The sequence below is a fragment of the Eleutherodactylus coqui genome, chromosome 4 (assembly GCF_035609145.1).
Source record: "Eleutherodactylus coqui strain aEleCoq1 chromosome 4, aEleCoq1.hap1, whole genome shotgun sequence".
Lineage (NCBI taxonomy): Eukaryota > Metazoa > Chordata > Amphibia > Anura > Eleutherodactylidae > Eleutherodactylus > Eleutherodactylus coqui.
Window position 1 is genome coordinate 132,141,180 of NC_089840.1, and position 60,948 is coordinate 132,202,127.

General features: G+C 45.6%; 1 protein-coding gene and 1 long non-coding RNA gene across 2 annotated transcripts; one reads left to right on the top strand and one right to left on the bottom strand.

Annotated features, from left to right (window-relative positions):
• Positions 1 to 8,757: 8,757 nt before the first annotated feature.
• On the bottom strand, positions 8,758 to 15,928 carry LOC136625695 (uncharacterized). Its single transcript, XR_010792565.1, has 2 exons — positions 15,197 to 15,928; positions 8,758 to 11,879 (listed from the first exon to the last, which is right to left on the bottom strand). It is a non-coding gene; the product is annotated as an uncharacterized lncRNA (long non-coding RNA).
• Positions 15,929 to 34,792: 18,864 nt separating this feature from the next.
• On the top strand, positions 34,793 to 60,302 carry IRF6 (interferon regulatory factor 6). Its single transcript, XM_066600117.1, has 8 exons — positions 34,793 to 34,950; positions 40,691 to 40,869; positions 48,251 to 48,455; positions 51,856 to 51,966; positions 55,536 to 55,682; positions 55,803 to 56,195; positions 56,663 to 56,781; positions 59,440 to 60,302. The coding sequence occupies exons 2-8, from the start codon at positions 40,696 to 40,698 to the stop codon at positions 59,683 to 59,685; spliced, it is 1,395 nt and encodes a 464-aa protein (XP_066456214.1). The 5' UTR covers positions 34,793 to 34,950; positions 40,691 to 40,695; the 3' UTR covers positions 59,686 to 60,302.
• Positions 60,303 to 60,948: the final 646 nt, after the last annotated feature.

Sequence of the window (60,948 nt, forward strand, 5' to 3'; positions counted from 1 at the left end):
GGACTCTCAGACCTGCAGAGGTCTCAGCTCTCTCTCTAGGCCCTGTAGGCCCAGGCTTTATAAGGCCTGGTACCAGCCCCACCTGGTACGTGGGAGTGACCATCCCACCCTTCACTTTGGTCACTCCAGGAAAAGCCGGCCCGGATTATGCGGCTTGGAGCCACCTACTTGCTACAACGTGTTAGTAGCTTAATGCTACTAACACTATACTGCCGGCTTCCTCCACCGAGCCCAGGCTGCTCGGTGGCACGTATCTGCCCAAGCGCTCCCCAAAGCAGCATAGGAGAGCATCCTAGGCGAAATATACCTGCCCTCCAGCACCTTGCCGGCCACCGTCTCACATACCCTCCCCCTCTGTTCGAGCCTGTGGGGTCGGACACCTTTCGCCGTCATGCAATGCGTCCTTGATAAGGCATCGGCATTGCCCTGTAGCTTTCCGGCCCTGTGCTCTACCGAAAAACTAAAATTTTGAAGGGTCAGGAACCACCTAGTGACTCTGGCATTTCTTTCTTTTGCCTGTGACAACCAGGTTAAGGGGGAGTGGTCTGTGATCAGCCTGAAGTGCTGACCTAGCAGGTAGTATTTTAGGGATTCCAGGGCCCACTTGATGGCTAGGCACTCCCGCTCAACGATACTGTAATTTTTTTCCGGTGGCGTGAGCTTCCTGCTCAGATATATCACGGGATGTTCCTCTCCCTCTACTTCTTGGGACAGAACTGCTCCCAGTCCCACATCGGACGCGTCTGTTTGGACAATAAATTCTCTTTTAAAATTGGGTGTGACTAACACTGGACGTCTACAGAGGGCCCGTTTTAACTCTTGGAACGCCTTTTCTGCGTCAGGGTTCCACTTGACCATGACTGACTTACTGTTCTTGGTCAAGTCTGTTAGGGGCGCTGCTATGCTAGCAAAGTTTTGCACGAACCGCCTATAGTACCCTACAATGCCTAAAAAGGCTCTCACCTGCTTTTTAGTTGTGGGTTGTGGCCAGTTCTGAACGGCTTCAACTTTATTGACCTGGGGTTTTATAATACCCCTACCTATTATATACCCCAGGTATCGTGCTTCTTCAAGACCCAGGGCGCACTTCTTTGGGTTTGCTGTGAGCCCTGCTTTTCTAAGGGAGTTCAGTACTGCCTGTACCTTGGGTAGATGGCTGTCCCAGTCTTCGCTAAAGATGATGATATCATCTAAATATGCTGACGCATATTGACGATGGGGTTTGAGTATGATATCCATCAATCTTTGGAAGGTTGCTGGGGCTCCATGCAAACCGAAGGGTAGGCAGATGTACTGAAACAACCCTTCTGGTGTGGCAAACACAGTCTTTTCTTTCGCGCTCTCTGTAAGGGGAACCTGCCAGTAGCCTTTAGTAAGGTCGAGAGTGGAAAAGTACCTGGCATGACCCAGTCTCTCAATTAACTCGTCCACTCTCGGCATTGGGTATGCGTCAAATTTTGACACGTCATTTAGCTTTCGGAAGTCGTTGCAGAAGCGCAGAGAGCCATCAGGTTTTGGTATCAGCACGATAGGGCTGGACCATTCGCTTTTCGACTCCTCAATTACTCCGAGGTCTAGCATTTTCTTGACCTCCTCTGAGATGGCTCATCTGCGGGCTTCTGGAACCCTGTACGGTTTCAACTGAACCTTTACCCCTGGTTCAGTTATAATGTCGTGTTTTATGACACCAGTACGCCCTGGTATATCAGAGAACACATCTGAGTTACGTTGTATAAATTCCCTCGACTCTTGTTGTTGAGATTTGGACAGGGACCCTGATACACACACCTCTGGGACCCCACCATGGGGGGTGCTCACTGCAGTCAGGGCTTCTTTGTCCTTCCATGGCTTAATTAGGTTTACATGGTACAATTGTTCTGGTTTCCGCCTACCTGGCTGGTATACCTTATAATTTACCTCTCCAACTTTCTTAATTATTTCATAGGGCCCTTGCCATTTTGCTAGGAATTTACTTTCTAGGGTGGGCACCAACACTAGTACCCCCCCCAGGGTTGAAGGTTCTCACCTTGGCGGACCGGTTATATACCCGGCTTTGAGCTTCTTGAGCCTGCTGTAAATGTTCTCTAACAATGGGCATGACCACCGCAATTCGATCTTGTATGAGGGAGATGTGTTCAATAACACTCCTGTAGGGGGTGGACTCGTGCTCCCAGGTCTCCTTAGCTACATCAAGGAGCCCTCGGGGATGTCTACCATAAACTAATTCAAAGGGAGAGAACCCAGTGGAGGATTGTGGGACTTCACGGATTGAGAATATTAAATATGGCAGCAGACAGTCCCAGTCCTTCCCATCCTTATTGACTACCTTTTTTAGCATGCTTTTTAGGGTCTTATTAAATCTCTCAACCAGACCATCCGTCTGTGGGTGGTACACAGACGTCCGTAAGTGCTTAATATTCAGCAGCTTACACAATTCCTTCATGACCTTTGACATAAAGGGGGTTCCTTGGTCTGTCAGGATCTCTTTTGGTATGCCCGTGCGGGAGAACATGTGAAGTAGTTCCTTTGCAATACCCTTGGATGACGTATTGCGTAAAGGAACGGCTTCGGGGTAACGGGTGGCATAGTCTACAACCACTAATATATGTTGGTGACCCCGGGCAGACTTTACCAAGGGCCCAACTAGGTCCATAGCGATCCGCTCAAACGGCACCTCTATGATGGGCAAGGGCACTAAGGGGCTCCGGTAATGGGGCATAGGAGCTGTTATTTGACACTCCGGGCACGACTCACAGTAACGTTTTACATCACCATGTACCCCCGGCCAGAAAAAACGCTGAAGGATGCGTTCCCTAGTCTTTTCGCTCCCGAGATGACCTCCCAGCACATGCGTGTGCGCCAGGTCTAAGACCATCCTACGATAAGACTGAGGTACCACCAGCTGTTCCACAACCTCCCCACGGACCTTGTCAACCTGATACAACAACTCTTGATTGACTGCCAGGTGTGGAAACACAGTATCAGCCCCTGGGAATTGAGGCTCCCCATTTAGTACTTTAACATTTTCCCTGGCCTTTACTAAGGTGGGGTCTCGGAGCTGCTCAGTTCCGAAATTGGCACGTGAGACCTCTAAGTCAGGCATAGCAACCACTTCGTCCTGTACCTCCGTCTCACCCGCTAGTACTGTTAAGGGAAAGTTATCCCCATTCTCTTGGGTCACCCCTACTGCTGGAACCGTACCCTCAGGGTCAAACGGTTCTGGACACACATCATACACATTTGCATTATCATGAACCTTATTTGCAGACGACCCTCGGTGTCGCCACAAGTCCCAAAATAGGGGAAAGTCTCTCCCAAGGATCATGGTGAGCATTAAGGATTTTACGACGCTCACCTCATGGGTGGCAAGTCCACACGGAGTCTCAAGTCTTACAAGGGCAATAGGATACTCCTTGGTGTCCCCATGCACACACACAACCCCCATGTGACGGCCGGTGAAGGTTGTGGGATCGACCAGGCTGGAGTGCACCAGCGTAACCAAGCTCCCCGAGTCCAGTAGAGCTGTCACCACAAAGTCATTCACCTTTAGGTGACATAATGGTCGATCAGTCTCTGACACAGTCTCTGCAGAACATACTGGCTGTGCGAACATCGACCTCCGCCGGGCAGAGTCACCGTCCATGGGTTCCACAGTGAGGGGACAGTTGGCAGCAAGATGCCCGGGCTCATGACAGCGCCAACATCGTATGGAGGCCCGGTCTCCTTGGGGTTCTACCCGGGACCCGAATGTCCATTTGGGGCTCCTCCTCTGCCCCAAACGATCCCCCTCTGAGCCACCTCCCTTGGGGACACTTTTGACACCCCTTACATATGGAACAGTCTTACCAGGTGCTCCGGCCGACTTGCTGTTCCCGGGGTTGGAACGTCGAGGAAGCACGACTTGTAGTAAGTCCTCCGTGGCTTTATACCTCTCGACGAGGCTCACGAGTTGGTCCACGTCCTGGGGACCTCCTTGTCCCACCCAGCGCTGGATTGCGGGGGGCAACGAGCGTATAAACTTATCCAGAACCACTTTCTGTACGATCTCTGCCGGGGACGACTCCTCCGGCTGCAGCCACTTTCTCACCAGGTGGAACAGGTCGTACATCTGGGAGCGAGCTGGTAGGTCGTCCGTGAAAGTCCAGGCGTGTACGCGTCGGGCCCGCACATGGGTGTCCACGCCCAAGCGTGCCAGGATCTCACCTTTGAGCTTATTATAGTCCTGGGCATCCTGCTCACCGAGGTCAAAATAGGCCTTTTGGGGTTCTCCTGTCAGGAAAGGCGCTACTACCTCCGCCCACTGAGGCGCTGGTAATTTCTCCCTCTCGGCCACTCTCTCAAAGACCGCGAGATAGGCCTTGATGTCATCGGTGGCCGTCATCTTTTGTAAGGCCGCCTGTACCGCGGTACGGGTGGTGGGGAGCGAACCAGACGACCTCTGCACACTTTGCGCCAGGAGAGCATTAGTCTCGGCCTGAGCTCTCATGGCCTCCTCATGGATCTTTTGCTGGGTCGCCGCCACTTGTTGCTGCTGGGCCAACGCTTGCTGTTGCTGCACGTTCATTTGTACCAGCTGCTTTATCAGTTCCTCCATCTTGGCAGTATCTGATGACTGTGCTGTTGCAGCTTTCACCCAGGACATGGGGGTTACAGCACTCGCCAGTCAATCTCTCTTGGGCGGTTGCCCTTAGCAACGGTTCTCCCGCTGCTGCAGCAAAATGTCCATTAATTGGTGTATGTCTCTTTAAGACCGCTGCCCACATCCTCCACCATATGTGGGGATTAGCGTTTAGGATCGGTAGCAACCTGGGCATAAGCAGTCAGAGACAGTGACACTTGCGATAAAGTCTTTAGTCCAGGCTTTGCCTGGGTTTATTTCCAAGCAAACAAAGCAAAATACTGGCCTTAACATCAGGCAAACATAAAGGAAATCCTGCTCGTCTGAGCACTTACTACACATGGAGCGTCCCTGTCTACACACTGGTAATCAAAATGGCTCCTGCACACAGCCAGCCAGGACTCTCAGACCTGCAGAGGTCTCAGCCCTCTCTCTAGGCCCTGTAGGCCCAGGCTTTATAAGGCCTGGTACCAGCCCCACCTGGTACGTGGGAGTGACCATCCCACCCTTCACTTTGGTCACTCCAGGAAAAGCTGGCCCGGATTATGCGGCTTGGAGCCACCTACTTGCTACAACGTGTTAGTAGCTTAATGCTACTAACACTATACTGCCGGCTTCCTCCACCGAGCCCAGGCTGCTCGGTGGCACGTATCTGCCCAAGCGCTCCCCAAAGCAGCATAGGAGAGCATCCTAGGCGAAATATACCTGCCCTCCAGCACCTTGCCGGTCACCATCTCACAACACCTATTTGAAATAATAGCAGACTGATGGAGCTAAACAAGCTTGCAGGACTTTGACTCATGGGAGAAAGCAGGCATCACATGACTATCACAGCTAACCCTGGGTACAGAGCTGAAAACCTTTGCTCAGCTACACAACTGAGTACAACCTACCACATACACAGTTTTACAGGTAATTACAATTAAAGATATGCCTATCACACTGAGATGGTTTCCTCGGAAATCCAAATAACTAACTTTGCATTGGCTGATATTGTAGGAACATCTTCCACATCTACAGGGAAAATATCATTGATATACAGTTACCTGCAGGGTCATCCAATTCTCGACATCCAGTTAGGATAAAAAAAAACAAATGGGAAGGAGACATAGGTCCTATTGAAGACTTACAATGGCAAGAAATCCTAAAAATAAATGTGGGGATAGAGTTGGTTAGGCTGCCTGTCCACGGAAGCTTTTGCATTATGTTCCCCACGGCAATAATACGGCCGCGGGTAACGCAGTGCACGATTTTCATAGCGTTGCTATGGAAAGCGCAGCCCTCCTGTCCACGAGCAGAGAATCATAGCGATTCTCCGCGGTCAGCCTATCTGTCAGATAGGCTCACCGCGGAGATCTGTCTGCTGGCTCCTGCTCCCATGGACAGGCAGCCTAAAATTATTAAAGAGCTTTTAATTTAAAAAAGGGGGATTCCGAGTTGTAGAATTTCTATACAACCAGCTCTCCATGCTCGAACATAACAACTAAGTATATACTCACCTCTCCCCTCACTGGGTCCTGCTCCGGTGTTCAGTCCTCCGTGCCTGTGTTTACAGGATCCATTTCATTCATACCCCATAGCCATAATCTTGCAGTTAGGGGGAAAGGCAGATGCCTATTCAGACAATCGGTGAGTGTCCCAAGTCGGGATTCCAACTGATCTAGCAGTTAGATCAGTGGATAGATTGTATGGCGGTTGTTGAGATGAACCACGAGCAACCATGTACCACACCCCCTTAAAACTAATGTGTTAAGGCCCATTTAGACACAACGATTATCGCTCAAAAGATGGCTTTTGAGCGATAATCGTTGTGTGTAACTGCACTGACATTGTGCAGTTTTCGTCATTCCGTCGCTCATCGTCGTCTTTCAGCGTGCTGAAAGACGAGCATGAGCCTTATCAGGGATTCACAGCGGGATACAGCTGATACTATTGCTTCAGCTGTATCCCGCTCCCTGATGACAGGTGGGGTATGAAAAACAGAGCGGTCCAGCTCTATCTTCCATACCCGGCACGGAGCGCTCGGCTGTATAGCAGCCGGGCGCTCCATGCAGAAAACATCTCGATGCAGAAGACAAGTGGAGCCAGCCTGCTTGTCTTCTGCATCCTCTGCACGGAGCGCCCGGCTGTTATACAGCCGAGCGCTCAGTGCAGAAAACAGCGGGATGCAGAAGGCAAGTGGGGATACCTCGCTTGTCTTCTGCATCCTCCGCTCTTAGCGCTCGGCTGTATAACAGCCGGGCGCTCGGAGCGGGGAACAGCTGGATGCAAAAGGCAAGCAGGGACACACGCTTGTCTTCTGCATTCTCTGCTCCGAGCGCTCGACTGTATAACAGCCGGGTGCTCAGAGCGGAGTACAGCTGGATGAAGAAGACAAGCAGGAACAACCTGCTTATCTTCTGCATCCTCCGCAGGCAGAGCAAGGCGATCGCTCATCTTGAGCAATCATCTTGCGCTGTAAATAACACAACGATTATCGCTCAAAAGTTGCTTGAGCGACATCTTTTGAGTGATAATCGTTGTGTCTAAATGGGCCTTTAGAACTGAGTGTTATTACCTAATTGCACTGCACTTGTTTTAGGACTGTATGTGCAGAAAAACTTTATATGTATTGCACTGTTTTATGTGTTTGCTATAACATTTTATTTGCAGGCACTATGGAAATATGGCAGTACGATCAGAGACTATAATTGGGGTTGCTTTGTGCTCTTTATGGCAAATTTGCATGCAGATGAGAGATGGTACAGCTCATCTAGAGCACCACCAAGGCAGGTTTCCTGCAAGTCATTGACTGACCCTTTAACAGGTCTTGTAACAAGACTCGGAATATATGTCAATGCCAGAGTCTTTTCCAGAAGAAAAAGTAACCATGTACAGACAGCTGTTTCAGGGTATTTGCCCCTCATCAGTGTACAGTAGTTTTCTGACTGGCTGAGTGAAAGGACTATGATGTGTGTCAGGAGGGGTACAGTTTTATAATTGTGGAGACCACCTACTCGGCGGACTTAAAAGGCCTGTACCCTTCTTTACCCATGTCATGGCGAGTTCTGACACCCTTGGTTAAAAATTCTACAGCGCCAGTTGTGATTGTAATGGCTGCATGAGATTGACTGGTCTGTGAAAGTCAGAGTGGCCAGCAGGTGAATCTAACTAAATCATTAGACTCTGGGATCTTGTGTGTGGCATCTTGACTGAGTCTTGTTGGGATGGTTAGGCATGGAGAAAGCTCTACCTGAAGTGTTCTTAGATATTTGTGGGTGGTTATGGACTTCTACCTAGGCAGACTGTACTATGGGCTCAGGCCACCCTGGGAAAACGGCTGTTGTGACCAGAGAATGCTTAGGTGTGAACCTTGTGGCCTGTTTGAGTTCTTTTCAAGTAAGTTGTCCTTGAAAGCAGCAGAGGTAAATGGAACGGTCACAGTTTGCAGCTACTGGCTTACCCCTCCTAGAGGACATGTCTTGCATACCTCTCCTACTTGCGACAGACACCCAGCTCTGGCATCTGCTCGAGCTCTGACAGCGTCCCGGAGGGTGAACACTAGGCCATTTTTTTTAAATGGCCATTGTGCACCAAACATACTGCTCCCCTGCCAATCATATATGGACACTCACTATATTAGTTATCCTACTTCAATGGAGAGTGCCTGAGTATTGTGGTCTTTTGATCTCGCTCTAAGTGGTTTCTAGTTTGTTCTCATTCTCTGGTTCCTGACTTTGGTTATTCCTGATTACATTCCTGTCTCTGCTCCGGCCCCCAGCTTGTTATACTGACTGCACTTATCTATATATATATATATATAAAGCTGAAAGCCCTCACTGACTCACTCACTGACTGACTGACTCGCCAAAAGTTCTCCAACTTCTCGATGTCGTAGAAACATGAAATTTGGCGCGAGCATAGATTATCTCCAAAATAGGAAAAGAAATTGGGTCCCAACTCGATTATTCAATTATAGCGCAAAAGAATTGGCGTCGAAATTTAACGTACATAATCTAAATCACTCACTTCCCAATGTCATAGAAACAGGAAATTTGTGATAAAGCAGTGATAAAGAAGTACGCCTAAATCAGGTAAAATTGAATATAAGAGTCACTAGTGACAGCGACCTTAACCAGAACTCAGACACGATATCCGAATGTAGTCAAAGTCAGTAAGAATGCCTGGTGAGCCAGGCACCCAACTTTTATTGAGTATTAAAAGAAGGTGTGGTTAACATATAGAGAGGGGAGGCATATTCAAATGAGATATAGGTAAAACATATGGGAGTATACATTATTGGCAGGTAAATGACTTTCTCAGGCTCTAAATATCACATTTGACATAGAGACATTGGAATTCACAGATGTTGCAAAATTACACAATAATAGGATAACCCCTCCGCACTCTCATGCTCCACGCATCCTGATTCCACGATAGAAGATAATTTCATAATGCAAAAACATCCTTGTACTAATCACCATGTGTACGTGACATGCTAAATCAGCACACAGTTCATGACCAGGCCAGTGTGTTCTCATCTGAAGGCCTTAAAGGGATTTTCAGAGTGAACCAATGTCATGAACCAAACTATATCTTTTACAATTTCCCTCCTAAAATATCTTTATAGTGGAATGGTAGGATGCACCCTAGGCTAGAAGATGTAAAACAAAGCAGACCTGCTATCTTTGCTACACTCACTAGCCCTTCCTAGAGAGACCCGCCCCGAGGATGTGTGGAGATCTTCCTCCCACTCCTCTACCCCACCCCCACTGGGTCAGGCCTCTTCTTTCCCTGCTAGTCTCCTCAAGGCACACAGTAGAAGGGGTTATCACATCCCATTGCACAACATCCAAAAGCGTTGATTAGGTAAGAGTAAATGAGAATAAATGAGTCCAATGGAAGTCCATATAAGGAAATGTTCATGGTATGATTAAAAGTCCATATAATGCATGAGTCCTTTGAAAGGTCATTGTTCTTTGAAGGTTAGGATCCTTTAGATCACGCTGTCATATCCGCAGTACATGCAATTATCAAATTTTTGCAGAGTAGGTTTTCCACACAAGGTACAAGGTGTCTTATCAGTTGTCAACACTGTCATGAGATGAGTTTCAGTTTTTAGCACACCGGGGGATTTCTTAGCGGATTTTCCTGAAAAACATTTACAATTAGTTCCCAGAATTTTTTTGATGATTACCATTACAAGCTTGATGACAATTACGAGTACTATAACACACAACACTCCTTGTAAGAATAGGCCCACTACTCCAGAAATCATGCCACCCAACCCCTTAAACCAGTTCACAGGGTTTAAGTAAGATAACCATTCGGGCCATTTGGTCTCATCGTCAGAGATAGCCTTACGGTACGACTCTTTTATCCTTCTCGCTTGTTCCAAATCATGAGTGATCCGTAATGTTCCTGCTGGATCTATGTAGTGACAACAAGATGGACCCACCACCTGGCATAACCCTCCTTGTGAGGCGGTGAGATAGTCTAGGACCACTGTGTGTTGGTTAGTGACCAGAATCAGTTGTTTAGTGTATTCATTTTGAACACCGAGTATGTCAAATAGTGTATCAGTGATGTTATCAAAAGCGTCTCCCAAAGCCTCTATCATGTGAGTATTTCTTAATGAGTTAAACATCATACCTATGGGTCCTCCCAGAGCTGCTCCAGCCTTCCAGGCCCAGTGTGTGTGTGCAAAATGTACTTTGTGTTCTGGAACGTAACATATGTGATGGAACATGCTGATAGGGAAAGTCATCACTAGTCCAAACCCAGGTGGCCTGCTCCAATTTTGCTAGGGTACATGTACCTCCAGCTCCAAGTGGGATCCACCTGTAAGCTTTACTACCACATACTGCATAAACACCTGGAAGCTTAATCAGTATTCCATGTATGACCGCATCTGCAATATAAACTAATAACACAGTATTAGGAAATAAACACCAAGAATAAGCTTCAACATTAATAAATTCCTAATAGAACGCTTTAGCGACCAAAGGGGCATGACAGCATACCCAACCTTCTAACAGATTTTGTCACTCTAGATATGATCTCATGATACATAATGATTTTGTTAGCGCATTCTTTATCTAATGCATGCTCACTAGACACAATTGAAATCTTGCCAATAATACAGGAAGGGAAGTAAAATATTTTCTTTTGTTCCTTTACAGAAGTAATTAAAGTTGGTAAAGGCCTTCCATCTCCTGGTTGCAGGTTATGAGTATTTTGTAATGATAATAGATCTGGAATAGAACTGAAAACATGTTTATGAATCTGCCGCAATATTTTCTACATAAAATGTCAAAACAGCATCTATTGGTCACTGAAACAGGTATAAGAGAAATATTTTAGAGAAAAATTTAAGTGCAACCTTAACAGTTTTTCCAACGTTCTGGCAGGTGCAAATGGCACAATCCTTGCACAAACCTAGCAATAGTGTGCTGACATCCTGATGTTACCCAGCGCTGTTTACCAGACTCACCATTGCCTCTTCGAACTGATGTGTAGGTCCTTGTGAGATGGCACAGGTAACAGGGTGTCTGAACCCAACCCTTTTATAACTAAAACAGGATTACATAATGGGAGCAAGAATGTGATTATAATACATAAAATCACCTTCCAACTAAAAGTTTGAACATACCTTTTTGACATTTTATAATTCTGTTATTAAATGATTGGTAACTTCTAAATGTTTCTCTCAAATGCTGCATGTTTTTCATAACAATGATACATTGCATAAACAATCAGATAATCTAATATCAAATTTATTACACCCTAGAATTTCATTTGCTAGCAACACAAAACCAATCCTGTCAAATCTGGGCTCGAGAAAAAAAAACAAAAACAAAAGCAAAAATGAAAAATAAATATATAAAAATAAAACAACAAAACAGTCATATATGGAATACAAATGTCTCTTTATCTTGAGGTCTTCCTTCCGCTGTTTTTCATTACATCCCAAATATACAGGGTCTCTAATGCAGGGAAGCAGAGCAATTATTGTGTCCTTACTACTTTCCCTGGTTAGTCTGGTGTCAGTCAATCTCCTCCATTCATCATACCCATGGATGTAAGGTATTCACAGGTGACTATAGAGCCCCTTGTTCCTTGTAGATTCCACTCTTCCACATGCCCTTTGCACACCATTGGTCATCTCAGGTCTCCAGGGAGGAGCTATAATGCTTAGCCCTCCTTTGACTAGTCGCCAACTGGCAGTTAGGCACTGTTTTAAACACTTGTCAGTTCTTCAGGCTCAGTTGAATAGTCACAGCTATGGAGAGGTACAGCTGGCACTTAGAGAAGATAAAAATTAAAATCACACTTGCAAAGTTCCAATCTCCTGCCAGATATAACTCAGTTCATGAATTCATTCAGTCCAAAATAACCTTGATCGCAAATAGTTCAGTCCATGATAAATTAAAACAAAAAAACAAAATCGCAGTCCTGGGTCTTGTGGTACTCTTCTTCATCCGTCCATAAAAATGGATGAAACCAGTTTCTATATGTCAGCTTTATCAATCTCTGCCCAGAGTGACCCTATTAGCTTTCTACTGCAGCAAACAAATATTTTTAATAAATATCTATTTCTATGACAGCCTGAACAACTTCTATATACTTTATACATACAACTCATGAATCAGTCTTTTGAACAAACAGTAATAATTCCTTAAAATTATTCAAACATCACAAATTAAGATAATCAAGTTTAAAACACAATCTTAAGATTTATCATTATCATCCATACATTTATAATTAGCAACTTTCATACTTTGTCAGTCTAGCCTTTTCAGAGTTCTTCCCTCACACCCTCCTTTTCGGGGGAGGGACCCACTGCACACTCCCTCTCTCCACATCATCCAGCTCCACCCCTTTGAGTCCAGCCAGTTGTTTTAGATCGTTAAACCTCAAATGCAAAAATATGGATGATCAGAGCACACCTCAATACCTCATTATACTTGCATTGATAGGACTTCACACATTCGTACTCATTAGATTTACAGGACAGTTCTTAGAAGCCAACAGCTGGATATAAGTATCATCAGCAGAACCTCCACTAAATGATTTTTTTTTTTAAAGGTTTTGTATGTTATAGCAAGCAAAATCTATTAACTCCCACTTCTTATTAGATTCAATTAAACTAGAACGTATGTCCTGTTTACATATTATCGATCAGCCGGCTAGGGAGGGAGTACTATAGCCAAACATCGCTCCTATGTCTGGCTTCTACATGGTGGGCAATTGCCCTTCATGCAACCCATCGCTCCACAGCCGTAACGCCCTTCTTTGGCTGTGGACGGGATGTGAATGTATCGCAGCCCTTGTGATTCAGCTCAGTAGGATTTTCACGTATCTTAAATTGCATATATACATTATATATGTATCTTTTATATTACTAGTTTTTCCGTTAAATAGAATGCCCCCCTTCACCCCTTCCACAATGTCTGCATTTGCATACTATGGAGGAGCAGAGGTTAATTTTCTGAGTATTCCAAAAGGTTAAACCACTGCATACTCACTCACTTAAGTACACATCATATAGTCATGAATTTCTACTTAACATTCCTGTCCAGGTGCAAATTCCCTTCATCTCCATACCTGCTCTCATGTATTTTTGCCTGATATACCACCCATACCAGATCCCATCATAAACTTTCCCTGATCAGTTTTTCCCTGATCCCATCACATCGTGGATATTCTCTGATCGGTCATGGGTCCCATAGCAACTGTCAAAAGTAGCGAACTTTGTCTTCAGTATTTGCTATGTAAAATCTGTTTACCAAAATGACACCTGGCCGCGGGTTGCGATCCTTTGGCACTCTGCCATTACCCCTGGCTAGTGTTCCACACATTACAGTAGCCAGTTTAATCCAGGCAACCAAATACAGACCAGCAGATTTTGGAGAGGAACTTGCACTTGTAACCCTTAAACATATACTCACGTAAGTGATCATGCAGTATTTTTAGCAATACTGTACACCCACTGAAAACACAAGAACATAGTCATGATATAATGCTTGCACGTATGCCAAGCAATTAAAGGAGCTTCAGTTTTCTATTCAATTAAGGTTACAGTGTAGACACATCAGTCTGTAACAAACCGTCCTCATGAAAACTTTAAAATTACATGACCAGTGAAAAAAACATTACGTTACTGATTTATATAAACATGAACCACAAAGCATTCACCCAAAGCTCACATTGCAAAACTGTACTCACACTTATACAGGCGAAAGTAACATCCAAACATCAATCAGTACACAAGTAAAATTCCTTTTAGAGTAGTAGGAGAATACAAACATACAGTTATGAACATAAAAGGTTATACAGTGAATAACCACCATATATTATCAAATTAAAACATTACCAAACATAATAAAGACAGTTAAAGAGGAGATTGCATGATGAAATATTTGCTACGTACTTGGCACAGAGCCAACAGACTATCAGCTATGTACCTACAATCGCAGTACAGACACACAAATAACAAACCATTCACAGCAGAAAACTAAATCCAGTCATATTCCATCATATTTCATACTCCTATACCTAAAGGTAACAGATCCATCAGACAGACTTACATTCTCTTATTGCATAACTTACTTCATTGCACATTATTAAAACATCTAGTTTTACTTTAACTTTCTGTAGTGTAACATAGTAATATTTCACTAGTGTTAACAACAAAACTCTTAGCGGCATGTCACATAGCATTCTCTCCCCCCTCATAAACATCACTACATACATCCATTTAACCGCTCCACCTTACCACTACTCTGTGAGTGGCATGGAGTATGGAATGCCTGCTCTATTCCCAAGGCCTTTTTCACCTCTTGACATACTCCAGAAGTCAAGTGTATACCTCTGTCACTCTCAATCACCTCTGGTATTCCATACTGACACACACACTAGGACATATTCATAGGTCCCACTTTTAGGAAAGTGGATGAAATTATTCTGCAATCGCTGAAAATTGGCGCCAAGCATTAAGGTCAGGACTGCCAGCTTTTGGTAATTTGGCCTTCCGCCTATCACACCCATAGCAATCCAACAGGGAGAGCCAGTCCCGTCTTCAGATATCTAGCTATGTGCAAAACCTTGTGTCTCGCAACTGTCAGTAAGCGGCTATCCCAGAGCCCAGTTACATATACCTACACTCTATCGGTAGCCAAAAACTGTAGAGTCGTATTGAAACCATGGGTAAAGGAAGCGTACAGAGCGTAAAAACACAACCTCAAGTGAAAATCTATGCGTCAATACCAGAATCTCTCTCTGAAGCGTTAATATTATTTTTACATTCAAGCTCATCTTCTGTAATTGTGCAGAAAAGAATAAAGCAGTCTTCTGGGGAATAAGAGCTGTCTCACAGGGATGTTGCATATCAATAATCATACTGTAATACTGCACAATATTAATATAAAACAATACACGATGTAGCAGAGCTGAATAACGACACAGGAAGGCGAGGAAGCAGTAGGGATAGGAAGAGTTAAAGCATGAATACAAGGCAGGAAATGATATGTAGCAGAGCTATTGCTGCGCTGCTTATAGAAAGACAAAAAAGACAAACAAACAGAAAGATAATTTTACCTGATAGGGAGCAAGTTCATAAATGCTGAAGCTGTACACCTGGCACTGACACCGCAGCCGACCCCTCTCCCCTAGGAGAAGTCAAGAGAAATCTCTTGCCCCGGGGTACTGCTTCATCCAAGAGAAGTAGGCCGGTGCTCCACGTTCAGTAAGAAGTGTATAGTTTTTAGCAATCTCGCTGGGGCCTCCAACTGATAAAGCAGTGATAAAGAAGTACGCCTAAATCAGGTAAAATTGAATATAAGAGTCACTAGTGACAGCGACCTTAACCAGAACTCAGACACGATATCCGAATGTAGTCAAAGTCAGTAAGAATGCCTGGTGAGCCAGGCACCCAACTTTTATTGAGTATTAAAAGAAGGTGTGGTTAACATATAGAGAGGGGAGGCATATTCAAATGAGATATAGGTAAAACATATGGGAGTATACATTATTGGCAGGTAAATGACTTTCTCAGGCTCTAAATATCACATTTGACATAGAGACATTGGAATTCACAGATGTTGCAAAATTACACAATAATAGGATAACCCCTCCGCACTCTCATGCTCCACGCATCCTGATTCCACGATAGAAGATAATTTCATAATGCAAAAACATCCTTGTACTAATCACCATGTGTACGTGACATGCTAAATCAGCACACAGTTCATGACCAGGCCAGTGTGTTCTCATCTGAAGGCCTTAAAGGGATTTTCAGAGTGAACCAATGTCATGAACCAAACTATATCTTTTACATTTGGCACGAGCATTGATTATGTCATAAATAGGAAAAGCTAATGGGTCCCAACTCGATTATTCAATTCTATGCGCAAAAGAATTGGCGTCAAAATTTTACGTACATAATCTAAATCTCTCACTTCCCAATGTCATAGAAACGTGAAATTTGGCAGGAGCATTGATTATGTCATAAATAGGAAAAGTGAATGGGTCCCTACTCGATTATTCAATTCTATGCGCAAAAGAATTAGCGTCCAAATTTTACGTGCGGAATGTGATTTCTTCACTTTCCGGTGTCATAGAAACAGGAAATTTGGCACGAGCATTGATTATGTCATAAATAGGAAAAGCGAATAGGTCCCAACTCGATTATTCAATTCTAGCGCAAAAGAATTGGTGTCGAAATTTTACGTGCGGAATGTAATTTTCTCACTTTGCGGTGTCATAGAAACGGGAAATTTGGCACGAGCATTGATTATGTCATAAATAGGAAAAGCTAATGGGTCCCAACTCGATTATTCAATTCTAGCGCAAAAGAATTGGTGTCGAAATTTTACGTGCGGAATGTAATTTTCTCACTTTCCGGTGTCATAGAAACGGGAAATTTGGCACGAGCATTGATTATGTCATAAATAGGAAAAGCGAATAGGTCCCAACTCAATTATTCAATTCTAGCGCAAAAGAATTGGCGTCGAAATTTTACGTGCGGAATGTAATTTTCTCACTTTCCGGTGTCATAGAAACAGGAAATTTGGCACGAGCATTGATTATGTCATAAATAGGAAAAGTTAATAGGTCCCAGCTCCATTATTCAATTCTATGCGCAAAAGAATTAGCGTCCAAATTTTACGTACGGAATCTAATTTTTTCACTTTGCGGTGTCATAGAAACGGGACATTTGGCACGAGCATTGATTATGTCATAAATAGGAAAAGCTAATGGGTCCCAACTCGATTATTCAATTCTATGCGCAAAAGAATTAGCGTCCAAATTTTATGTACATAATCTAAATCTCTCACATTCCGGTGTCATAGAAACGGGAAATTTGGCACGAGCATTGATTGTGTCATAAATATGAAAAGTTAATAGGTCCCAACTCGATTATTCAATTCTAAGCGCAAAAGAATTAGTGTCCAAATTTTATGTACGTAATCTAATTCTCTCACTTCCTGATGTCATTTTATATGAAGGAAACGTCGCATGGTTACCTCCACGTGGTGTTTCCTGGGTAACGCAGAGAACTATGCAAAATGGTGAACATATGTTTTTCCTCAGTATCTCTAAAGAAACCACGACTTCATAAGATTTTCCGTGTGAACACCAGATAAATACCAGTACCAAATTAACTCGGGCGAAGCCGGGTATATCAGCTAGTCTATTATAATTGCTAAGAGAATGGAGGCAGAGCGCACCAGAGATCTCTTCTAGCTGACCACCTCCACTCAAAGTTAAGGCCCTTTTACAAGGGGCTGACAGTCGTTTGGACAACTGCAGGACCACGGATGTCATCGCTAAGGACGTTAGCGCTCGTATATAGCATTCAAACAAAAAGACTTGGCAGCTGCTCGCTGGCTTCTCGCTGAGCGAGTATTTACACAGAACGACAAGCCAGCGGAACATGCTGAGCGAGCATTTACACAAAACGACAAGCCAGCGTACTAATGAGGTTTTTTAAGCTGAGTAAAAAGTCAGCTTAAACAATCGCAAATGACAAGTGAGCGATTTATTCACACTGAACGATTATCGCTCAAATTCGTTCGCTTGAATGAATTTTGAGCGATATTGTTAGGTGTAAATGGGCCTTAAACAGGCAGTCGTACATCTATGAACAACTGCCTGTTTACATGGGGTAATAGTCAATTGGTTATTAGGTGAGCTAAAGACCAAGCGACTCCAACAAGTGAGTGATTCTTGCTCATTTGCCCTGCCGGATCCCGTGTTTACATGGGATGACAGTCATCCCTTTTGAGTAGTCACTCGGGTGACTATCAGCCTTCATCTACCAGCCTTGTGTGTCTCCACATAGTGAAGTAAAAGCAGTTCAGGACCATTGAAAGAGAGGCACCGATCCCAGTTCATTTGAGTGGGCACTTCCTTGGCAGCAGTTGGCACTTCTCAGTGCTTTTTTATGGTGACTAGCACAATTTCATGGTCAATTTTCTGTGAATTCACTATTGTCTTAAGATTGCAATCAAGGATGACTTTGATAGTGTGTTCAGGATAAGAAGGGACAATACTTGGAAATTAGCTACATCGGAAAAATTTGCTGTGTCACGTGCTTCTATAGGTCTATGAATTGGGCTCCTTAAAGGAGATGTCCCGCGCCGAAACGGGTTTTTTTTTTTTTAACCCCCCCCCCCGTTCGGCGCGAGACAACCCCGATGCAGGGGTTAAAAAAACCACCCGCACAGCGCTTACCTGAATCCCGGCGGTCCGGTGACTTCAATACTTACCGCTGAAGATGGCCGCCGGGATCTTCTACCTTCGTGGACCGCAGCTCTTCTGTGCGGTCCACTGCCGATTCCAGCCTCCTGATTGGCTGGAATCGGCACGTGACGGGGCGGAGCTACACGGAGCCCCTCTCTGGCACGAGCGGCTCCATAGAAGAAAGCTGAAGACCCGGACTGCGCAAGCGCGGCTAATTTGGCCATCGGAGGCCAAAAATTAGTCGGCTCCATGGAGACGAGGACGCCAGCAACGGAGCAGGTAAGTATAAAACTTTTTATAACTTCTGTATGGCTCATAATTAATGCACAATGTACATTACAAAGTGCATTATTATGGCCATACAGAAGTGTATAACCCCACTTGCTGCCTCGGGACATCTCCTTTAATATCAGCTCTCCATTAAAGCAGTTAGCCAATCTCTGTATCTATATGCTTCCAGTGCAGACAATGCATTTGAAGAACAAAACAAACCTTTATCAAATCTTAGTTCCATTCATTAATTCACTTTAGTAGACATAATTAAAAGCGTACACCATTTACCTTTATACTCTGCTCCAGTTTTGTCTGCATTGCTAATCTCTTTCTCTTTGTATTTCTTTGCCTTGTATTGTTCAGTCAAACTGCTTACTTATTCACTTTAGAAAGAGCTGATAGAGAATACATATAAGTGCATTATAAATGAACAATAATATAAGCACAGTCTTGTAGGACAGACTCAAATTTACCATTAAATGTAGGACGTCTATGAGGTTGTCTACGTCCTGTACATTGAACAAGGGGGTTTTCCCTAAAACTCATCTGTTCTGGACTTTATTTCTTGATCTTCTTACATGTAATAAACACAATTGGAGTGGAATCAGCGCAGCAACTGGTGGCTCATTTTGTTACCTTATTTCAAAAATATAATGACAAACTGAATTAAAGAGCCACTCCAGTAATTTTTTTCATTTATTATGTAGCTATACTCCCAGTATATATAAGGCTGGGTTCACACAGGGCGGAATTGCCACGAACATTGCGTGCAGAATTTCGCTGCGGCAAACCGCCTGCCGCTGCTAATCCCAGGATTAGCCCACCATGTGGTTGAAATTTGTAAAAAGGCTTGTCCACACGGGACGGCCAATCCGTCAGGGCAAAGCCGGCAGAAACATGTCTATTTTTTTTACCGTTGCAGCCACGCTGCTCTCTATGGGAGAGCCGGCCGCAACGGAAAAGCATGTGTCCAAGCCACTTCAAAACCCGCGGCTAAGTGCCGCGGGTTTTCAAGCTGCATTTTTCCAGTGGAAATCTCACGGTTTTTCACAGGGGCAAAACCATGAGATTTCCACCGGGGTTTTGTGACTCGTGTGACCCCACCCTTAGTGAGCTAGTGTTACCTTAGTTATTTATTCCTTTCTGTCTGAAACTCCTGGCCTCTTTCTCCTCAGATGGTCATGTGGTCTCAATTCTGACCAGCTCAGATTCACTTATATTATGTGTTCAGTTTCTAGTCAGTTTCACAGTCTGTGTGATGCTGTTACATTCAACCTACCATGGAGATTTCTTAGAGGGGGACACAGACACTACTATCACAGATAATGGTGATAATCATACAGCTCCTGTCACACAGTTATAATAGATATGATCACAGCTCATCCTCCTGACTGTATACTTATGGTTTGTAGCTTATTTAGAGACGAGCGGGCAGGTACTCGAATAAAGCACTACTCAATCGAGTAGTTTGCCTTATTGAGTATGCTCGCTCATCTCTAATGAAAACCAGTCAAACAATGTTGCATCACATGTATTATTAAAACAAAAACTTTAGAGTGGGTAAGTAGAGATGCTGACATGATGGACTCATGGAAACCAAATTAATGGTAGGACATAATTTCCATACCCCACGTCATCCAGTCATGACAGCACAACTGGAGCGATACCAGATTACAATCTATAGGGGTAAAACTGCAGCCTGGAGGACTTTACGTCCAAAATCCAGTTCTTTATTAGAGTAGAAGTCCAATCGTAATGTATTTTATAAAAAGGTGCGAACGTTAGACCAGGCTGCTGCCTTTCATATCTGTTCCGATGAAGCTTCCACATGCTCAGCCCAGAAAGACGAGAGCGCTCTTGCAGAATGAGCTCTAAGAACCTCTGGAGAGGATATATTTTGAACCCTATATGCCTACAGGATTGCCATTTTAATTAATCTGGCAATGGAGTGTTTTGAGGCCTCCTTCCCTCTATTTGGACCCTGGAATTTAAGGCAATAGGTTATTATTATCCCTCCTAAAGGGCTCAGAAGCCTCTAAATAGAACACAACTGCCCACCTCACATCTAATTTATGAAAAAACTCCTCTTTACCGCTTGGTGGGTTCTGATAGAAGGAAGGTAAAATTCTTTACTGTTCTGTATGGAATGTGGAAATCACCTTAGGAAGGAAGGATCACGTCTAAAATGTAATCTCTTATAAATTTGATAAATAGGGCTCCTATCTATAAAGGCCCTTCTTTCTCCGCTAGTTCCCCATCCAACAGATCCAGAGTAGAAGCTTCAGAATCTAAACTAGATAAGTCCAAAATACAAGTGCTTTTAGCAGGCTTAGAAGGACTAGGTTGAGGGGCAGATGGAAGATTAGCTATAGAGGTTTGAACCTCATCTCTAACCGTGCATCTGATGAGATTTAAGAAAGTAGTCTGTTCCTCTTCGACTATTTCATCTGTACATGCATAGCTGTTTCTTAAACCTTCTTCCAGTTTTTCTACACATATAGCACATTTCTTAGCCTCCTTCTGAACATCAGGCCTAGGTTTCAGAGTTTAGTGCTATATAAACTAGAATGCTTAATTGAGGTTATCCAGGAGGACCACTCATGGTTTTGCTGGGTTTTCACATTGCCGTCATGCCTGTCCATGGCACGGATGAGACAAGCCAAGACTTTACTGCTCAGCAGCTACAGGCTAAATGGAATCCACTGCCTAGTCCCCTGTCTGTAGGGAACTTAAATATGGCATTATAGTGGGGATAAACACATTTCCCGAAGAACTGTGCTTATGTCATAGTCCCACCTCTTCCGTATAGCATGACTCCTTGCACCGCAGCGCACGCCACATCAGGGGTTCATATGCAGAGATAAACACTACTACGAATGCAGCACCGGACAATCTTGCACCTAAATTGGTGTACTTTCGATCACCTTAATGGCTCCCTATTCAGCCATTAGCGGGGGAAGGGTGAGGAACCACACAGAGGGTTTTAGCTGTGTAGTCCGAACAGGAGGGAGAACAGCAGCCCACAATTAAGCCCAGCCCACCTAATCCACACAAAATGAACTCTCCTGTCTGTGTCCACTGTAGGGATAAGAACACCACTAGATGTGGACGGAGAGGAGGGCTTTTAAACGTTCAGTCTTCATGTCCATTCAGAGATGTGAGGACAACCGCCAATTGTGCTGTCATGACTGGGCAATGTGGAAAATGTGTTTTCGCTGGAGTGGCCCTTTCAACATTAAATAATTACACGTATTTTGTAAATGTAGGAATGCAATGAGTAGAAATTAACAATATATGTTTGATATTGGAAATGCTACCTTTGTAAATAAGAGCGATCCAATTATGAACTCAGATATTGCAGTTCGGTATTGAAAAACAGTGGATAATGCCAAAAGTGGACTTCTCTACATAGTTTCCTTTCTATATTCAACACATATTGAGTGAAAGTGACAAGAATTGCTCAAATGAATACCTTGTGGCAATGTACATGTATTGCTTGACTTGCATATGTTAAAACTTGTAAACTGGGAACACCAACAGTAGTAACATACCCGAAGGGTAAAAACCTACCTATGTTTTGGAAAACACCTGAAAATGTAATACAAGAAGCAATTTCCTTAAAGAAATCTTGTTAGACTTTCTATAATAAAAGATGGTGGTCATTTTTGTACATATATGGCCTCTAACAGTTTCATGTACACAGTACAACATTTATTGTTACTGCTCCAGCTTTCCATATCAAAAAAGGCATTTGATTAATCTGCAAAACAATAGGTTCGACAATCAGCCATGCAGTTCACATGCCTCAGTAACCACAAAGATCTTAATGATATTGTCAGCAGCTTTACATATGTTAAGAGACCTTGTTGGCCTCTAGGCTACTTTGGAACAAAGGCAGTTTACACCTCTTGGAGACCTATGTATTTGCATAGTGCTTGTTACCTAAATAGACTTAACACACAAACACCTCAAAGATATGAAATAGCTAAAATCATGTTAAATCAGTTAAACTTGTGCAGATATAGATTACAAGTCTGAAGAAATCCATGGGCGTGTTACCAGAAATTTGTGTGCTCAGAGTCAGGATGTCACATGAGAGGCGGCGAACTATCAATTATGCCAAGCATTCTGGGCAGATGCCAACAGACTGGCACTACTAAGTGAATCAGTGCCTTCTCATAAGAGAAGTGTATTATTCAGGCCTACATAGCACAATACCGTTGTGAGACACCTACAGATCGGCCTTCTAAGTACAACCTCTGCTTTCAAGCATGAAGCACCAAACAGTGCGACTGTGTACCGTAGACGGGGGCTGCTGACTGCTTACATTCCTCTACTTTTTGCATAATGCGAGTCCAAACAAAGACCACATTCACAATCAATGTTGGACCTACGATAGCTTTAACCCCATAAATGACCAAATAGGCATAAGTACATTATTTCCCAAAACAGCACCAAGGAAATCTGTAGTAATAACAAAGGCAACCAAACCACTTTGTATTTCCAAAATTAGTAGAAGTGATTTTATGAAGTTTATGTACATTCTTGTATTTCAAAAGAAGCAGCCAATAATGCTAACGTCTTCTGAATGTACAAGTTTCCTAAAAACTTGCTGCTACTAAGCCTTCCAAATGTGTATGCACATATTTAAGGAGCTTCTGAGAATAGTAGATATATGAAGTAAAGTAATGGTCATAGAAGCAGCTAATATTCTGGGCTTCAATTTAGTAATCTCAGCGCAGAAGATTATGTTCAGGCCGACCCCAGCCTTCAATTACATCAATACATAGCATTTAGCTGCACAGGAAGTGAGTCCACCATGAACGTGTGGTGAACGCCAGGAACCGGTTTTTATTTTAGGCAGGACCCTGTAACTTAAAGTGGTTTTGATTTTTTTTTCTGTTCATTTATTTTTAAGTGGGGTAAAATCCAAAATGTTACGTACCCGTACATGCTCCGTCATGATTCTGCCCCACACGCTACACTGTGAAAAGGAAGCATGCAAAAAGAATAGGTGAGACATGACATGTGGGCAGCATGACGTCTATGCGGGCAGTTACCATGGCCGATATCTGTAAAAATAATGAGAAAGAAATGCAATTAAAGTACGGTAATTGAAAATCCCATTTTTATGCATTAAAAATGATATACAAAACCTAAAAAGGAGTACAACACTATCGAAAAAGTAGATCACAGTTTTTTTTGACCAGATAAAATCAAACAAATATACACAAAAATAAACAGAAGGATCCCAGAATAGTCAAACATCGCCCTATAGGGTATCCCATGACATAGTCATATCTAAGGGACATCATCAAGCAAACAAAGTCACGTATTCTGAGTATACTCACCTCCATAGATAACGGAAGTAGACAGTCACATACCCATATAATGAAATGTAAGTAGTCACAATGGTATTTCTTCCATGCGTCTTCCTCAGGAAGAAATGTCTGCTGTTATAAGTCCCCTTTAAACAGCAACCTTACTCCTCACATAATGCGGATATAAGTTCCAAGATAGTGCGGTTAGTAAGATGGTGCATGCGTCCGGAATAGCTCATGAAACAGCCATATCAGTACGGAACTCACTGAATTTCCAGGCATGTGCAGACCGCAAAGATCCCACGCAAGTGCAGAACGACTACTGAGAGCGCTTACGTCATCTGGAAGTAGCGCGGACCAAAAGCATGCGCACAGGGCAGTTAGAGAATATTTATTAAACACTAATTATGTATCTTTTTATCATATAAAGTCGATCCAAGAATACAACATAAATAACAGTGCATAAACATTGAAATTAATTACAGCATAAAGAAATCATAATATTTTGTCTGAATGTCCCTACACAATATTATAAGGGTTGTTCAATTGAAATCTATTGATAGTCTATCCGTAGAACAGGCCATCAATAGTAGGCCTGATGCGCGGGGCCGCCACCAATCAGCTGTTTGGTAGGCCTGTACAGTCATACACTGAGCTGATTTCTACAAGACGTAGATAGCTCCGTTCCTACTGCAGTGGCTAGATTTGGTATTACAAGCAACGTTCCCAGTGAATGGGAGCTGTCTGTTTCCTGCAGAAATCAGCTCCATGACCAAATACACTGGCCCAGTAAACGGCTGAGACAACTGGACAACCCCTTTATATATATATTATTATTATATATATACATATAATCATGTGAAAATCCGCAGCAGGTTCGCATCCAGGAATTATGCCGATTGCCAAATCTGGAGTCGGGGAGAATTTTTTTCCCCTTAAATAAGGAAAAATTGGCTTCTATCTCTTTCCTCTGGATCAACATTGGGGGTTGGGGGACGGTTAACAGACTGAACTGGATGAACATATCTGTTTCTTCAGCCTAACATACTATGTTACATAAACATGGCCTTAAACTCAACTACCTGATGCTGCTATACAAGACCACTATATATATTTTTTTTGTTCTGCATGCCCAGAAGTCACGAGTGTTGTGCTGATATCACGGCTGTCTCGTACGATGCTTTGGAAACATGCGCCATCTTACTAATGACATCATCTTGGAGGTTATGTCTGCATGACATGGGAAATAAAAGTCTCTATTTAAAGGGGATTTTTAGCAGCAGATAATCTCGCCTGAGGAAGACACATGAAACATGCATTGGGGCTACTTACATTTAATTAAATGGGTATGTGACTGTCCACTTACTTAATCTGTGGAGGTGCAGTATACTTATAATACAGAACTTTGTCCACTTGATGATGTCCATTGGATATGATTATTCCATGGGATACCCTATAGGACAGTGATGGCGAACCTTTTAGAGACAGAGTGCCCAAACTGCGACCCCAAACCTACTTATTTACCGCAAAGTGCCAACACATCAGGGGGCGGGGCTTATCACAGCCTATGATTTTACCCCTGTCATTCTTAAAATGACAGGGCTGTTTCAAAATACACAGAGTGCAGATTTTGACTGCTTTTGGATGCGGAAATGCTTGTGGAATTTGCCACGGAAATTTCCACAGAGGATCTTCTGCAGCATTTCTGCCTCGTGTAAACATATCCCAGCAGTAATAGTGACCCCCCCAGAGCGGCCCCAGCGGTAATAGTGACCCCCGCAGAGCGGCCCCAGCGGTAATAGTGACCCCCGCAGAGCGGCCCCAGCGGTAATAGCGATCCCCTAGAGCGGCTCCAGCGGTAATAGCGATCCCCTAGAGCGGCTCCAGCGGTAATAGCGATCCCCTAGAGCGGCCACAGCGGTAATAGTGACCCCCCAGAGGTAACAGTGACCCCCAGTGCGGCTCCAGCAGTAATAGTGACCCCCAGTGCGGCCCCAGGTGTGATAGTGACCCCCCCCCCAGTGCAGCCCCAGTGGTAATAGTGACCCCCCACAGCAGCCCCAGCGATAATAGTGATCCCTCACAGCGGCTTCGGCAGTAATAGTGACCCCCTGCAGCAGCCCCCAGTAATAATAGTGACATCCCACAGTGGCCCCCAGTAGTAATAGTGACACCCTACAGTGGCCCCTGTAGTAATAGCACCCCCCTTGAGACCCATATACTTACCCCCTCCTCCTCTGCTCGGCGCTGCTGCTGGCGCTGATCCCAGGTGCACACTGTGACGTCAGTGTCTGCTGCCGGACGCCTTCTTCCCTGCTCTCGTGGAACCTAAGAGGAGACGTCAGGGGAGGGGAAGGAGGATCTTGACTACACACTGACGTCACAGTAGCGCAGCTGAGTGAATACCGGCAGGGGAACTGCGACTCCTGCCGGTATTCACTAGCTTGGTGTATTCACTAACAGTGGCGTGTGCCAGCAGAGAGGGCTCTCTGTGCCACCTCTGGCACACGTGCCATAGGTTCACCATCACTGCTATAGGGGGATGTTTGTCTATTCTATGATCCTTCTGTTTGTTAGTTTTTTTATATATTTGTGTCATTTTATCTAGTCAAGAACTTTGATATATTTTTTAGATAGCGTTGTCCTCCTTTTTTTACGTTTTGTATATTAGCTTATGGAGTAACAATCCATTCATATCTCATTAGGGACAAGTAGTGATATAACAATGTATCTTGTCAGTAGTCCTGTTTTAAATTGTGTATTTACATTAGAAAATGGCCATACTAAGCTAATGTAGGGTTTCTACTCTCCTTTCTAAATTGTAACCTTGTATGGTACACTTTTGCTTTATTTGATGAGCCTTCAATGTTTCTGATCACTCGATCATGTAATACAGTGAAAGGTAATGACATCCCAAACAACAGTGGATGAGTTCTAGACCTGTGACTGACATTTCAATTTCAATGCCTTACTTCCAGTAACTGGGAGGAAAATTAGAAGTGCGCATATGGTTTCAAGACAGAAGTGAACTTTTCTTCCACCTCATGAAAGCATTATCTCATGAGAGCAACAAAGTATTACCACAGCAAATAGAATAAAAGTGGAAATGGCATGTTATATCCCATCTGAATTTGGAAAATGTTGACGTGAGAAAAAGTTTTTCATGGAAGCAGTCATTTAGGACAGTATGATCTCTCTATATTGTAGTGGAAATACAGGCTGAATGGTGGACCACATAATACACAAGAGCAGACATTGCTCTTACCAGCCATTCATTCTGGCTCATACAGGGGGCGCTCTTTATTACATCCATAGAAGTTGCCTTGATGTCTACCTTAAATGTTTTCTTGCCGTTTCGAGAACACACCTAGAATGATTCAATCACAGCGGTATTTATGCCGACGTCATCTCAGACACTTGCTCATGATATGTCACCGAGTCGTTTCATTTAATTAATGTAAAACACTTAAGCAGTTGCTAAGGAAGCCATGTCAGTCACGTCGTAGTCAGAGCAGCATATGTGAGGTGTTCCGACCTAATAAACTATTTATGTATGACCTCAAGCACACATACCATACCTAGATTATAGTTGGAGTAAGCAAAAACATCTTTGGCATGAAAACAAGTTGGTACATGTATCAGTATTACACACACAAAAACCATCATGTAACATAAGAAATAGTGCAAAGTCAAACAATGTGAGCAACTCATGTCTCACTGCACATAACTTCATAAAGCAGTATTACTATTTATATGGCGGAGTCACATGTATAGTATGACGTTATGACATCAATAGTGTCATCTAGTCCTAACACTGTATAACCCAACGTTTTCAATGAGGCAGTGACGATGATACGTGGGATTATTCTAATTCCGCTTGGTACAGGATAATGTAGTGTGCCCTCTTCACTTAAGACCCATTTAGACACAACAATTATCGCTCAAAATTCGGCTTGAGCGATAATCATTGCGTGTAAAGCCTGGTTTAGAGACAACGATTATCGCTCAAAAAATCTTTAAAACAATAATCGTTGTGTGCTTTTTTACAGCGCAAGGTGATTGCTCAAACGTTATGCGATCACCTTGCGCTCCCAGCGGGGGATGCAGAAGACAAGCGGGGCCGCTTATCTTCTGCATCCAGCTGTTCTCTGCTCGGAGCGCCTGGCTGTTATACAGCCAAGCGTTCCGAGCGGGGGATGAAGAACACAGCTGGACAGCTCTGTTCTTCATACCCGGCCTGTTTTCAGGGAGCGGGATACAGCTGAAACGATAGTATCAGATGTACCCCGCTGTGAATTCCTGACAACTGATCGCTGATCTTTCAGCATGGCTGAAAGATCAGCGACAGTGTAAAGAAAACTGCACGGTCAGTGCAGTAAGACACAACGATCATCACTCAAAAGATGGCTTTGAGTGAAAATCGTTGTGTCTAAAAGGGCCTTAACTGCACTGACATCGTGCAGTTTTCGTTAAGCAGTTGCTGATCGTCTTTCAGCATGCTGAAAGATGACGAGCAGCCTTATCAGGAATTCACAGCAGGATACCGCTGATACTATTGCTTCAGCTGTATCCCACTCCCTGAACACAGGCGGAATATGAAGAACACAGCACTCCAGCTGTGTTCTGCATACCCCGCTCAGAGCACTCGGCTGTATAACAGCTGGGAGCTCTGAGCAGAGAACAGCTGGATGCAGAAGACAAGCGACCCAGCTTGTCTTCTGCATCCCCCGCTGGGAGCACAAGGTGATTGCTCAATGTTTAAGCGATCACCTTGTGCTGTAAAGGCACACAACAAGACATCTTTTGAGCGATAATCGTGTCTAAATGGGCCTTTACTCTGTATGGTGGCATTCATATGAGGAATGTATATTTAGTGCCATGATTGGGACAGGATCCCGGGGTGGGCATTTCAGAGAACATTTTGGTCAACAAAACTCTTTGGAAAAGTTTCCTGGCTTTGCCCAAACAAGATCAGATCCTGTTCTTGACATGCAGCCTACAGCACAGCTATACGCACCAGACCGAGTTCTCCAGGCACTTCCCACCATTACAGGTAACACATTTGTTTGGAGATTTAAAGGAACTACAACTAGTGCTGAGAGGAACCAGAACTGAAGTCACTAGTGGGCTTTAAACCTGTACATACGTAAGGCAAAAGTTTGACTGACTTCTGATAGCCAGGCTCCTGCTTTAACTGCCAGGAGAGGAGAAACCTCAGATCCTGGCAGATTAACCCCTTACATGCCACAATCAATAGCAACTGCAGCACATAATTGGATGATAGGGGGAGGTGGCTCTTTCGGTCACCTATCAGCATCCTGTAATGTGATCACATGGTAGCAATGGGTTCCCATGGCAGCTGGAAGCCTGACAAAGTCCTCTGTCTGCCATAGAACTCAGCCTTTTAGGCCCCGCCTCTGGCAGAGTGTAAACTTATACAAATTCACTACATAACTAATGCAATGCACTATCCTAGTGATTGAACAATCGCATCAAGTCCACTTCTTAAATGGATAAAATACCTAAATTTCATTTAAAAAAGCAATACCTAATAGGTTTTACTGCGTTCGTTAGGACCCAGACAAGGAAAACATTTTGCTATCGCACATGGTAAACGACGTGAAATAAATTTAAAAAGAAATGCCAGAATTGCTATTTTTCTTTTGTTCGTCTCATAACAAAAACGTAATAAAGGCAATCCAGAAGTCACATGTACCTCAAGATCATAGCAATAAAAACTACACTTCTTCCTACAGAAAACAAGACCTCACTGAGCTCTGTGGTTGTAAAAATGAAAATGTCCTGGCTCTTAGAATGCGGCAATGCAGGTTTAATTGTTTCTTTTTAAAAGCGTATTTTTATTGTGCAAAAGTAATTAAAAAAAATCTCAATAAACTTGGTATCGCAGTAATCATGCCGATCAGATAAAAAACTTATGTTATATTTGCCGAATGGTGGAAAGTTGTAAAAACAAAACCCTAAAACAATGGTGGAATTTCTGGAATGTCTTCCTTCTTTCCCCCTTTAAAAAAAAAAAAAAAAAGTATTAACCTTTTGCAATCCAATTTTGGATTCAGGGTTTCCTAGGAGATTTTCTCTTTCTGCCATTATACAATGGCACCACCTGCTGGCTAGAGCCAGTGCTGCAGTATTGGACATGCTGGAGAGGCCCCCCGACAACGGAGTGGCCAGTAATATACAGTAAGAATACCCTGCTGGACGTCTTCCGACATCGGAAGCTGTACAGCCTTCGGTCAGAATGTCTTTAGACGTCAGACAGTGGATTGGAAAGGGTTAAAAGTTATATAATACAATATATGTATCCAGGAGTGGTGCCATTAAAAAACATACAACCTGTCCCAAAAAAAAGCCCTCATACGGCCATGTGAACAAGTTATGGCGCCTGCAACGCAATGATGAAAGTTGCTTGGTTCTTAAAGGGTTTTTTTCAGGGAGAATACTATTGATGACCTTTCCTCAGGATAGTTCATCAATAGTTGAATGGCTGCGGTCCATCGCTCGGGACCCCGACTGATGAACCGACTGTGTGCCCGCTGACAGCGATCAACCGACTGTGTGCCCGCTGACAGCGATCAACCGACTGTGTGCCCGCTGACAGCGATCAACCGACTGTGTGCCCGCTGACAGCGATCAACCGACTGTGTGCCCGCGGACAGCGATCAACAGACTGTGTGCCCGCGGACAGCGATCAACCGACTGTGTGCCCGCGGACAGCGATCAACCGACTGTGTGCCCGCGGACAGCGATCAACCGACTGTGTGCCCGCGGACAGCGATCAACCGACTGTGTGCCCGCTGACAGCGATCAACCGACTGTGTGCCCGCTGACAGCGATCAACCGACTGTGTGCCCGCGGACAGCGATCAACCGACTGTGTGCCCGCGGACAGCATTCGACCGTGTGCCCGCTGACAGCAATCAACCGACCGTGTGCCCGCTGACAGCAATCAACCGACCGTGTGCCCGCGGACAGCAATCAACCGACCGTGTGCCCGCGGACAGCAATCAACCGACCGTGTGCCCGCGGACAGCAATCAACCGACCGTGTGCCCGCGGACAGCAATCAACCGACCGTGTGCCCGCGGACAGCAATCAACCGACCGTGTGCCCGCGGACAGCAATCAACCGACCGTGTGCCCGCGGACAGCAATCAACCGACCGTGTGCCCGCGGACAGCAATCAACCGACCGTGTGCCCGCTGACAGCGATCAACCGACCGTGTGCCCGCTGACAGCGATCAACCGACCGTGTGCCCGCTGACAGCGATCAACCGACCGTGTGCCCGCTGACAGCGATCAACCGACCGTGTGCCCGCTGACAGCGATCAACCGACCGTGTGCCCGCTGACAGCGATCAACCGACCGTGTGCCCGCTGACAGCGATCAACCGACCGTGTGCCCGCAGACAGCGATCAACCGACCGTGTGCCCGCAGACAGCGATCAACCGACCGTGTGCCCGCTGACAGCGATCAACCGACCGTGTGCCCGCTGACAGCGATCAACCGACCGTGTGCCCGCTGACAGCGATCAACCGACCGTGTGCCCGCTGACAGCGATCAACCGACCGTGTGCCCGCTGACAGCGATCAACCGACCGTGTGCCCGCTGACAGCGATCAGCCGACCGTGTGCCCGCTGACAGCGATCAGCCGACCGTGTGCCCGCTGACAGCGATCAGCCGACCGTGTGCCCGCTGACAGCGATCAGCCGACCGTGTGCCCGCTGACAGCGATCAGCCGACCGTGTGCCCGCTGACAGCGATCAACCGACCGTGTGCCCGCTGACAGCGATCAACCGACCGTGTGCCCGCTGACAGCGATCAACCGACCGTGTGCCCGCTGACAGCGATCAACCGACCGTGTGCCCGCGGACAGCGATCAACCGACCGTGTGCCCGCGGACAGCGATCAACCGACCGTGTGCCCGCGGACAGCGATCAACCGACCGTTTGCCCGCTGACAGCGATCAACCGACCGTGTGCCCGCTGACAGCGATCAACCGACCGTGTGCCCGCTGACAGCGATCAGCCGACCGTGTGCCCGCAGACAGCGATCAGCCGACCGTGTGCCCGCTGACAGCGATCAACCGACCGTGTGCCCGCTGACAGCGATCAACCGACCGTGTGCCCGCGGACAGCGATCAACCGACCGTGTGCCCGCGGACAGCGATCAACCGACCGTGTGCCCGCTGACAGCAATCAACCGACCGTGTGCCCGCTGACAGCAATCAACCGACCGTGTGCCCGCGGACAGCAATCAACCGACCGTGTGCCCGCGGACAGCAATCAACCGACCGTGTGCCCGCTGACAGCGATCAACCGACCGTGTGCCCGCTGACAGCGATCAACCGACCGTGTGCCCGCTGACAGCAATCAACCGACCGTGTGCCCGCTGACAGCGATCAACCGACCGTGTGCCCGCTGACAGCGATCAACCGACCGTGTGCCCGCTGACAGCGATCAACCGACCGTGTGCCCGCTGACAGCGATCAACCGACCGTGTGCCCGCTGACAGCGATCAGCCGACCGTGTGCCCGCTGACAGCGATCAGCCGACCGTGTGCCCGCTGACAGCGATCAGCCGACCGTGTGCCCGCTGACAGCGATCAACCGACCGTGTGCCCGCTGACAGCGATCAACCGACCGTGTGCCCGCTGACAGCGATCAACCGACCGTGTGCCCGCAGACAGCGATCAACCGACCGTGTGCCCGCTGACAGCGATCAACCGACCGTGTGCCCGCTGACAGCGATCAACCGACCGTGTGCCCGCTGACAGCGATCAACCGACCGTGTGCCCGCTGACAGCGATCAACCGACCGTGTGCCCGCTGACAGCGATCAACCGACCGTGTGCCCGCTGACAGCGATCAACCGACCGTGTGCCCGCTGACAGCGATCAACCGACCGTGTGCCCGCTGACAGCGATCAACCGACCGTGTGCCTGCTGACAGCGATCAACCGACTGTGTGCCTGCTGACAGCGATCAACCGACTGTGTGCCTGCTGACAGCGATCAACCGACTGTGTGCCTGCTGACAGCGATCAACTGACTGTGTGCCTGCTGACAGCACCACAAATGCACCTCTGTGAAGTAGCCCCTAACAGGGCACTGGTTTTTAGCTCACCTTATCATTGAGTGACTATCGGCCCGTGTAAACTGGCAGTTGTTCATGAACGACTGGCTGTCGGCAGTGAATGGAAGTGGGCGGCCAGAAGAGACCTCCGGCCGCTGCGCCTCCATTCTCTGAACTATTGTTCCTATGTGAAAGCAAGGAGCCATAAGGCCCTTTTACACGGACCGACAGTCGTTTCGGCGACTGCTCAAGCTCTGACATCACCGCTAAGGTCGTCAGCGCTCGTGCAGTGGTTAACAACAGAAAATCCTTCCAGCGGCTCGCGGTCTTCTCAATCAGGCAGCAATCCAGCGAGTGCTAACGAGGTAGTATAAGCTGACAGAAAAGTCATCCTAAACAACCATCATGACAAGTGAGCGATAGTTTCACTTTCACGCATTTTGAGCAATAATCAGTGCGTGTAAATGGGCCTATAGTCTGTGGGATAGCAATCGCGTGCTTATGTGCCCAACAGTTGTGCCATGTGAAGTTACCTGTAGGCAGTTAAGGCCCATTTAGAAGGGACGAGTGTCAGGCAAACGATGCCCGACACTCGTCCCCACACATACTAGCTCCCATGCTGCTGCACAGGAGAGCTAGTATCACTGGCTCACATTGGTGCAGCTGCAGATTTCTCTCCTGGCTGCGGCTGCAGATTTCTCTCCTGGCTCCCCCGCCCCTCTCCATTGACATAACATAGCGGCGCTTCAGAACTGAACGGCTGCTGTTTACACTGATCGATCAGCTCATCGTTCATCATTCATGCTGCATAAACGATGGATGATTCAGCCGCTCCATGAGGACAGTTATGCTGTGAGGACAATTTTGCTGCATCTGCAGCGCTGCAAGGCGATTGTCACTGTGTCTTGGGCGGTGAGGATAGTTTTGCTGTGGCCCTGTGAGGTGACTGTCGCTGCGTCTGCGGTGCTGTAGAGAGACTTTCGCTGCGGTGCTATGAGGTGATTGTCGCCTCGGGGTGCCTTTTGCTGCGCCTGCGGTGCTGTGAGGCGATGGTCGCTGCATCTGTGAGGTGATAGCTGCTGCGGGGTGAGTTTTGCTGCGCCTGCGGTGCTGTGAGGCGATGGTTGCTACAGTCTGTGAGGTGATTGCCGCCACGGGGTGCCTTTTGCTGCGCCTGCGGTGCTGTGAGGCGATGGTTGCTACAGTCTGTGAGGTGATTGCCGCCACGGGGTGCCTTTTGCTGCGTCTGCGGTGCTGTGAGGCGATGGTTGCTACAGTCTGTGAGGTGATTGCCGCCGCGGGGTGCCTTTTGCTGCGTCTGCGGTGCTGTGAGGCGATGGTCGCTGCATCTGTGAGGTGATTGTCGCTGCGCGGTGAGTTTTGCTGTGAGGCGATGGTTGCTACAGTCTGTGAGGTGATTGCCGCTGCGGGGTGAGTTTTGCTGCGCCTGCTGTGCTGTGAGGCGATGGTTGCTACAGTCTGTAAGGTGATTGCCGCCGCGGGGTGCCTTTTGCTGCGGCACTGCGGTGCCCTCTCTGTGCCCCTCCTGCCTGTGGTGTCCTGTGACAGGAATCTGAGAGACAGCAGCCATGCCAGCAGGCGTCCTCGGCTTTACCGCCCATAGTTAGTCCCAATTCACATCCTGCCACAGGTGACTGCGGCGCAGGCGGGTAGACACTGGCGCCCATTAGCACACAGGAGGTGATTGGTGCCGCCCGCTGGGCGCCCGGGGCGGCGCAGGCTGCTCGTCGCTAGGTGTGTCTTGTGGGCCGGAGCTCAGTGACGTCAGCCATACCTGCGGCAGGCAGGAGGGAGCGCAGTCATTACCGCGGGGAGGAGGCAGACGAGGGTCAGTCCCGGGGCTCCTCGCCGCTGCCCTCTACCCACGCCAATAGCCCGACCGTCTGCTGTGTGGAGCCCGCTGTAGGTAAGTCTCGGCTCACGCCAGGTGTCTCCGCGTTCCCTGGCTGCATGCTTGTGGCTCCCGGGTTACTGAGCCGCTGCCATGTTGGAGTTTCGATGCAACTTCTAATCATTGCGGGGATTTCCGTCCGTCAGCTCGGTCCTTGTATGGGGTCACGTGACGGGAGTCTCCCTCGCCGTCCATGCGGCGGTTGTATCGCCTGGAGTGCTTGCTACAAGTTCTGGTAATAATCTAGTCGGGCGCAGTCACACGGGCGCAAGCGGATTTCGGGTTTGTAATTACGCTTGTGTTTACGCAACTAAAAACTTCTTACACCTGCGTATTTCATTGGCTCCTGCGGGTATCTGTGTGCGCATCCACTTCAGTGGTCTATTGCGGTGCGTAATACAACCCAAAATGGGACGCGACACGTATTTTTAATTCATGCGATCAAACGTCTTGTGAAAAAATCCGTTCGTGTTCACAAACCGAGCAGGCGAAATAAGTTGGGAAAAAAAAATACTATATTCTTAATTTATTTAACCCCTAACTCCAAAAAAGCCGTGACATGTAAATGTGAAGGTATTTACACTGTAGAACATACCAGAAGGGCGGGGAGACTGTTATTATTATTGTTGTTGTTGTTATTTATATTATTGTTATTATTATTTATATTATTATTATTATAAAAATAACACTTCTAGAAATCGATGGCGGCAGCCCATCTCACAAACGTTGGGACAGGGATGGTGAAAATTGCGCATGTAATCTGTGGCACTAAAGCGCTTGCATGAAGGAACCCTTGTTCATAGAGAGGTGTAAGGCCGTCCTCACACCCCCAGTTCGGACTCCGCATCAGGGGGCCTGCAGCTGATTCCGGCTGTGAGCCCGGCCGGTGACCCTGCATATAGCACTTAACTGTATTCTATATGACTGCGGAGGCTCGCTGGAGATCATGCGCAATACAGTTTTTTTGTATTTACTGCACCGTTGCTTAGTGATGACAAGGGTATGGGCTGCGGGTCGCACATCTCTATTGACATCAACGGAGGTCGTCCGCACAGACTACGTGTAAAATAGAGCATGTTGCGATTTTTCTTCTGATCGCGGAATACGTAATTCGTACCCACGAGTGTGAAGGAAAATTAAAAGCATGCCTTTCAGTCCCCGTGTTTTACCGCGGATCATCTATGAAGATGCCAATCGCAGGAAGCGCAATTCAATATACTCGCGGTAAACCAACATGGAGGCCCCTGGAACAAATTCTAAACAATATTTCTCAGAGTAAAACTATGAAGTCTTTGAATATCCCACAATCTACAGTATATAATATCATCAGATTCAGAGATAATGGAGAAATTCATGTGCACAATGGTGAAGGCTGACGGTCAGTATAGGCTGCTGGAGATCTACGGGCCCTCAGGCAGCACTGCATTATACACAGGCGTGATTCTGTAATGCAAGTACTTCCAGAAGTCATTGTCTGTGAACACAGTTAGCTATGTAGTCTGGTAAAGCTGTGTCATGTAAAAAAGAGGCCATGTATCTACACTATCCAGAAATGCCAGCGTCTTCTCTGGGCCAAGGCTCATTTAAAATGGAGTGGGGCAAAATGGAAAACTATTTTGTGGTCAGATGAATCAAAATTGAAATTTTCTGGAAACCAGCCGTCCTGTTCTGTGGACTTAGGCACACGGGGGCTGATTTGCAGTGAAGTGCCCACAGCAGGTCAGCCGCTGAAAGCCTGCCTCCAACCTCGCACCATTCGCTGTGGGTTTTATCGTGAATTACTGTGCAGAATTCACACCCTCATTGAGAAGAAGAGGACATGGTCATAAAATTGGCATTCTGCGGAATTGAGTTCTGCATCGCAGTCCAATTCCTGCATGGGTTTTGTGTGGGTTATTTCTGCAGGTTGTGGACGAGATTTTCAAAATCTCATTTACTTTGCTGCTACTGGAAATTTCGCTGCAAATTCGCCCCGTGTTAACCTTACCTTAGCTGATGGTGTTGGGGCTGCACTAGTGCCTACATCTTCAAAGGTATATACATACATAGGCGCATCCATACGTCGGTCTCTAAGGGCAGACTGCCAACGTGGCGTTCCGAGACATCCAGTCTGTGCAACCAGAGCGGCTATGGATGCCTTTTATAGGGAATAGAGCCATGGAGGCCCCCTGTCCATGACCGTTGCGGAATATCGCCAGCGATATACCACGGAGAGCGCTGACAGGTCTCTGTGGTGAGCCTATCTTACAAATTGGCTCACCGCTATGATTCTCCGCTTGTGGACAGAGGGGTGCGCTTTCCATAGCAGCGCCGCGGGTAGCACAATGAACAATCACCCGTGGACAAGGCAGCCTGACTGCAATTGATGAATCCCTTTAATTGAAATACTTGTAACTTTTTTTTTCTATTATTGTACGATGTGACTTTGTATCAAATTTTCTAAGTTTCCTTTGGATTACTCAAACTCTTGCGATTTTTAGATGTAGAGGGAAGACGGGTCGTCTTGTTTTATCGTTGTATTACATGGGGTGCGTATCCAGATGACACTTGTACGATTTGGTGGTATTGCTTCCACACTTGTTGACCTGTGCACATAGCATGTCTATGGGCAATGCGTGATTACCATGAAGAACACGTCTTGGGAGAGGGTGTAGCAACGGATGGCTCTTACTCAAACATCACGTCACATGAGTAAAGCAGCTGCGTGTATTAACATGTCAAAGTACTTGTCTCAAAGAATTTTTTTTCTTTGGTACTCATTTGCATATGTAAACAGTGGATGCCATAAAGTTTTTTCCAATGCATTACCCAGGCGGTCGGGACTTGGTCATTGGGAGGAACCGACAGGCAGTTTTTTCATTGGGAACAAAAAAAAAGTGTAATGTGTTCTGCAAAATATGCCCCAACAATCAGGGAAAAATGCAGTTTGCAGTGTGTTTAGTAACACCTTATGGAATTAGATGAGGTTTAGATGGTGTGTGTGTGTTTTTTTTGTTTGTTTTTTTTTGTGTTTTTTTTTCCCCTTTTTCTTTGCAAAAAAACAAGCATTCATTTTTGGGGAGTTAGGCCTCATGGCCACGGGCCCGCGCAGTTTCCCCGTTCAGAATCCTGCAACTCTCCTCCGTCGCGGCCAGATGTTTCTGCTGCACAGCGGATGCGCTCGGGACGCCAACGAAGTGCCGCATGCATGCCCCATGCCTCCTTTTAGTTTCTTTTAAACTCCTGCTTTCTCGCGGTGCGTCCGTGGTGTCTGCTGCGGGCATGCCGTGAATCTGGACGGCTTTCATTGACTTCAGTGGAAGCCTGGGAAGATGTCCATGTGGGAAAACCACAGAAAGTGGAGCATACTGCGTTTTTTTCATGTGCGATCGGGGAAAAATGACATCCGCAGGTATTTAGATATCTGCACATGTCCAATGATAGACTATGGGTATATTGAACGGCGGGTCATTTGCGTGGGAGAGCCACGCAGATTCCACTATTCAATTATGCCCGTGGACATGATGCATTAGGGGAAAATAGCTGTCAGCCAACAACTGTTGACGATTTATAGACCTCTTTAATATTTTAGACACAGTCTCTATTTTTTTCTGTTATTTATTGGCGATTTTTGGGTTTTCCGGGACTTCACAATTGCTTAGTCGGTTTTCGCTGCTTGGGATCCCTGCCAGTCAACTGTTATTGCGCCAACTGTCATTGTGGACTGAGCTGGAATTGCACAGCTCTGTACATAGTGCAGTGGCCTTGTTTAGTAATGCAGGTACAGCACCCATTGAATTCAGTAGGAGTGAGGTCTGCAATACCAACCCGGACTGCTGCACTGTGGATACAGCTGTCTGCTTTTGCATCTGTCTGCGGTGGCTTGGCAAACGGCTGATTGGCACCCCGCTTGTCTTCTGCATCCTCCGCTGGCAGCGCAGGGTGATCGCTCCTCTTGCGCTGTAAATGACACAACAATTATCGCGCAAAAGTCGCTTGAGTGACATCTATTGAGCGATACTCGTTGTCTAAATGGGCCTTAACACTAGAACCGCTTTAAAGTTTTTATTTTTTTTATTGCAGGAGTCCTACATGACTCCCGCGAGGGTTCTAGTGTTAACAGGGTTGTGTGAGACATTTCAAAATTTTGCAGACAGCGATTGGGGATGGCTAAAAGTTTTAAAAAATCCACCACCGGTCCAGTGCCCCCAATCAGTAGACAATGGGTCGCTGCAGTAATTGCATGTAGACTATTCAATGTAATCACAGCGGGATAGTAGTCTGGATAGACTGGCCCATGTGACGAGCTTTCCAGGTGAGTTTTGGTTAGTTTAGGCCATCTCTTGCTATCTACCTAACTTTTTGAAATATCCTTAACAAGCTCTTTCTAAAATTGTGTGGAAAAGGCAAATGTGAATAAAATTTAATGTTGTATGAGGGGAGGGGGAAATCTTCAACCGAACCTGAACCAGCTGAGCTTTAAAGGAGATGTCCCGCGCCGAAACGGGTTTTTTTTTTTTTTTAAACCCCCCCCCCCCCCCCCGTTCGGCGCGAGACAACCCCGATGCAGGGGTTAAAAAAACCACCCGCACAGCGCTTACCTGAATCCCGGCGGTCCGGCGTCTTCATACTCACCTGCTGAAGATGGCCGCCGGGATCCTCTGTCTTCGTGGACCGCAGCTCTTCTGTGCGGTCCACTGCCGATTCCAGCCTCCTGATTGGCTGGAATCGGCACGTGACGGGGCGGAGCTACACGGAGCCGCTCTCTGGCACGAGCGGCTCCATAGAAGACTGCTGAAGACCCGGACTGCGCAAGCGCGGCTAATTTGGCCATCGGAGGCCAAAAATTAGTCGGCACCATGGAGACGAGGACGCCAGCAACGGAGCAGGTAAGTATAAAACTTTTTATAACTTCTGTATGGCTCATAATTAATGCACGATGTACATTACAAAGTGCATTATTATGGCCATACAGAAGTGTATAGACCCACTTGCTGCCTCGGGACAACCCCTTTAATACCAGACAAGTTCCATATGCAAGACTGGCTCTAGAAGTAACCATATTTCTATTTTTTTTCTAGTCTTGTGCAACCCCTTTACTGGAATATTCCCATCATTTATGGCATATAAATGTCTGCTAGGTGTGATTCCACCTCTGTGATCCTAATCTATTGTGGCATCGGGGGTTCTGTGACTCCTATTCGCCAATTAGGGCCAGCCCCTCTGGCCATATAAGTCATTAAGAAAATCGGACCAAAGTAGCACCTATTCATGTGAATGGGTATATGCACTTGGGCTTCTCTTTACTTGGATGGAAAGTTTGAGTAAAAAAATGGCAGCATGCCCTGTCTGACTCTTGGATGAACATAGTACATGTACGCGGGCGGGGTCCGATGTGAGTTGTGCCCCAACTTTAAAATGGTCAATGTGCGTGTAGTCTAAGAGACTTCATGTCTGGGAAATGAATGGTCGTAACCGGTGACACAGAAGAACATGTCTGCTTTTTGCTAGCTTGTTATTTAGACCTGTTAGGTGAGAGGGCAAAGTCATGGAATGTCCTAGAATGCGTGACGTAGTTGCTAAATATTTATTCAATGACACAGATGAAAGGCAGCAGTAAATTATAGAGCCAGAATTAATCAGGAAGAGCCGTCCATTATCTCCTAATAATCTATTCTTAGTTGACCTTGATTGTTCTGGTGGCATCACTGCAGGAATCCAGACAGTAAACAGAAGGCTCGCTTCACACCAAACATCTCCTTTTTCTTTATTGCAGAAAAAATGGCTTTGCACCCCCGTCGTGTCCGTCTGAAGCCGTGGCTGGTGTCTCAGGTGGACAGTGCAATGTATCCTGGTCTGACATGGTTAGACAGGGAAGCAAAGAGGTTTCAGATTCCATGGAAGCATGCAACCCGGCACAGTCCTCAGCATGAAGAGGAGAACACCATCTTCAAGGTAAATAGTAGCATCCCTAATAATGCTAAAGATGGCTCAAACTAGCCTGATTGTAAAGTGCTGTTATACGGAGCGAGAAATCCTTCGCCCGACCAATGTCACAGCTCAAGCCAACAATGATCTTTATGCTTGCATAATATGAGCGGTGGGCAAACAAATTATCGTTCGACATTCAATCTTTGGCTGTTTGCACTGAATGATTCATTCAGATTTGAACGATCCAGCATTTTGCTTTGTACAATAATCGTTCCCTGTAAAAGCACCTAACAAGGATGTGTAGTTGTGATTGATTCCACTTACACTTCAGTAACTGCAAACATTACTGACGTGACAAACAATAGGATTCGGGCAGCTTGCCATTTTCAGCATCACTAGTCACCTGCAATGACGTTTAACCCTTTCCAATCCATTTATTTTTTCTCACCCATTCTCCCCAGCTGCAAATAAATTGGAGCTGGGAGAATGGGTGAGAAAAAATACATTTTCCCTGCACCCTCCTGATCTGACAGAGTTCAGGAGGGTGCAGGGAGGGACCTGCTTACCTGACCGGCGTCTTGTGCATTCTCCTTCTGCCTCCCGGCTCGGCGATCATGTGACCGCTGGGGTCAGGTGACACCTGGCGGTCACATGATCGACGGGTCGGGAGACAGAAGGAGAATGCACAAGACGCCGGTCAGGTAAGCAGGTCCTTGCACGGTGCAGGCTCCCGGCTCGGCGTTCATGTGACCGCCGGGGGTCAGGTAACACCGGCGGTCACATGATCGCCGGCCGGAATCTATGCATTGCATAGCGCTAATTGAGCGCTATGTAATGTGTAAAGGAGTGGGCAGAAAGGGTTAAAAACCCTTTCTGCCTTCTCCTCGGGGGTCCTCGATGACGACCAGTAAAGGAGTGCATCTGCACCCGATGTGCCTGACGATCGGGTGCAGATCCACTCCTGCACTGCAGTGTCGGGCCTGCCCCGACATCGGAGCTGTGGAGGAAAATGATGATGTCGGGGCAGGCCCGACATTGGACTGGAAAGGGTTAATTGTATTTTAAAGCTTTCTACTGCTTTTTGTTTGAATTCTGGCCCACTTTTTGAGTGATGTAAAAGTACAAACCGTTCATAAGATATGAAATTAACAAATATAATTTTTTAGAGTTGAGCTTGCATAAGTGTTTTATGAAGTTATTAAATGGGTCTTCCGTGTGAAAATAATTGAAGACCTCACCTTATGCTGAGTCTGTACGGAACGATTAATCAGAAAAAACAAGCGAAACTGAATAATTGGTTGTTGGCTCGCATTTCAACTAAACTTTGAACGAGAATCGTGCGTTTCTTATTCGCCGCTCAGTTTCAGCCGGCATAAAAATCAGCGCCAGCTTGGGCACTTACCGATAGTGATAGGAATGCGAAACACTGAATGACTAGTGAACTAGAAGTGCATGATTCCCAACTAGAATCATGCAGTCTAAACGGGTGTGGGTCATCACCAGTTCATTCTCTCTGGCAAACAAGAATCGTGAGATTCTCGTTCAGTATAAAAGGGGTGTTGGAATAGATCAGCAGGGATCCACCATTAAAGGGGTTGTCCCGCGCCAAAACGTTTTGTTTTTTTTTTTCAACACCCCCCCCCCCCCCCCCCCGTTCGGCGCGAGACAACCCCGATGCAGGGACGTAAAAAAAAAACCGCTAAGCGCTTACCTGAATCCCCGCGCTCCGGTGACTTCTATACTTACCGGTGAAGATGGCCGCCGGGATCCTCTTCCTCCGTGGACCGCAGCTCTTCTGTGCGGTCCATTGCCGATTCCAGCCTCCTAATTGGCTGGAATTGGCACGTGACGGGGCGGAGCTACACGGAGCCCCATTGAAGAAAGCAGAAGACCCGGACTGCGCAAGCGCGGCTAATTTGGCCATCGGAGGGCGAAAATTAGTCGGCTCCATGGGAACGAGAACGCCAGCAACGGAGCAGGTAAGTAAAAAACTTTTTATAACTTCTGTATGGCTCATAATTAATGCACAAAGTGCATTAATATGGCCATACAGAAGTGTATAGACCCACTTGCTGCCGCGGGACAACCCCTTTAAACATCCCAGCTGATGAGAAGCTCCTACAGATGGATGCAATGTTCACAACACAAATCTGCTATTCGCAGTAGCTAAGGATTGGTCGTCTTTGGCTTTCACCTGGAAAACCCCCTGGAAGTACGCCACAGCCAGATTCAATTTGTACTTTAAAGTGACTACATGTTTAAGAATTGTGATGTTTGCCTTTATCCAATATTTGTAGTAATTATCTGTACATGGAACTTTACTAAAGCCCTGTTTACACTGTAGTTATTACAATTAGTTTTTGAATGAAGTTGATCATCTTGTATAATTAACAATAAAACTATTAGGCCTCCCTCACACAGGCGCTGCGGTAAGCACCATGATTTAAATTGCAGCACTTTGCTGCGTTTTACTTTTGTTTGCGGTCAACGTCAGCTTTTAGCACTAATCATTGACGAGGAGCGCTAAACGCTGAAAAATAGAACAGACCCCGCTCGAAAGTCACGGCGCTGGAAAGCACTGCGATCGAGCGGCTGTCTGAGCAGTCTCGTGGAAAGCGATTGAGTGTTATACCCCGACTAGCGCGGTGCTGAAAGTGCTGCGCTAATCGGCGTAAAAAAAAAAAGTGTGCGTGAGGCTTTAGGTTGCCTTCACACATAAAAAAATTGCTACAGACATTCCACAATGGAATTCCTGTAGAGAATCCACTGTGGTGCAGATTGGGCCCCTTTTTTACTTGTATTTCAAAGATTGAACTCTGCATCATAATAGGCATGCTGCGGATTCACTGCAGGAAACACTTGCACCTGTACTGTAAACTATGTGGAATTCCTGCAGCAGTCCTACAGAGTTTACTGCCTGCATGAAGGCGGCCTTATCGTCTTTTTGGTGGCCATGTTTATATATGCAGCTTGGGGCAATGCTCATGAGAGCAGTCGTTTGGTATCTTTGCCGCTAATAGCCAAGGAAAAGAATCTCCTTCCCAATGATTGAATGACTTTTTAAACGACAGATCAGTCATTGATGATTTGCAGAATTGTGTAAATGCGCTGTTACTAAAGACGACCGTACCCACTAGATTAAAGGGGTTGTCCCGTGATAGCAAGTGGTGTTAAGCACTTCTGTATGGCCATATTAATGCGCTTTGTAATATACATCGTGCATTAAATATTGGCCATACAGAAGTTATACACTTACCCCTCCGGTGCTGGCGTCCCCGTCTCCATGGCGCCGACCAAAGCCGCCTTCTGCCGGGATTAGACGCGCTTGCGCTGTCTGCCCTCTTCTGTCCGGCTTCGGCGTGCTCGCGCTGCAGAGGTCTTCTGCGCATTTAACACCACTTGCTATCACGGGACAACCCCTTTAATGTTGGCAAACTTGCCAATTTTTGGCCGATGGAAGGTGGCCAAAAACATTAAATAGAAGTAGGATGATGGTCGAACAACTGATGAATGAATGATTGTTCCTCAGGCGCAGCCGTACAACTTTTAGTCCCTATGGACTGTTACAGTACGTGTCATTAGCGATGGATGAAAGATCCTTCTGGGACAATCTTTTCAGAGAAATATCTTGCATAAATAAAAGGGAGCTATTGGGCGGCTATATAAAACGTGGCTAACTTGTTTGAAGACGGTGATGGACTATCATCAGTGGTCAGAAATGATCGTTAAATTGTGCCCAAAGAATGGGTGTTTTGGATTGAAATTGTCAAATTTCACAACTACTGTCTCTAATGTGTATGTCCGCCTTTTAAATGGGATGGAAAGGTCGGCATACTCAATCTATGGGTTCAAACACTTGCATATCACTGAGAATGCTTTATGGCCCAATGGTCGTTTAACCCCTTGAGTGGCGGGTTTCCTACCACCCTGTCGTGCCCACCAGGGCAGGTTTTTTAAAATGGTCTAATCATTGAATTTCAACTAATTTTGCAGTTGCGTCTCAAGAGCCATAACTTTTTCATTTTTCCATTGACATGGCTATATAAGGGCTTGTTTTTTGTGGGACAAGTTGTAATTTTTTTTTAAACGGGGGAGGAAAAAAAGAAAAAAAGGGGCCATGTCATTAAGGGGTTAAATGTATTAACTTCCTTCTCTGGGTCATTACGACGCATGGATACCACGTGTGATTGTATTTTTTATTTTTTACAAAGTAAAGGGAGACAAGTGTTTTTATTATTTTTTTAAATAATTATTTTAACTTTTTTTTTCTTTAATTTTAAATTTTTATTTATTTATTTTTTTGTCCCTTTTAGGGGACTTCCACAGGGACCCATCAGGACCCCCTGATCACATTCAGGGGGTCCGATGGTGACAGCCCTTTACATGCTGCAGTGACAGCCCTTTACATGCTGCAGTCACATAGACTGCCGCATGTAAAGGGTTAACACAGCAGAGATTGGAGGTTTTCTCTGATCTCTGCTGTAAGAGCTAGTACCTAGCTGTCCTCTGACAGCCAAGCACCAGCTCTCCCTGCCACAGAGACCATCGGCTTGCTTCTGACAAGCCGATGGTCTCTATGGCAACCTGTAAACAAAGCAGGACTTAGAAGCAAGAGATTGCCGGCATATCGGCAATATCTTCTGCTGGTTTTTCAAAGCCCTTGCTTTGTTCTGTGTGGGTCTGTGCAGGCAGAGCACACTGTCACAGCTTGTGGCATTGTGCTCTGCAGCTCCCATAGTGATACATAGCCCGGAAATCTTCCGGGCTATGTCACTATGAGCAGTGGAGCTCGTCCCGGAAAATTTCCGGGCGTGCCACTCAAGGGGTTAAAATACTGGACAAGCACGGACGCCAGCGCTGAGGCTGTCGGCGCTCATGCTGATCGTTTAGATTAGTCGTCGCTGGCTCCTCACTCTGGTTTACCTCCCATGTGAAGCGGGGAGCGTTTACACACAATGAGAAGCCAGCGGTAGTTTTTTTTGCTTTTACCCTGAACGATTATTGCTCAAATTTGTTCGTTTGAATGAATATTGACCGATAATCGCATTACATGTAAATGGGCCATGAATTGAATTGTAATCGGACGTTTATTTGCCATATGTTTACATCTTGATGAGCCTTATTGTGAAGGGAGGAGATGATCCTCCTAGACTGAATGTTTACCCAGATGCTATTCATGTAATCTATGCTTACCCTGTAAAACGACATGGTGGGATAAAGAAACCTGCTCCAAAATACACAATTGTAGAAGTTTAATATGGGATTTGGTATTGGAAAAAAACTCAGTTGGGCCATTGTTTCAGTGATGTGCGGGGACGTGGATTAGTGGCATTGGTTACAATTTTAGTAAACAGTTTTTATCTGAATACAGTTTAGAATATCTGTTTATCACTTTATTTATAAAGGCTCATTTGCACCAGCCAATTGCTAATCGGCAATCGTTTTAGCGATCATCGGCACATCTAAACGCGCGCCCATTGTGCGCTCTTCGAGCACTGCTAGCTGATTAAAGATTTTTCGGTTGGACTGAATTTAAGTCAGTCTTATCAGAACTTCTCCACGGGGAGTGCTGATGGCCTTGTTTTCCCATGGAGAACAAAGGATCTGAGCGCAGATAATAGCCTCTGGTTATTAACTGCATTCAGTGAAGGCTTCATTTGCACACTTAATTACTATTAAGTAGCTACTTAATAGTTTATGCAAAATGATCGCTCAAAGCTGTCACTCAAACTCTCGTTTGAGTGATCATTGGCCCATGTAAATGGGCCTTAAGGGAGTTAAGCCCAAAATACACAATTACTGCCTAATGGCGTTTAAACGAGCGAGTGCCATCACCGCTAATTGTTTGTAGTTCACGTTCGTGCAGAATTTTTAGACAGGCCAATCATCGGTGAGAATTGTTCACTTCTTGTTCTGTGCCTCACATTCCTATATATGCACGGAGCGCGGAGCGTTTAGGCGTACCGAGAAGTAAGTGAACCGGAGACTATTTTTTTATGCAGGCTGAACGTGAGCGAAAAGCAGAAAGGACATGATGGCTCACGTTTAAACGTAACGATTATTGCGTTCGTTTGGGTGCATTTTGACCGACAATCGTTACGTGTTACTGGGCCTTACATTTGTCTGTGTAAAAGGACCCTTAACTGTCTGACAGGCCTCCCAAATATCATCAGTCTTGTGCCTTCACACAGCAGTGATATTCGCTTACTAAATGGAGGCTGAGCGCGCCAGAGATCTCATCCGGTCACCCAGTTCCATTCGGAGTAAACAGGCAGTCATTCATAGATAGATGCATAAAGTGAACAAACTGTCTTCAAACATTGGCCGAATATTGTTCCATTTCGCAAAATGTAAGGATTAACTGATCGTTCCATGTAAATGGCACATAAAGCTGCCCGTACACAAAATCCCACCAAAGCCAGTCAGACTACTAACCTCTCCCATAAGGCAAAAAGGAACGTTCTCTTAAAGGCCTTGTCGTGCTTGTAGAGCGATTGCCAATTAACACTTCACACCGGTGGAGAATTGCCCGAATGAAGGGCTGCATGAACAATCGTTGACTACTTATGATGGTCCGTGCAGCCGTGTGCTTCAGCAGCACATCCCGTTTACAAGGGGAGATGTGCTGCAGGTAAAAATGGATTTTTATGCCTGCAGAAACAATCCGCACAGATAAATGAGCAAGGCGCCAGTTTGTTGGCTGATCAGCAGCATAGGTCCAATGGTCAGGAGCGACTATACAGATAAACACTTGTTAAGCCAATCATTGGCCCATGTAAGAAGATTTTTAATCAAAGAGCACAGTTTAAAATAGAAGCAGCAGCACAGACACCGCTTCTCTGTTCCAGTTGTCACATGAATGACCACAGGACCACCAGTGGCAGGACGGAGCTGCTGGGTCTGACTAGATCCAGCACTCGCCTAATGGTGACACCTCAAACTTTTTGTCAAGCATCAAAGTCAGTGTATCTGAAAGGGAAATCTTTTTGGATGCTTTAGATTATTTGGGCTTTAAAAATTGACGGCACCTGCACCAATCAGCTAATATTAAAGGGGCTACGGCCCTCGTGCAAGCACCGCAGCTGCTTCGTTGTTTATATTGGTCCAGGACTCGTTTACTTGAATGGGAAAATGCTGCAATACTCAGAACAGCCACTATAAAAAGTATGGTGTTCCGAGTACAAATCCGGTTGCAAGACTGTCTGCATTGAAGAAAAGGCTGCAGGGCTCGCACGAGTGCTAGAGCCACTTCAATACAGCTGATCGGTGGGGTGCTGGATGTTTGATGGTCCCCTCCCCCCACCTTCTGATCAGATATTGAGGACGCTTTATGAATTATTATAGATTATTGTTGCAGTTACTTTATTATGTAGAACAAATGATGGTTACATATTTATTTTCACAGGCGTGGGCTGTTGAGACGGGCAAATATCATGAAGGAGCGGATGATCCTGATCCGGCCAAGTGGAAAGCTCAACTGCGCTGTGCCCTTAATAAGAGTCGGGAGTTCAAGCTCATTTATGATGGCACCAAAGAAGTTCCTATGAATCCTATAAAAATCTATGAGGTCTGTGATATACCCCTGTCTCAAGGATCCATCATTAACCCAGGTGAGAATGGAACAGAAGTTACATTTATAGTGTGTTATCTTTTAAAGAGGTTCTGACATGGAAAAAAAATTTTTTTACTCACCTTGCCTGGCCAGGACCGATTGCCAGGCATCCCCCCCCCTCCATCCGGCTTCTTCATCTGTGGCTTGTAGAAGCAGAGCAGGAGCGGTTAAAATGACCGCTTCCTGCTCTGCCCGTCCGTCAGCCACTTCCAAGGTGAACGGACGGGCCACCCACAGCAAGCGCGTCACAAGCAGTGCATGATGTGGGCGGCCCGTCCGTCCTGCTGAACTCCGAGATTTTGCGCGTGCGCAGTGGAGACACGGCCCATCCTGACTCCTGTCAGAGGGCACCTCTCCACTGCGCTTGCGCGAAATCCCAGAGCAGGGCGGCTTGTCGAAGAAAGAAGAGCGCTTGCTGGGAGATGATTTCTCCCCCCCCCCCCCCCCCCCCCTCCCACTCCTGATGGCGACAACAGAAGACAAGGTAAGTATTATGTTTTTATGCTTTAACAGCCACAAATCGTGGGTTCCCTGTGTCCATTAGGCAGACCAGGGAACAACGACTGTTAAAGCATAAAAACAGTATTCGTGTCAGACCCCCTTAAAGTATTCAGTATCTTTTTGTTGTGTAGGACATTGTACAATGGTTCCTGATTTTCTGAACAACTGACTTTCAGGAGTATCTTCAATCTGCCTTAATACTAATCCCTTCAGAAGACTGGAAAAGAGCAAGTTAGCTTGGAGATGTTTACTGTGCGTAAGCCACGCAGTCAGACTACATTAAAGGGGTTGTCCGGCCATAAACATTAGGTCTCATTACTTCTGTTTGCCCAATACAATGCACTTTGTAATATACATTGTGCAGTGTAAATTAGGCAAACAGAAGTTATTCACTTACTTCTTGGTTGCCCCCCCCCCACCCACCCCCTGTGTTGCTCCTCGGTTGCCATGGTTCCTGGTTCCGACAAGTCTCTAGTCCTCTTCTTGTCGGGACGACCGGGGACGCGCCTCTTCAGCACAGCTCTGCGCATGTGCAGAAGAACTTCCGCCTGGGAAGCTGCCTGCAGGGGAGGCGTGCCTGCTGGCTCTTCAACTCCAAGGTAAGAATGAGAGGAGGGGCGGGCTCTCGTGGGGGGGAGGGAGGGAGGGATGGATGGATGGATGTGTGTGTGCAAGTGGCTGTCAGCAGTCCGGGGGGGGCGGGAGGGAGCGAGCGGCAGTGGTGTGCGTGCGTGCGTGCGTGCGCGCGCGCGCAATGTCCAGGAGACCCGGCTGTCAGAAGTCGAGGGGGGGGGGGGGGGGTGCTGTTAGTGTACTTGTGTGTGGGCACTGTAAAGGGGGACTCTGTGGGGGAGGTCACAGGGGGGGGCGCTGTATAGGGACGCTGTGGAGGGGGGCTACTTTGGAGTGCAGTGGGGGGGACTCTGGGGGGGTGGCATGTGTAGGGGGGGGTACTGCGGAGGGCACTGTGGGGGGGGGAATACTGGGGGGGCACTGTTGAGGGGGGACTGTGGAGAATGCTGTGGTTGGGGGGGAATGAGGGGGGCTACTTTGGAGGGCACTGTAGGGGTGACACTGGGGGGCATGTGTGGGGGGTACTGTAGAGGGCACTGTTTGTGGCACTGTGGGGGATCATTAGGGGGGCACTGTGGGAGAGTGCACTGTGGGGGGGGGTCATTGTGAGGGGGGGGTGTTGCTGTGGGAGGGGGACTATGAGGGCATGTGTGTGTGGGAAAATGTTTTGTTTCACTTTAGCAGGGTGGGGGGGCAGTAGGTAGCCTTGCAGTGGGGGGCTGCAGGAGAGTTCTCTCTGGGCTCTCCCCCGCCCCTCTCCATTCACTATACACTCATGCCGGGATTTTATCCTGACATGAGTGTATAACGCAGTCTCCCCTGGCCACACCCCCTCTGATTATAGTATGCAGCAGGGGGCGGGGCCTGGGCGAGGAGAGACTGTAGAGCAGTTCAATAGAGGTGGGCGTGTCGTGGGCGGGGCTAGGACGTCAGCTGAGGGAGGCCATGAAATCCTGCCTTTTCATGTCTCTTACTACCATCTGGAGCGCGCACACAGAAGAGGGAGAGCGCAGAGAGGCGCCATCTTTGAAAGCTGCAGTGAAGATCAGAATCTAAGGTAAGAAACTGACATTGCAGCTGATCTGCCGGCCGGTTTGAGCCCCTGTATGCTGTCTGTTACTATCCTTACTGAAAGGAAAGCAGCAGCATTATAAAAATTTTTACCCTGTGTGGCCGGACAACTCCTTTAATTCAACATCAGTATTTGCCTGATGCTTTAAAAGGAGCTCTAAACTGTAAATTCTAGATAAATAAATAAGTCATACCTTTTATGGTCCGTATTGGAGGAATGATGTTGTAATTGCACATAGTAGCAATTTGTTTGCATATGGTAAAGCTGGCTATATATTAGAGATGTTCAATGTCTGAAAAGATAATTTAGATAATTTTCAGAGCTTTTTTGCTTAACGAATGAGCATGGCAAATATTGGTGGAAAAGTTGATTTTTTATTTTTTTTTTATTTTTTATTTTTTTTATTGGGTACAGTCGTTAGAAGGTTGCTCATGCCAAACAGATCTGTGTCCCGTAAATAGAAGACCAGATCACAGATCAAGGAAGAGATCAATTGGATATTTGAAGGTGCAAAGGCCCATTTACACAGGACGAGTGTCGGGCAAGCAATGCCCAACACTTGTCCCTGTGTCTCTGTGCTCCTGCACGGGAGCTAGCGGAGCAGGCTGGTTCATGAAGCGGCCAGCATGGGGGGGAGGGGGGGCAGTGCAGGAGATTTCTTTCCTCTCGCTCCCCCGCCCCCCCCCTCCATTCACATAACACAGCCGCCGTTCACTACTGAACGGCTGCTGTTTAAACTGCATGATAAGCGATTAGCTTCATCACTGAACTTTTATGCTGCATAAACGATGAGGTAATTGTACAGTTTAAACAGCGGTCGTTCAGTAGTGAACGGCCGCTATCTTAGGTAAATGGAGGGGGCAAAGGAGCGAGAGGAGAGAAATCTGCTGCACTGTCCTGCCCCCCTGCTGGCTGCTCTTCTAGCTCCTGTGCAGGAGCGTGGAGACATAGGGACAAGTGTCGGGCATTGTTTGCCCAACACTCGTCCTGTGTAAAGGGGCTTAATGTGCGGTTTCACAAAAAAAAAACCTCAACCTTCACAGACAATCCATGAAAACAAGACAATCAAAAAAGAGCAGTCAGAATTCTCTCCTGTATGGTGGCCGGCTTTAAACTAGAAAAAAAAGCAAGTTGCCAGACGTTGGGTATAAGCCGGAGCTACTAGATGTATCTGGTGCTTCATGGTTCCAGGGGTTGGGTAGTGCATATTTAGCCAGTAAAAATGTCTCCCCTTTGTTCTGCTATACAACAGGTTCAACTGGGTCCTCACCTTGGGATGATGATGATTATGAAGAGGAAGATATAAAACAGTCTCAACTTCATGTTCCAATCCAAGAGCCATTCAATGGATTAACTATCAATGGTAAGCAGAATTATTTTTTTTCACCTGCGTAATAGTTATTATAGGTTTCGTCTGGAAGATTCTTTAGGGCAGTAATTCCCAACCTCATTATCCACGAGGGGAAAACCCCTGAGAATGTCTGCACCTACGGGAGACCCATAACACTATTCCTACCCACAAAGACGTTTTGTGTAGGAGCAAGTAAATCCTTCTCTAATTCTTGTTGTAGGGGCTGGTACAGCCTCCTATAATTCTTCGCCAGTGTTGTAATTTGGCTCAGATACGCTTACTGCATCCTTGAGAAGGTTTACCTTTCTTATTGTAAAAGTGACAGGTTTTGTTGCTCTGTCCTGGGGAACCCCTGATCACGGCTCATGGAACTTCAGGGTTCCTTGAAAACTCATGGTGGCACAGGTATTTCTTATCTCTAGGGCAAATATCATTAGTTAAACAAGCAAATAACATTGTGTACTAATAACCAAAAACAAAAAACGTAGAGTGAGATCAGGTGAATACAGAGGTAACGGTGTCATGCTCTTCTCGTCAAATACTGAAAAATGTATTGCAGTAAAAAAGTAAAACAACCCTCAGAACAGGCAGTAGGCAGCAAATTCTAGTGGCCAGCACTTTAGTGGGATTTTTCAGCAGAAAAACATAATTTTGGCTAAACTTAAAATGATTATCAAATTATGTTTTATATTGAGATGCCTGTTAATAGCTGAAGTGCAGTGACCATTTAAGACCATTTTCAAATTGACAGAGATGGTCACTGTTAACATCTGTCCCTACCCCCAGTAGGGCTCACAATCTGACTTTTCCTATTGCAGACACCTATACTAGGGTCAGTTTCACAGAAGTCAATTAACATGTCAGTATTTTTGGGGGGGAAGAAACACACATTAACAGGTACACTCAAAAATGTCTATACAGCAGCCTCTGCGTAGAAATAAGAGTTATGAACACCAGAATTGTGAAAAAGTGACCTTTTTGCTGTTTGCAAGCTTAATGTGACTGCAAATGGTGCTGCTAAGTTCATGTAATGCAAAATAAAATCGGTCTCTGCTATCTGGACTTAATTTAGGAAGCATAGCTCCGTGAATATTCGCATGTTCTGGAAATATTCTCTCTTAATGGCTCATTCACATGAGCCGTCGTTGCGATCTTCATCCGCCTGCATCGCGGCTAAATCGTACATTTGCTTGCCCATTCAGACGGCCGGGTGTGAACTAGATCTGCGTGTAAAAGCAGCGTTATAGGCTATCTTTTCCAGACGGCTGATTATGTTTTTTGCCGTAAAATCGGCCATCTTAACAAATGTATTGGAATCTAACGCTTCAGATGGCCAGGATTTTCGGCTGACGTTTTATTGCAACAAAATAGCCGCGGTGAAACATTCGCGTGAATCAGGCCTGGGTGTGCGTCTTTCACCTGTGTAATACACAGGCCTAAAAACCCATTGATTTACACTGGGCCATTCAGATAATGCATTTTGTTTTCACACACGTCCTATTTTGGTGTGTAATACTTACATTTATAGCCTATGTGGGTTTAAAGTGCGCAATAAATATGTATAGTACATAAGTATTTAATTGTGTACTGCATATTACGTACATGAGAAACCTGCACGTAATACGCAGCCCATGTGTGTGAGCCCATAGAGGGCAAATGTGCATTTAGTTTTAGATCTGTAATCCCACTGGAGACTGGTGTATTTTGCTTTGAGTTTATGGCAGCTGCGCCTATATTACAACGCTGGGGATGGCTGTTTGTTTCTGCTGAATCCCATTTTATAGAAATTACTTTTCAATGTTTTTCGTACACGCGATTTATACAAGTGCTGAAAAGTTTGGTATTCTGCTTCTTTTCAGGCTTATTTGTTTCTCTAGCATCTGGTCATTAGAAAGAGTGGGGGAGGGGAGTGATATTAGCTTTGATTCTATATCTAGCCAGGAAAAGCAGTTGTAATATAGTATGTAAGGTTGGAAAAAAGGAGCAGTATGTTTATCTAGTTTAGCCTACTACACCCCCGACTGTTAATCCAAAAAAACCCAATGAGGTAGAAGCCAATTTTCCTCATTTTTAAGGAGGAAAAAAAATTCCTTCCTGACTCCAATCTGGTGATCGGAATAATCTGCGGATCACTGACCTTTCTGACGTTAACAGTGATATAACATGTAATATTGTATCGCTCAAGAATGATGTCCAAACCCCTCTAAAACTTTTAATGCATTCACCATCACCGCATCCTCAGGCAGAGAGTTCCATAGTCTCACTGCTCTTACTGTAAAGAACCAACTTCTATGTTCTGTTGAAACCTTTCCTCTAGACCTAAAGGGCGCCCCCGTGTTACAGTCCTGGGTATAAATAGATGATGGGAGAGATCTTTGTATTGTTCCCTGATATATTATACATAGTTATTAGAGCGCCCCCTTATTACAGTTCTGGGTATAATAAATGATGGGAGAGATCTCTGTATTGACCCCTGATATATTATATATAGTTAGAGCGCCCCCTTGTTACAGTCCTGGGTATAAATAGATGATGAGGAGACATCTCTGTACTGTTGTTGTTTTTTTTGTTTTGTTTTCCAAAACAGAATAACCCCAACTTTGATAACCTCTCTGGGTACAGTAGTCCGCCCATTCCATTTATTACTTTAGTTGCCTGCCTTTGTACCTGCTCAAGCTCTGATGTATCCTTCTTGAGTACTGGTGCCCAAAACTGGCCACAATATTCCATGTGTGGTCTGACCAGTGACTTGTTAGAGTAAGAACAATGTTCTCATCTTGATGCACCCCACAATTCCATTTGCCTTGGCAGCAGCTGCCTGACACTGGTTGCTCCAGTTAGGCAGTTAACTAAAATCCCTAAGTCCTTTTCCATGTTTTGCTCAGTGGTTTCCCATTTAGTGTGTTGTGGTGCAATGTATATTGTCACTCTTCATACCTCAGGACTTGGCCTTACACACTAAATGATGCCCCAGAATTGGTATAATGGTGCTAGTGAAAATGTAAATACTTGTGAAGAAATGTACAGAGCAGTAGATGGACGTATCGATACGTTACTTGCAGCCTGGACTTTTCTGGGTTTTTGCTTTCAGTAGAGTAAAATGTAAGGTTTAGAATTACACTAAACCTTTTGTTGCTGGGTTCATAAAGGTTTAGTAATGTTGTCCAGCCTGTCTGTCAAGGTTTAGGAATCATGTTACAAATATGTGACCTGCATTTGTCTTCAGTGAACACAGAACATTTTGCTACTGAAACTGCAATGTACTGGAAGGTTTTATTTACGTTTTACAGCCTTTAACTGCTTCTTGGTTAAAATCTATAAAGACAAAGACACTCAATGTGTGATCAGACTGTCATTAACAGTAGGGGTTGTGTAGCCTCTTGTTCTACTCCTTCCTGTAGTAGTGTCCCGTAGACTTCATTTAGTCACATACGTGGATACTGGGTATATTGGGGTAACAAGTGGTTGACCAAATAACTTTTAGTAACTTGGCCAAAGACTACATGATCAGCATTAACCTTCAGCAGATGATACAGATGTGAATATGTATGTAAATGATTGTGTAAACTTTAATTTTTCAGATTCTCCTATGGCCCCAGCCAGTATTGAAAGTTGTACTCCAGAGCCAAATTGGCCAAAATCGGAGCCACAAGATATGGAAGTCCCACAGACACCAGGAGCAATGGAGATTTTCAACACTCCAGAGATGTGGATTAGTTCTTTACCAAGTAAGAATAACTTACTATGTTGTCGTTCTTGTTTAGGGTTTTTACTGCATATTCTACATTTTTTGCTTGTAATTATGATAACCAGATGCAGTTCCAATCGAATTTTCTTTTCTTTTACAGTGACCGATTTAGAAATCCAGTTTTTGTACAGAGGGAAAGAAATAGTCCCGACTATGACTGTCAGCAACCCCCAAGGTTGCCGACTATTCTATGGGGATCTGGGTCCAATGCCCAATCAGGAAGAGCTCTTCGGTCCTGCAAGTCTTGAGCAGGTTCGATTCCCTGGTCCAGAGCAAATACTAAATGAGCGGCAAAAACTGTACACCAGCCGCCTTCTAGATGTCATGGACAGAGGTCTTATCTTAGAAGTGAGTGGACATGCCATCTATGCCATAAGACTATGCCAATGCAAGGTGTATTGGACAGGACCTTGCTCTCCTTCTCCAAATGCTCCGAATTTGATTGAGAGACAGAAGAGAGTGAAACTTTTCTGTTTGGAGACCTTTTTAAGTGGTAAGTAGCAATGTTTTTTTTTGTTGTTGTTTTTCCTCCTTATAATCATTCTTGGCCTGGACTGCTAACACCCTTATGTGGATTGTTGACAAGAGACTATTTATTCTTTCATAATTAATGACTTCTCCAAGACAATATGGGCTTGTTCAAATTTCATTTTGGCCCCTGTCCCAGGGCTCTGGCTGGACTAATGCAAACTGCATCGACTCAGAAACCCGGATGGAACCATAAGTGTCCTTTACTGAAATGGAGGTCTCTGTGTTTGTTTCTGGCATTTTCGCCAGAGAGAATAGATTAGTCTGAACACACTGATCTCTGGTACAAACGCAAAAAACAAATGGAGCCCTGCTCACATTGAGACCTTGATGGTCGACTATAGTTTTCGTCATTCCAGACAAAACCCTGTGACTGGCTGAAACAAAATGTTAACAGACCTTTACTCATCTACTTTTCTTTACTCAAAACAGAGTTGATTCAACAACAAAAAGGAAGTGGAGCTAAGCAGCCTCCATATGAAATCTGTTTGTGTTTTGGAGAGGAGTGGCCTGATGGTAAACCAAAGGAGCGCAAACTCATCGTTGTTCAGGTGAGTTGTATTCTGCTATAGAGTTCCAGCTATCCTACTTAGTAATATAGTGCATAAGGCTGAAAAAGACCTGGTCCAACTACTTCAGCCTATATTCCTTCCTGACACAAATCTTGCAATCGGAATAATCCCCCGACCCTTCTGAAGTAATCAGTGATATAACATGTAATATTACACTCAAGAAAGGTGTACAGGCCCCTCTTGTACTCTTTTAGTGAGTTCACAATCACCACGTCCTCAAGCTGACAGTTCCGCAGTCTCACTGCTCTTACAGTAAAGAACTCCCTTCTATGCTGGTGTAAAAACCTTCTTTCCTCTAGACATAGAGGGCGCCCCCTTGTTAGTCAGTCCTGGGTATAAACAGATCATGGGAGAGAGCTATGTACTGTCCCTTGATATATCTATACATAGTTATTAGGGCACCCTATAGCTACAGTCCTGGGTATAAATGGATGATAGGAGGGATCTCTGTACTGACCCCTGATATACTTAGACATTATGATAACCTAGTATGTTGGGCTGAAAGAAGACAATGTCCATCTAGTCCAGCCTGTTTCCACCCCCATCTCCCTTGTTGATCAAGAGGAAGGCAAAAGAAACCCCAATGAGGCAGAAGCCAATTTTGGGGAAAAGATTCCTTCCCAACTCCATAACAGCATTCGAAATAATCTCTGGATCAATATTTGAAGGTTCCTACCAAACTCCAAGGCCTGGATTAACAACCCTACTGGTTATTTAATGTCTATATCCTGTAATATCATAGCGCTTTAAGAAGACGTCTAGACTCCCCTATTGATTTTTGCCACATCCTCAGGCAGAGAGTTCCACAGTCTCGCTGCTCTTACAGTAAAGAACCCCCTTCTGTGTTGGTGATTAAACCTTCTTTCTTCTAGACGTAGAGGATGCCCTCTTGTTACTGTCACAATCCTGGGTATAAACAGATCATTCAATATATTTAGACATAGTTATTAGGTCGCCTCACATCTGTCTTATTTCAAACTAAATAACCCCAATTTGATGATCTCTGGGTATTGTAGTCCGCCCATTCCGTTTTATTTAGTTACCCGCCTTTATATCTGCTCAAGCTCATTTCCCTCTTGAGTACTGGTGACCAACTGCACAGCATGTGCGGTCTGACCAGTAACTTGTGAAAAGGAGGAACAATGTTCTCGTCATGTGCCCCTAGACCTCTTTTGATGCACCCCAGAAGCCCATTTGCCTTGGCAGCAGCTGCCTGACACTGGTTGCTCTAGTTTACAGTTAAAAGCCCCAAATTCTTTTTCGTGTCAGTGTTTTCCAATTTAGTGTGTAATGGTAACATGTATTACCCTATTGAGTCCTTAAATAGAAAGACTGTTTCTTTATATCATTTACTTAATTCCCTTAGAACCCAGGGGTGTATGACATCGGCAACTGGCTCTGCACTTCTCCTGAGTTAGACTGATGACCTTTACTGAAGAGTTTACTTTTAGATTTCAGCATTTCATCTGACACTTCGTTTTTCCAACTGTGAATACACTTGCGAAAAAACTATTTAACAGATTTGCTTTCTGCTGATCGCCCTCAAATATTTTTCCCTCATTACTTTTTAAAAGGACCAACACTTTCCATTTTAACCTTTTTGCTAAGAACTGTTTAGGGTTCGTTTTACTATTTGCAAATGAGTCTGTCTCCACCTTTGCCCTTTTTGTAAGCTGCTTACATAATTTTATTTATTTATTTTAATGCTTCTCTGCCTTCTTGTTTTAGTAGTTTAAATGCTTTTTTTCCTGATCACTCGATCACTTAGGCCGCCTGCAGACGGAAGCTGCTATAGGATTACGTTGGCAAACGCAATCCTAGGCAGACGGACGCGGATTGTCCTCGCGAAATGTCGCGCGGCATGTTCTAATTCTGAGCGGGGCTCGCAGAGCCCCTCACAGAAATGTCACTCACCGGCCGCGGCTCCGCTCTGTGCATGCGCCGGCTGCCGGCACATGAAAGAGGCGGGGTTGCGGGTGAGTACCCGCTGCTCTCCGCAGGCACTCGGGTCGGGTCCCGCGGCGAGAATCCTCGCAGCCGGATCCGCCCCTCCCGTCTGCATGCGGCCTTAGGCCTTTTTTTTTTAGCTCAAAACATGTTTCATAAAGTTGCCCATAAAAATTATATGTATATCAGCCAAACCCCCCTGAAATTAGCAAGGCCGGTTAACTGCTTATTGTGCATGGGGTTTCTCCTGTCTCGAGTATAACTGTTAGAAGATGGTCCCATTTTTATAAATACGCATTTCGGCCCAAGGGTTTTTTCCTGCAGCTGTTTGTGGCATCCAATGCATTTTTATTTACAAACCTGTTATGAGATTTCACAAGTGGGCCACATCCCTACAGCTAACCACAACTGAGCTTGAAACCTTCTCATGCAATAGTATGAACACGTGTATAACTTGTGCTTGAAAGTAGTGAAAACATAATTTCAATTAATAATAATAATAATAATAATAATCCTCAATTTTAAGTCAGTCTGCAAACAGCAGTTCCCAATAATGATCTTTTTGTATATCAAAGCATTTTTTTTTTTTTTGTTGCAATGCACTATCTTCTGTGTGTGCTTTCTGGTCACAACCTCCCTAAAAGGATACAGATATTCACATATCTAATATATATATTTTTCTTATGGTAGATTATTCCTGTGGTGGCTCGAATGATTCTTGAAATGTTTACTGGAGATGTCACTCGTTCCTTTGAAAGTGGAAGTGTTCGTTTACAGATTTCAGTTCCTGATATTAAAGACAACATTGTTGCCCATCTCAAGCAGCTTTACCGCCTCTTACAGAACCACCAGGCACCCGATGGCTGGCCAATCATGCAGCACCCAAATCTGCAGCCATCAAACCTTCATATAGCCCAGGCGCTGCAAGCTCAGTGATATCGTTTGTAAATGACTTGGTGGACCTCAAGGACTGTCTGTGGAGAGTGAGCCAGTCGTCGTCTTTGCAGCTGAACTATTGGGGCGTAGAGTACTCCCACCTTAATTTGTGGCCTAACACATCTACTTTAGCAGCCACTTCAGCTCTTGAAGATAAGAGAATCTGTAAATATAAAGCGGCCACATTGTATCTTATGTTTGCCTGTGCACGAGTCACTTAACCAATGCTTAGAATAGTCTAAATTTTAAAAATCTACTTTTATTATATGCATTTTTTTTGTAAATATTCCAACTCTATGGATAGATTATGAGCTTCAGTCTACTGTATATTACCACAAGTGCCTCAAGAAAGCTGGAATTTCTATGGCATGTGCGATGAAAATCATTCTGCAGATTTTAGCAGCCATGTATTAGTTGGTATTTATTATGACACAAGCCATTTGAACCTAACTAGTGAAATATCAAATATAATAGATGCCTTATCATTCACTGCTGTTAGTACAAGCGTGGCTGCAGAATAGGCTTTTGTACAAAATTACTTCCTAAAATCCTCTGTTTCTACTTTTGTCTTTTTAATTTAGTTTTATTTTGTAAAAAGTAAATTTTCTTATTGCTAACTGTTGTGATGTGTGATTTTTGCAAACTGCTTCACATGTATAGAATAGACGCACCAAGAATGTTCTGCTGGCTGACAACATGGCCATTACAATTTCCATTAGGATTTTTACTTGTATTTCCCAGACTTTCTAATGGCAAATCTGCCTACTTAGTGCTACTGCTTAGCCAAGCAGATTTATGGCGCAAGTAGTGGGGGTTCCATCACCTAAGGCCTCATGTCGACAGAGAAATTCTGGCGCGCGCGTATTCCCTGTGCAGAATCCTGCAGCGGGTCCCTCCTTTCCTGCAGACATGAGGCCAAAAAATAGATTATACTCACCTGTACGGATGCTGTGGGTTCCTGTCCGTCGCAACTGGATCTTTTTTCTGCTTTCCCGCAGCACGGGAATAGAAACCACAGAGCCGTCCGTGTGGGAGACCCGCACAAAATGAAGCATGCTGCGGGTGCTTTCCCACACGTGTGATCTGCGTGGCAGGAAAAAGACATCCACAGGTATTAGGCCATTAGGCCTATGACAGAACTAAGAATGCTATGTGATTTAGTAGGGGCTTCAAGCTACCCTTCTGAGTAAGGCCGCATCTGATACGGCTGCGAGAATTCTCGCAGCGGGACCCTACCCGCGCCCCTGCAGGGATCAGGGTGTA

Coding starts and splice junctions, on each gene's coding strand:
- IRF6 (XM_066600117.1), top strand. CDS start 40,696: ATGGCTTTGCACCCCCGTCGTGTCCGTCTGAAGCCGTGGCTGGTGTCT. Junction 48,456..51,855: donor AGGATCCATCATTAACCCAG/GTGAGAATGGAA, acceptor GCTATACAACAG/GTTCAACTGGGTCCTCACCT. Junction 56,782..59,439: donor GCAAACTCATCGTTGTTCAG/GTGAGTTGTATT, acceptor TTCTTATGGTAG/ATTATTCCTGTGGTGGCTCG.